The 72,089-nt window shown below is 32.4% G+C and overlaps 5 protein-coding genes across 5 annotated transcripts in view; all 5 read right to left on the minus strand.

Moving 5' to 3' along the window:
- LOC107899879 (uncharacterized) overlaps window positions 1-496 on the minus strand; it is a 984-nt gene extending 488 nt beyond the window's left edge. The window contains exon 1 of the mRNA XM_016825621.1: window positions 145-496. Coding sequence (XP_016681110.1) covers window positions 145-496 — 352 coding nt within the window. The remainder of the gene's footprint in view (window positions 1-144) is intronic.
- A 15,591-nt stretch (window positions 497-16,087) lies between these two features.
- Window positions 16,088-18,845, minus strand: LOC107900686 (coatomer subunit zeta-2). Its single transcript, XM_016826369.2, has 6 exons — window positions 18,595-18,845; window positions 18,049-18,208; window positions 17,438-17,585; window positions 17,263-17,340; window positions 16,497-16,581; window positions 16,088-16,395 (listed from the first exon to the last, which is right to left on the minus strand). The coding sequence occupies exons 1-6, from the start codon at window positions 18,595-18,597 to the stop codon at window positions 16,336-16,338; spliced, it is 534 nt and encodes a 177-aa protein (XP_016681858.1). The 5' UTR covers window positions 18,598-18,845; the 3' UTR covers window positions 16,088-16,335.
- Window positions 18,846-20,623: 1,778 nt separating this feature from the next.
- On the minus strand, window positions 20,624-22,085 carry LOC107900687 (upstream activation factor subunit UAF30). Its single transcript, XM_016826370.2, has 2 exons — window positions 21,549-22,085; window positions 20,624-20,967 (listed from the first exon to the last, which is right to left on the minus strand). The coding sequence occupies exons 1-2, from the start codon at window positions 21,780-21,782 to the stop codon at window positions 20,842-20,844; spliced, it is 360 nt and encodes a 119-aa protein (XP_016681859.1). The 5' UTR covers window positions 21,783-22,085; the 3' UTR covers window positions 20,624-20,841.
- Window positions 22,086-22,960: 875 nt separating this feature from the next.
- Window positions 22,961-26,560, minus strand: LOC107900685 (uncharacterized zinc finger CCHC domain-containing protein At4g19190). The gene is made up of 7 exons (XM_016826368.2): window positions 26,175-26,560; window positions 26,004-26,066; window positions 25,754-25,908; window positions 25,519-25,644; window positions 24,918-25,119; window positions 24,443-24,557; window positions 22,961-24,332 (listed from the first exon to the last, which is right to left on the minus strand). Exons 1-7 carry the CDS (start codon window positions 26,412-26,414, stop codon window positions 23,644-23,646), a joined length of 1,590 nt encoding a protein of 529 aa, XP_016681857.1. The 5' UTR covers window positions 26,415-26,560; the 3' UTR covers window positions 22,961-23,643.
- Window positions 26,561-34,454: 7,894 nt separating this feature from the next.
- On the minus strand, window positions 34,455-37,872 carry LOC107899877 (ABC transporter G family member 14). The gene is made up of 5 exons (XM_016825620.2): window positions 37,494-37,872; window positions 36,599-37,388; window positions 36,066-36,239; window positions 35,795-35,979; window positions 34,455-35,220 (listed from the first exon to the last, which is right to left on the minus strand). The coding sequence occupies exons 1-5, from the start codon at window positions 37,650-37,652 to the stop codon at window positions 34,570-34,572; spliced, it is 1,959 nt and encodes a 652-aa protein (XP_016681109.2). The 5' UTR covers window positions 37,653-37,872; the 3' UTR covers window positions 34,455-34,569.
- Window positions 37,873-72,089: the final 34,217 nt, after the last annotated feature.

The following is a 72,089-nucleotide window of genomic DNA, read 5'->3' on the forward strand; positions in this document are numbered from 1 at the left end:
GATTAGGGACTTGAATATCATAATCATAAGAATGCGTGGACCCAGGGTCAATCAAAGAATATACAATAACATCAAAAAGATAAAATGTACCAGCAATTACGTCTGGAGTTGTAGCTTATTCTCTCGCTCGAATGGCATAAGTACGTGCAGGTGTCTTAGCCTCTGATCCGGAAGCAGAATCTTTCATACCCAAACGAGCTATTCCAGTAGCACTGTTTTGGCCTGATCGTCTACTTCGTTGATAAGTGGCCAACTGTTTCTCTTTTTGCTCTTCCTCCTCTCTTTGCAATTGATGACAGTTTCGAATAAAATGATTAATGGCTCCGTATTTGTAACAAGCTCCCTCTTTGCCTCTACATTCACTAGGATGATATTTTTCACAATATTTGCATTTAGGCCTAGGAGTATTCTGTACACTGCCCACACTAGTAACAGGTCTAATAGATACCCCGAAATCAAGTTGAGTCGCCCCATTCTTATTTGATCGTTCCAGCATTGGGGGTGGCCCGACTGAAATAATCTCTAGACTTTTTCGTATGTAAAACTAAAAATGACTTGGAGGAACTTATTTTTGTTAGATTCTTTATTCCTTCTATCCCGTTGCATTTTTCTATTGTACACCTCTTCCATTTTTTGAGCACAATCTGACAGAACGACAAATTCTCCTGTTTCTGTGCCCCCAATCATCATTCTGATTTCTTCATTTAACCCTCCTTCAAACCGAATGCACATTTCTTCTTCATTTGGTACAAATTTTTGGGCATATTTGCTGAGGTATACGAATTCCCTCTCGTATTCGGCTACTGACCGATTTTCTTGTCGCAAGTCAAGAAATTCCCTCTTCTTTTTATCCAAGTATCTCTTGCTAATATATTTCTTTTTAAATTCACTCTGATACAATTCCCAAGTGATTTTCTCTTTCGGCACTACAACCATAATAGTCGACTACCAATTATAAGCATTCTCTTTTAGTAGTGACACAGCATATCTCAGATAATCTTTGGGAGAACAAGTTATTTCCTAAAAAACTCTTATCTTGTTCTGAAGTCAATATTCAATTTTCACAATATCATCATCCGATCTACCCCGAAATTCTTCGGCCTCACACTTTCTAGGTTTTTTTATCGGAGTACATTTACTAGATTCAGTCATCGGAGAAGGTGGAGGTATAACTGGAGGCACTTCGAACGATGTAGTAGAGGCAGGAGGTTGTTGAGCCATATTTCTCTCCTGCATGAATTCACTAAACCATTGATTCATAAACCCAAAGAACATATTTTTAAGCTCTTTTTCTTGAGTTAGAAGAATTGGGACATTACTACTTGTCCCATGTTTAGATGTATGTACTTTACTATTGCCATCATCATGTCTAGCATGTTCAGATCTATCTGACATCTTTACAATCTATAAGAAAAACAAGGGTTAGATCGGATCATACATGTAACAGCTCGATTTAGGGCTTAGTCAGAACAGTGGTTTCGAGACCACAAATTTGAAGAGAAAAAATTTATTTTTATTATATTTTTATGGTCTAAAATGTCACGAAAAGATTCCGTGAAAATTTCGTTCGAAAATTTTGACGTTTGGGCACTCAATTTAGTCAAAAGGACTAAATTGTAAAAAGTGCAAAAGTTGAGTTTTATTTGTTAAAGGTATTTAATTGTTATGGAATTATAACTTAGGGGTCCTTATGTGGTAATTAGACCATTAGTTAGTGATGGACAAAAATGGACAAGAAATAAGTGAAATAGGATTTTTTTTAAGTAAGGGCAATTTGGTCATTTAGTAAATAAATAGAATTAAAATGGGAAAAAGATGTAAAAAATGGTGTTATCATATTTGCTTGCTGCTGAAACTTGAAGGACTCCATAGCTAGGGTTTTGGCCACTTTCAAGCTTGATTATCAAGAAAGACGTGGAATCAACCTCGATAAGGGAAAGGAAAAGATTGTGGATTGAATTGCAAAATTCCTATATTTTGCCCCGAGGTAAGTAATATGTAATTAATACATTCTTTATAACTATTTCTGATATTGTTTATAATATATGAGAAATGGTTGAATATGAAATAGTTATATAACAATTAGAAATTTAGAATTTATAGTTGGATCGATTAAAATCTGCTTGAATTGTGGATATATCATTGACAAGTAATAAGTGAAGTAGTTGAATTGAATTATTAAATTTGTTATGGGATTGGACTTAAATATTGAAATTGTGATTTGTGTACGGATAAATTGTAAATCCTTGAAAAGTAAGAATCTTTGTGGGACTGTTGGAATAAGAAAGGCTTGAATAAAGTGCCTATAAACACGTGTGTAGTACTAAGTGCAGGCTACTACGTGTATCAATAGATAATGGTCATATGTGTAGTACTATGTGTAGGCTACTATGTGTACCGGAAGGCTTTGGTTACGTGTGTAGTACTATGTGTAGGCTACTACGTGAACTGGAAAGTTTGATCACGTGTGTAGTACTATGTGAAGGCTAGTACGTGTATCGAATGATAATAATTACACGGGTGGAACTATGTGCAAACCACCGAATATTTGCTATTATACCAATGTGTTCAACGGGATATGAGTATTGATAAACAAATATGAGTATGTGATTGAAGTGTGAAAATTTGCTAAAGAGAAACTAGAGTGATGAAGTTTCGTACCGTGCTTACAAAATAAATTGTTGTAATGTTATGTAAATGAGTGAAATTGAAATAGAACAGATTCAAACAGTGGAAGTGATGTTAGTTTGAAAAATCACAAAAAATTTTAGAAAATGAGTTATTGGTTGAATGAGATATGGAATTAAAGCTTAATGAGTCTACTTTCATATAAAAGAGGCAGGGTTGGATTGATTTTGGAATCCCCTATTCTAACTTGGAAAAATTATTAAAAATTGTAAAAAAATAATTATGAGATATAATTTATATGATTAGAATCCTTAATGAGTCTATTTTCAAATGAAACAAACAAAAATATCATCCGAATTCTTTACAGTAATATAATTCATTTTTAGTGAAGAGAGGTCAGAGATGTTCAGCAGTGAAATAGGGGTGACTTTAAAGAATAAACTGCACTAATTGACCATGTAAAAAATTCTAAAAATTTTATGATAAGACGGTATATGAGTCTAGTTTTAGGGAAAATTTATGGAACTTAATTTTGAGTTCCGTAGCTCCGGATAAAAATAATTTAGTGACCGCGACGCAGAAAAACAGTTTGCTGGAATTTGAATAAATATCAAATTTATGGTTGATTAAAATTATGTTATCTATGGAAACATGTTTTAAATTTGTTTACCAATTACATACGTACTTACTATGCTATATGCTTACTTCTCTTTCTTTTTTCTTGTTTTATAGTGTTATAAATCATCTTGGAATTCGGACAGAGTCATGGACATCCACACTATCTACATCTTTTGGTATTTTGAAACCAATATTTCTGAATTATGGCATGTATAGAAGACTTAATGTTAATGTGATGTATATATATACTAATTACTACTTAGCTTAGGATGTTAATGTATATTAATTGATAGGTTGTTTTTTTTAAAATGCTAGTGAGGTTACTTTGAATGTCGTGAATGATTTAATTATGTTTAAGTATATAGTTGTATTAGTTGAAATATTGAATTGGTTTGAGATTGCATTTTGAAAATTTACAGGAGGGATTAGACATTTGTAAAAGGAATTATGTCAAAAATTTTATAAAAAAAATCTGATTGTCTGAAAATATGTATTTTATGTTTGATAATACTTTTTACCCTGTTTCAGCGATGAACATGGGTAAGAGGTGTTACATATCACCCTATTACAAATTTATATGGCATGTATTTCTAGACACTTTACACACTACATTCGTTCCCAGAATCAGCTAAAACCGAGCTCTGATATTAATAAATGTAACACTCATAACCCTTATCCGTCGCTAAAATAGGTTTATGAAGCATTATTGGACTTTACAGAATAAATATGAATATTTTATAACATTTAATAAACATATCAAAAACCAATAATAAAATACTCATATTGTCCTTTGTATGAGCCCTCCAGGCCCAATATACACCTTAGAAGTGAATCAGGACTAAACAGGATACTCAGGAAATTTTTTCCAAAATCTCAAAAATTTTCTAAGGAGCAAGGGACACACAGCCAAGAGACACATCCGTGTCTTAGGCCGTGTAGGCATTCGATGTGAGGCACACGGCCGTGTCCTAGCCCGTGTCCATACCCATGTAACTCTCTGACTTGGGTCACATGACCAACCACACGCCCGTGTGCTAAGCCGTGTGAAAAACGCAGAGGTTACACGGCCAAGCCGCACGCATGTATGCTAGGCCGTGTGCAAAAACCTGGGCAATCTGTTTCAAAATTTTAAGATGCAGGGGACACACGGCCAAACCACATGTCCATGTGCTAGGCCGTGTGGATGAAAATAGGTCATTTTATAGCCTCTTTTCTCACCCATTCTTGATTTCAACCTACACACCTTAAAGTTTCATACATATAAGCTATAACAAGATCTTTAAAACAACTAATTCCTAACTTTAATATGGTCATATTATCACATATATTTTAACATTCTAATTAGAACATAAAATAATTCACACATACAACCATTTATATCAACATGTTTTACCAATTTATTCATCACTAAGCCTAGGAACTATCCATCCATTAACCACACTAATACTATACCAAACATGAAAAAACCATTCATATATAAGTTAACTTGAAACATAAACAAAATGTAATTATTGACATTTATACAACCATTTCAATCCCTATACATGCCATATAAACCATAATATGTATTGCAAATTCTACCGAAACAAGTTGGATAGTGTGGCTCGATGTGTTGATCCGACCTTCTGGCTTCTTAAAACTCTACAAAGAACATTAAATAACACAAGTAAGCTTAATGAAGCTTAGTAAGTTCGTTAGCTTTTAAACGTAAATCTTACAGCACATACTATAGCAATTCATTTAAATAAATCATTCAATATACTATTCCTCCCAAACACAATTTCAATCGATGAATTCACTTATTTCAAATTGATATCAATAATAACTTTAAATCTTCAGATATTAATTCCATATGTCACTTACCAACCCTTGTCAAATTGGAGAACGTCTTATGGATATGAGTGCATCATAAACTGCAGAGGTTGCACAGAAGCACATAAGTGCTAAACAGAAACTGATAAGGGTTGAACGGAAGCTCATAAGAGCTGAGCAGAAACTCATAAGGGTTAAGGTGAAGCTCAAAAGAGTTGAACGAAAACCTAATAGGGTTAAACTGAAACTCATATGAGTTAACTGAAGCTCATGAGAGCTAAACGAAAAGTAAACACAAAAGTTCGGAACAAATGCTAAACCTCGGTTTACTTGGGTAATTTTCTGTCAATTCCTCCTTTTCATTGAACAACTGTACTCAATCCCGCATTTCGTTTGTTTCGAACATTCAATTCAATTTCATAACTTTAACAATAATTTTATTTTCAACAAATAATATGAATAAATACATAATACCATTTATCAAATTAACATATAATACTAAAGTTTAACCATACAAACTTACCTGGATTAAATTGTGAAATTTGTAATAGTTCAGGGACTCTTCTGCTAATTTCTCTTTTTCACGATTATCTACAGGCTCTTAATCTAAAATATAAGATTATTCATTCATTAGAATATATTTCAATTCTAATTCACTTCACAATTAATACCTTTAAATTTTCAAAACTACACAATTACCCCAACTTTTATAGTTTTTACAATTTATTCCCTTACCAATTAGCCTATCAAATGAGCTAATTTTTCTCAATTTTCAATTTATCTAAATATTATAAACTATATCTAACATTTTATCAACATAATTTTAGTATCAAACCCTAGTATTTAATCTTTTCACAATTTGGTCCTAAAATCAATTTCTATTCAAATCATTTGATAAAATCATCATATAACAAAATTAAAGCTCTAAATCCATGTTAATTCATCACAGACATCCAGCACTCATCAATGGTAACTTTCAAACTTACCCATAAAATCAAAAACTAATGACATAGATAGTTGGACTTAATTGTAAAAGTCTTAAAAACACAAAAATTTCAAGAAAAGAGCAAGAATTGAACTCACTTGATGTAAAAATATGAAAAAATAGCTTTTGGAGACTCCTATGGTGTTTTTGGCTGAGAATTGTGAAGAAATTGCTAGAAACTCTTTTAATTGTTGTTTTATTTGTTTAATTTACAAAATTTATAATTTTGCCCTTAGTTCACATTGTATCCTTATTTCTTTCATATTTAGGCCGCCCTAGCCATATCATTAGGCCAATTTACACTTTAAGTCCTCCTTTATTTACCACTTGGCTATTTAATCACTATTTCTTTAATTAGCAAGTTTTGCACCTTTTTTAATTTAGTCCTTTTTATTTAATTAACTATCAAAATGTTAAATTTTTTAAACAAAAATTTAATACTAACTTAATGACACTCCGTAAATATTTATAAAAATATTTACGGCTCGGTTTATGAAATCGAGGTCTCGATACCTTATTTTCCAAACCACTTACCTTAATACTTTCTTCTAAAACACAAATCACTATTTCAAAAGTCTTTTTAAAATCACATTTAAATCATAAATACTAAATAATAAAATTTTCAAACTCACTTGTCGAATTTAGTGGTCTCGAACCACTGTTTTTGACACCACTAAAATTTGGGTTGTTACAATATTAGAGCTCACCAAGAAGTACTAGGGACTACGATCATTGGAGGAACAATACCTAAACTCGAAGATGCTCCAGAATCTTTTCGATTGTTTGACATAGAATTATGATTTTTGCCTCTGGAACTGAATCATTTCCTTGTATATGAGAAGAACTTCCAGATTAATAGGAAAGAAGATTAATCGGAATTAATCAAAATCTTTATTCTATGATCGACCGATATAAACATCAACAACTCCGAATTGGATCAATTTCTCCCCAACAAATAAATTCTTGGGGCAAGAAAATCCCACCTAATGGAGAAACCATTGGAGAGGTGACAAAACCCTATACTTTTCATTACAAAACCAAGAAACCAGAAAGGATGGATTATTTTGTGAAAGAATTTTTAGACCTATAAAAAGTGGAATTTTCGCTTGTGGAAATTATCGAGTAATTGGAAATCAAAAGGAGGGCCCTAAATTTTGTGAACAATGCGAAGTTGAATTTGTTGATTCTCAAATACGAAGATATCAAATGGGATACATAAGGCTGGCATGTCCAGTAACTCATGTATAGTATTTGAAACATCTTCCTAGTTATATAGCCAATCTTTTAGATAAACCTCTTAAAGAATTAGAGGGTCTAGTATATTGCGATGTGTGATTTGATCAAAATTATTATTTTGTAGATTAGGAATGAGAAACTGTCATCCCATTCAATCGAACTGGGATGCCCAGGTTCTGACATGTCTCTTGGGAACAGTAACATGAAGCTTAGAATTATGAGCGTATTCAATACTCCCAAATAAAAAAAGAATTGGTCTATGGCCGAGTCAGTAAAAATAAATAGCTAGGAATTTTGAGTTGTACCTCGTGAGAATTTTTTTTTTTGTGTGGAATTAACCATTCTCATTTCTCTTAGTTGTTTTAGAAATAAATGAAATTATGTTAAAGGAAACAAATATGTCATGGTTACAGGAGTCTATACAAAGCATATAGGCTTAGGATTGAAGTTAAGGGCATCGTGGTATAACCGTCGAGGTACCGCAGGACTTAAGAGATTGAATGAAAAGTTATATAGACAAGTAAATCCCTTATGACACTCTTTTAATTTTAATTTAAGAGGATTAAACATTCGAGGGGAAGTAGACTACTCAAGAATTTTACATTTCATTTATGTCCTAATTTTGAATTGAATATGTGTATGTCTGTCTAGTATATATGAACAGATCAAAAGCTAAAGTATGAAGGTGGTATCAATACATGAAATTTTGTCAAGTGAGTCTGTGTTTATCTTTGCAGAGTCATCTAAAGGGGTCAATCAGGACTGTAAACATGATATCTGAAAGGAAGAGTCCATGACCATAGCAACATGTTGTGTAAGACCATATTTGATGGGTTATGGCATCATATGGAAAGAACTAAAGGAAGGTTATTGCCTAATGGAGTTTTCTATGTGACCTAGGACGATAAAGGGCAAACCTCACGGAACGTGAGTCTCAGCGAATCCCTATTGTGAACATGTCAAGAAATGGAAGCCTTTGTGATGTGTCTGAAATGGAAGCCTTTGTGACATTCTCTAAAAGAATGACCCTTGTGGTAACCATACGAAGGGATTGCCTTTGTGGCGGACCCTAAATACAAGAAATGGAATGAATGATGAACTCTGAAAGAATGAAAATTTTTACCGACTCTGAAGAAACAATATGAAAGGTAATCTCTGAAATTTAAAGTTTTGGAAGCAATATATGAAGGAAATCCCCTTGCGGTGGATTGTGAAGAAACAACCTCTATGGCGAATCCTACAAGGAAGGTTTATATGACGCACACCGGATGGGCTACCTTGGTGGCATAGTCTGGAAGGGCTTCCAATGATGAACCATGAAGAACGTTCTTACAGTGAACTTTGTGCTACAAAATTGGCATATCCTACATTGTCCCTAAATACAAATAATATGACCAGTAAGTACGAGACGTATCCATGGGTATAACGGTAAGGTATTTAGTATGATTAAGACTTGTATAGAGTTAGGGGATTAAAGAGAAATAGCGAAGTAATGAAAATATATTTTGAAATTGAATGTAAACATGGTACGCTCTAAACGAAACACCGATAATCTATGTATGGGTCTCTTTCTGAAACTCGATAAACTCGTGGCTTAGTGGTTCAAGAATGTAGCTAAGGTCTCAAACACACTAAAGAGATGGAAAAAGGGCTTTAGAGTAAGGTATGATAATGAACGTGAATAAAGAAATAGAAATGGAGGCAGTTTTTTCACTCGATGAAGAATAAAAGCAACAAGATGGTTCTTGAAACATGAAATGTGTTGTGCAAGTATGATTTAGGTAAATGGTGTTTGCCTCACCAAGTTCCGTTGAACTTACCTCTGTGTGTTATGTTTCAGGTGGGTTTTGAGGGTCTTCATCTAGAAGGACGACGCTAGGGCTATGCTGAAGAAATGGCGTCATGGGCCATTATGCATATAGAGCATACTTGTTGGCGTGTTCGAGTTAGAGTTATTTTATAGAAGTCTTTTACACAAAATAATCATGATAGACAAGGATATCAATTCAATCATAGTTGTAAATAAATTCTCTGTGTATACCATTGAATTCTCATATCATTCACACTTACGTATTTCTTAAAGGAATTTATAATTAAACAGTTCTAATCGAATGTAAATTTTTTGTAATTGAGTGAGCTACATATGTACTTGAACAATAACACCTTATATTCGAATCTAGTTCATTAGATCGGGTTTAGAGCATTACAAGAGGTGTGCCAAGCTACTTTTGAGAAGCTCAAGTTATATCTCATGACTTCACCACTCCTGATGTCACCTCAAGTGGGGGAGACTTTTTTATCTTTATCTGGCGACTTCTGAAGAAACGGTAGTAGCAATTTTGATCAGGACAGAGGGAGTTCATCAATTTCCAGTATATTACGTTACCAAGGTGTTACAAAATAGCGAGCAAAGGTACTCAAGGACAAAAAATCTCATCTTCTCCTTTAATAGTGGCAGCTCACAAGTTGCGACCTTACTTTCAAGCTCATCCTGTAACTATCATGACGAATCAACCCATCAAGGATATTTTCTTTTAAAATTGATACTTTAGGTAGAATGACCAAATGGGGAATTGAATTGGTAGAATTTGGAATAGAAAATGCCTCGAGAACATCGATCAAGGCTCATATCTTAGTCGATTTCATGGTGGAATGTTCTTTTGACAAATCATTAGACCCTGTAGGTAACTTTTATTCAAACAATATTACTCACATAAATGATATGGTAGCATGTCACACAAATTATTGAAATTTTACTTGATAGATACTTATTTTGTCTTACGATGTTTTGTTACAAGTATACATTTGGTTCTAAAAAAAATTTGTTTATTACATAAGATGTAGTAGTTAGCTCATCATAGGGGCAAACGAGTTCAGTTGTGAAGCCAAAGTGTTAAACAATTTATGTAGGTGACTCAATAGCAAAGACAGGGTCAAGAGCGGGTGTTCTTCTTATAAATCCTGATGAAAATGAAGGCAGTATGGGCTACCCTTCGGGTTCCAGGCATCTAACAACACTGCAGAGTACGAGGCAATGATTTCAAGATTACAACTGGCTCTATAGCGGGGGGCGAGAGAATTGATCATACACACGGATTCTCAACTCGTAGTAAAGTAAATAAATGAGGAGTATGAAGTAAAAGAGCCAAGCTTAAAAAAGTACCATGCCATAGAAACCCATCTACTCGTTTAGTTTGATAAGGCACAAGTTAGACAGCTATCCAGGATGGAGAACACCAAAGCTGACGTTTTATCAAAGTTAGTGTCCTCTATTACTATTGAGTAGAGAGGAAAAATCTTGTTAGAGCATAAAGCCACCCTAAGCTATGGCACTCATCAAGTGCTCAATCTAAACCAGGAAGAAACATGGATGACACCAATTGTACAAGCACTACAAGGGGAAATTCACCACCTAAGTAAAAAGGAGCTCACCAAAATTCAGCATAAGGCTGTAAGGTATGATGCTATAATTTACATTTACTATATCCTTGTATCTATAGGTTACTTAGTTATCATTCAATTAAATCTGTTTAATCTATCAAATTTAGATATATCCTATTAAAGGGTGTGCTTTATAGAAAAGGCTACTCCCAACCTCTTTTAAGATGTCTTGTTCCCACAGAGGCTAAATATGTAATGAGAGAAATACATGAGGGAATATGTGACGATCATCTAGGTGGGAGGTTGTTAGCATAGAAGACTTTTAGGTAGGGGTATTACTGGTAAACTGTACAAAAAGATGCACACAATATGGTTCGCACTTACAATTCCTGCTAGAAACATGCCCAAGTGCAATGATCACCAGTTAAGCCTCTACAAATAATGTCTAGCCCTTGGCCATTTGCAACTTGGGGAATTGATATTTTGGGTCCATTTCCAATAGTTGTAGACTATTTCAATAAATGGATAGAAGCTGAAGCATTGGTTACAATCATAGAGAGACAAATATAGTGTTTTCTTTGAAAATCCATTGTTTGTAGGTTCGACATCTCATGCTTGATCATAACAGACAATGGAACCTAATTTCAAGGAAAATTCAAGAACTTTTGCAAGGACCTACAGATTGCTCTCACTCAAAACTTTATAAAAACTCCCCAAACAAATGGTCAAGTAGAAATAATGAATAAGAAGATTTTAACGACTGAAGAAAATTTTTGGTGAGGCCAAAGGTGCCTGATTAGAAGAGCTAACAATAATTATATGGGCCTTGTAAACCTCGCCTCATACAGCATCTAGAGAGACAACATTCTCAATCGTATATGGGGCAAAGGTAGTAATCCCTGCTGATATAAGTTTGCGATCTTACAGAAAAACTCATTTTGATGAAAGTGCCAACCAGGAGGCCATTCGACTCAACTTGGATCTTATTGATGAAGTTAGGGAAATAACGAAATTAGGAGTGTTACACCAGCTTAACAAGTCACTCAATACTATAATTCCAAAGTGAAGAACAAGCAGTTTCAAGTGGGTGATCTTGTTTTAAGAATATTGAAGTCAATTTTCTAGCATCACAATAAGGAAAAGTGGCCCCTAATTAGGAGGCATCTTACAAAGTTGTAGAAAAAATAGGCTATAAAGCTTAAAAAATAGCAAAAATGGATGGCTCCGTCTTGCCTCATACATGGAATGTATGTCATCTAGAGAAATATTATGTATGAGTAATTTGTCTCTTTTTTCAATAAAGATACACTATTTGCAAATGTTGTTTAGTCTATCTAGGATGAATAATTCTCTTTGAGTTAGTTGATTTAATATCGCTACTTTAAATAGCTAGCTGATTTAATATCACAGTTGATATCGTTAAGGTTTGCTGATTTAATATCACAGCTGATATCATTAAGGTTTGTTGATTTAAGATTACAACCTAAGTTCATTCAATCTAATATCATGAACAATCTTATCTGAGTTAGTTGATTTAATATCGCTACTCTAAACAACTCGCTGATTTAATATCGCAGCTAATATCGTTAAGATTCGCTGATTTAAGATCACAACATAAGTTAATTTGATTTAATATCGCTATTCTAAACAACTTGTTGATTTAAGATCGCAGCTGATATTGTTAAGGTTCGCTGATTTAAGATTGCAACCTAAGTTCATTCGATTTAATATCATGAACAATCTTATCTAAGTTAGCTAATTTAATATCACTACTCTAAACATTTCGTTGATTTAATATCATTGTTGATATTGTTAGGGTTTGTTGATTTAAGATCGCAACATAAGTTCATTTGATTTAATATCATGAACAATCTTATCTAAGTTAGCTAATTTTATATCGCTACTCTAAACATTTTGTTGATTTAATATCATTGTTGATATTGTTAGGGTTTTTTTATTTAAGATCGCAACATAAGTTCATTTGATTTAATATCATGAACAATCTTATCTGAGTTAGCTGATTTAATATCGCTACTCTAAACGACTCACTAATTTAAGATCGCAACTGATATCGTTAAGGTTCACTGATTTAAGATTGCAACCTAAGTTCATTCAATTTAATATCATGAACAATCTTATTTGAGTTATCTTATTTAGTATCACTATTCTAACCAACTTGCTAATTTAATATTGCAGTTGATATCGTTAAGGTTCGCTATTTTAAGATTACAACCTAATTTCATTCCATTTAATATCATGAACAATCTCATTTGTGTTAGCTTATTTTCCAATCACTAGTTAAGTTATATTTGTTGACTCATTTGCGGTGACAACTTCATTATACATTTTGCTCAAATAAATTCACAATAAAACACCACACCATTTCAATACAAAATAAACACATATTTTTCATTTCAAATTAGAAATAAAAAATTACAATGAAAACAATGAAATTATGAATTAGCATTGGTATCCTGGGGGTCAGTGAGCTCTTCACCCTCTCATTCGTCTTTTTCTTCTTTTCCATCCCCTTTGCGTATAGCACTAGAAGCTACACTCGTCTCAGCAGGATTTTCAGCGAAGAAAAGCCTGCTAGAATTCTTCCATTATTCTACAAATTCCTCCCAAGCTACCCTAGAATGGAAATGAACATCGAAATCCAACTGGGCACTGGGCACTAGTTAGGTGACTAAGAGCATCAAAGTTTACCCTACGAGCATTGAAGGGACCACCAACTACTTCAGCGTAGAACAAGAAGTTAGACTTTAAATTTGGCAAGTAGTTTTGAAAGCTTTGCATGGTATCACTTTTATACTTTTCCAAAGCCTCTTCATGACTCTTCACTAGATTAGCCATAGCAAATTTGTATTACTCATTCATCCTTTTCATGGTCGCTTCCAAGGCATCAATATCATCTCACTCACCTGTGACCTTTTCATGTAATTATTCAATATCTTTTTCAGCAAGGGCGAGATGCTCCTTTAACCTCCTATTCTGCTCCACTAATTTCTTGCTTTCTTCATCCAAGCCCTTGCGTACTTTGCGAGCCCTTTCTAGTGCCCCCATGGTAGACTGATAAGCATTTTCAGTCTCTTTTTTCTTCGCTTCTACTTCAACCAATACCCTCGGTGAGCCCTATACTGACCATGCCAACTTCAGCAAAAGGTACTTGGAGAGATAATATAAGCTCCTATAATGAAGGTTTCCTTATATAGCTGGACGATGTAGACGGGCAAATATGCTCTTTTGCTTCTTCAGGTATGGAATTTTTCCACTATTTCCTCGCCTTAATAGGACTGTAAGGAAACTTTTGCATGCTGAGAGGCTCGCGCCACAAAAATAATGTTCCCGTTTCACCATAAAAAGTAGTAAACTTCATGGAACCACCAAGAGGGCCATAATCAACAATAACCCCGAATTTATCTTCAGTTGGTGCTCTTTGGTGGTGGTTGAAGATCAACAAGAGAGTTAAGGAGAGAAGGAGTTGCAGCAGGGACTATAGCAATAGGGACTACATCGCTAGATGTTGCAGCACAATCTTTTCCTTTATTTCGACGAAGTGCCCTTATAAGGGCTACCTTCATCTTCACTGCTCAGAATAATATTGGCAGCCCCTACAATAATTTTTTGCTTCTTCTTACTACTTACACTTCCTTCTCCAACGAAAGTATGAGATGAACCGCCTCGCACATTTTGCATGAACAATCGAACATCCATATATTCGTCGATTTCGATGGACAGACTTGTAAATTTCTCTGAATTCTCTTCAACAATGCAAACTGTGCCTGCATCACTAAGAAGTCTATCAGCACCAATTATCATAATGGGGTTTGCATCACTCTCTGGATCCCCTGCAGGTTTAGAGAACCACGGACGAGACTTTAATTTACAAAAGCTATAAAATAGTTCTTAGGTTCCTCTTTCTTCCCTAAGAGTATAAGCCTCAAATTATCAGTGGCTCTATGTGACCATGCGAACTGCGCAGACAATACCCTCATGATGTTCGCACCATAATTATCATCAATAGGCTTTCATCCATTAGGAGTCAGATTTAAGAGGCGGTGCTGAAACACATTCCTAACAGTTTGCACTTCCTCTAAATCTAGTATGTGACCCTTGCGAAGTCTGTAATACTGACCCCACCTTACTTAGACATAATTTCTCATTTTTTCAAGCACATGCTCTTACTAAGTATCGACCATTCATTTGGAAAATCAAAATTATCTTTAAGCTTGTACTTAACCCGTATGTACTTGTAACGGTTTAGGCGAAGGTTCGAAGACCAATTCGATATAATTGATTCTACATTTTCGCGAGGAGAGAAATAAAACAAACCCACCCAACCTTCTCGATTGCACACTTTCAGTTGGTACAACTTCTAGAAAACAACGATCAATGGCACTTCCTCCTACTGATTACATTCAATGAAATATGTCATTGCGACCCACCACAAAAAGTCAAATAATTGTCTCAGAGCTATTATGTATTCATCAAGAAGATGGTAGAAGAAAAAGTGGAGTGGTAAATGGAAACTTGCTTCTATCACGTGCAATGAAAGTAGGAAACTTCCATCATTAGTGTCGCTTAATCGGTTTGATCCTTTGACGATTGAGAAGTCGTAAGCGAAATTGGGTAGTTGAATTGCCCGAGCAACCAAAACACGACTCATTTCTTCCTCTTTGGTGGTGCAAACATAAGCCTTCGCCTCCACTAGAGTACTCACTTCGTGGTGTTGTGAAAAGATACCCTGAATAACACAACCGCTTCCTCTCATCCTAACCATTGTGTTCTAATACACTTAGAAAAAATCACAAAAATGATGAGATTTTTAAGAAAATTACCTTTGAAGTTATTCTTCTTAACAGCGGCTCTACCAAAATCTTGAATTCAAATAGTTTAATTTTTAAGGTTTAAATAACCTCTTTTTAAAAAAGGGTTTTACACTTTAACGATTCCTATATCCAATAATAAAGGCAGGATCAACTGTGTACAGCTGTATCACTCATTAACACGTGGCAAAGTGTACATGACAGGTTAAAGCACGAAGTGTATTTAATAAGCTTCTCCTTATGTGACCTCTCATCTCGCGAAATCAAGTTCTAAGAAGAGTCACTTTATAACTTTTCTTTGAACCAGTCAAGGGACATATTGTTATGATATTCACTATTACCGACTCACTACTCAATTACCCGATTGAGTCCTAACCCATACTCTACGCAGTTCGCACTTTAGGTTCGCATGCAAGGTGCTCGTACCTTTCTATGAGACCGCACAATATGAGTTCGCACTACCATGTAGGCAAACCTACATCTAGAAAATACGTGTAAACCCTAAAGTAGGGTACATGTCGACATGCATGGGAAGCTACCTACAATATCACATCCATGAATAATAACAATATCATATAAATACACAGTGTAACCCATCTGAAGGAAATATACTCTAAATTACTCAACAGGATTACAACTATAAAACATGAAAAATGGGGTAAATGCAACCAATCCCTTTGGGGTTATAAAAATAAATAATATTAGTCAGACCACATGGCATCATCATCCACTCGGACTAAGTCGATGCTTAGCAGCCATGGTACAAAATACAAATACAAGAATAATAAAAAGCTAGAAATAATAACAATTCGAAACTCTTTGCTTTGCTCCTTCCCCTTGTAATCATCACTTGAGGAGAGATCTTGCTAAATGTTCCCGAGCAGTTGCCAATGCTTGACTTATTGTCTGCAAAACATAAAATTAACCAAAAAAAATTCAAATATGGTTCAACGTCTGCCAGCTGATGGAGACATGTTGGAAGAATTATTCAAAAAAAGTAACAATACCTGCTCAGATAAAGGAGCAGCCGCATCTATGCTATGACTAGCAACCTTCCCCGCAATGACATTCGCATCGGTTTCTAGGATGATGCTGCAAAGTAGAAACAAAGAAAAGAATTAAGGATAGCAAATCAATCTAATGGCTTTAAGTGGATTGAGATAACTCAGAACCCCTAAGATGACCATTTCAGTTCCTGCCAGTAAGTCACATAACTCTTGTTTACATACTAAGTTCCAGCCAAGTCTAAATACCTTGACGTATGGAACGAATTCATCTGTAGGTAAAAGGGTTCTCACAGCATTGCTAGAAAGGCAAGTACAAACCAAGAAGTATATTATCTTAACAAACTAATGATTGTTAGAAGGGTAAAACATACAAGCTACTGTTTTCTATTTACTTGTATAATTGGTTCAACCCAATTTACCATCCATGTTATTTGATGGCATTCTAGAAACTTTGATGACATAAAAAATGTCTTTTTAATAGAATCTTATATAAGAATTATTGATTATATTTTGCTAATACCTAGATAAAAAGACATTTTTTATGATGCAACTTAAGGCCAAGGATCATTGAAGAGAAACTAGTCTATTGCATGTTCTCCCCAGCCTCCTTTTATTCCTTATTGTCTCATTTATACTTTTAGTATTTAGCAGCAAGTAAAAAGTTACAAAATTAAAGGAATCTTGACTATTACCAAACAAACAAAGATAAATAGTGTCTCGTTTATATAAAAGTAAACTTTTAACTACAATGAATCATGTTGCATACCCGCCGTCGACAATCTCATCAAGGCATAACAAAATGAGATCTAAGTTCTCCAGTGCCTCTTTCTTGTCCACAGTCCCTCTGGAACAAATGGTAGTTAACAAAAGGAGTCACAGTAAGTTGGTAGCAATGCATGCGTAAAGATATGGTAAACAGGGTAATAAGCGATTATGAAAACCTTAGAAGAAGGCCAACTGCATCAAAAAACCCTTGAAGAACAGTTACCAGAATGAGCTCATTTTCATTTTCAGCCCCAGTAACAAAAAAGTGAAGGTCTTGAACAAACTTGTACACAATGATATGACTCTCGAACATTGCTATCTCCGCTGTAAACAGGGAAACAACCATCACAGTCAAGAAGAAATGGTATGAACACATTATGAAAGGTCAATGAATGATATTTCTTGTCCTCCCAAGCAAAACCAATAAAACAAAATGCAAAAACAATCTCTTCAATATCTTTCAAAGCCAGAATCGGCTTCATTTATCTTCAAATTTATTTGTTTCCCTTAGATTAAGAATGTATGATCACAAATAAAAATTAAAAGTGAAACAAGAGATAGGTGTACATTTTAGTTGTTAACTTGTTACACTTGAACAACGTGATTATTTCTGTAGGTGGAGTGGCAAAATACTTGTATCCAAATCTTCATTTGACACCCGTCCCGGTTCGGTCCAGTGGATAACCCTCCCCCCAACCTCATTAAACACATAATCTATACACAAAAGAAACAGGGCACGAAGAGAAAGAGAGGTGTGAATGGACAAAAAGGAATACAAATTGTTTACCTTCAGTTCGAGCATTGGTCTTTTGAGTCTTTGAAAATAAAGACTTCTCAAAGGCTTCCTTAACACTGTTATTGGGCCACTCATCGGAATAATATTTGACAGCAACACGGTTCCCCTCGGAATCCAGGAGGAGGATATTTTTTATAGAAGGACAAGACTCCTACCACCACCATCATAAAACAAAATCAAGGATTGTAAAATGTCCCCAAATCATAATCACTGTTACAGGATTGTAACTCAAGATTGCTTATAAGAAACTACGACAATGGGATCTAAGACTTACATACAGCGTTCCCGAATTTAGTTTCAATCAACAAATTCCTACAAATATATCTAACAAAAAAAAACATGGGATGGGATCCGAATACATTGTTTGAAAACTGTAAATAAAAAATAAATAAATCGAGATCGATCTTAAGTCAAACAAGTGTAGATCTGCAGTTAAAAACAACGGAAACCCAAGACAGACGAGGACGCAAAGTACAAGTCTAAAATGTAAGTTCATACCAGAATACAAAACGGTGATTATAGAGAAAGGGAGCTGACCATTTATTTTTGTTTTGTTTTAGGATGGAAGGCAATGGAATGGATTGATGGCAGGGAAAAGAGGTGATCGGCGCTTGGCTCAGGCACTGAAAGATATGATGTAGACGCAAAGAATGAGATAAGAGAAAGCAACGTAATGCCACCCTCGCAGTGCAATGCTATGCAGCAGACGAGACGCAGTGCATCAGTATTTATTTCCCATGTTTTCTAATTTTCTACTACTCTTGGGCCTGGCACTAGGCTTTCCCTTTTTCCTTAACTTATTATCCTATTATTTTTTCTACTTCTTAACACTACCACCGACAAATACCACCGAGTTATTTTTATTTTTTTAGAAATGCGAGTTAAACTAATAATTATATTTAATTTTAATATGATATAAAAATAAAATTTTATATTGAATAAATAAATATAAAAATTACTTTTAATAGAATATTATATAATAATTATTGATTATATTTTTATTTAAAAAATATTTTCATAAAAATATTTATGAAAATTTATTTATCAATATAAATCCAAAAACTCCCTACTCACAATTCAGAGTTTTAGAGAACACCATCATCTGATTGGCAAATCACAGCTATTTGATGTTTAATTACTCCAAATAGTTAGTACTTTCCAACTCATCAACCTAATAATAAAGTTAAGCATGACTGCACCAAACTTATGAACCAAAACCATCATTTCACACACTCCCATGTCACCTTCATATTTTGCAAAATGATTCCACTTTCATGTTTTACCAACTCAGCTAAACTTTCGGCTTTTTTTTTAAATTAACTCAATAATGTTAAAAAATTGTCAAATTATTTAGAAAAATAATCTAAAATCTACAGTGTTTTTTAGTGACAGCCAACACTACTCCAAAATCTCATTCAATCACCACTCAATTATTAAGCCAATAACTAGTTGAACAAAAAAATTTAATTTTCTTTGTGCCACTACTTTTCCAAGGCAGAAGTTTTTTCAAATACCGTATTTTTATGGGTATTTCCAGAGTAAAGAGAAAAAATATTCTTTAACCAATTTTTGGTGCCGCCTGCTTCAATGGAGGCACTAAATGTTTGGAAAAAATTTTGGTTAGAGGTTTATACCAATCTAGGAAAATTCTTTTTATTTTTTGGTGCCGCCTACTTCAATGGAGGCACCAAATTTTTGAAAAAAAAATGCTTTTTGGTGCCAACTCTAGATGTGGCAGTGCTAATAATTTTTTTTTGAATACTTCAGTGCCGCCATTTCACATGGAGTCACCAAAATTAATACAAAAATTTCTCCCTGATCCTTATCCCAGATGTGACACTACCAGTAAATTTTTTTTTTTTTTTCGATGTTACCACTTCATGTGGAGTCATCCAATTCAGTAAAAAAAATTCCTTGATGCTTACTCCAAATGTGACAACACCAGTAATTTTTTTACTTTTTCTAATGTAGTCATTTCATGTAGAATCACTAAAATCAATAAAAAAATTTCCTGGTTTATTACACAAATTTGGTGCCTCGAGACAAAACCAAAAAGATTTTTAAAAAAAAATCTTAGTTACCACTTATAAACTTGTAACCAAATTTTTTTTCTAAACATTTGGTGCCTCCATTGAAGGAGGTGACACCAAAAAAAAATTACTACAAAAATACTTATGAAAATACAATATTTGAAAAAACTCATATGGATGCTGACACAAAAAGAAAAATTGTTTAACTAATAATTGACTTGATAAATGGGTGATAATTGAGTGAGATTTTGGGGTGATATCACCTTGGAGTGCGGCGTCACCCAAAAATACCGTAGATTTTAGGCTATTTTCCTAAATAATCTGCTACTTGGGTCATTTTCATAATTTGTTAGGCTAGTTTTTCTAAAAAAGCCTACACTTTCAGACCAAACACAAAATGTTGGGAATTAATTGATCAACAATAATGGAGAGATTTGTGAGCACCCTTTAGTTACAAAAATAGTTACGATCACAATTTTTGTGTTATGCAGAACGATTCATAAGGCAAAGAAGTAAAAAAGGTGAACAGCATCATGAATCACGATAAGCATGTTCCACGTCATTTTCATCAATAGGTGGATGAATACAGGGTTTTCTAAACAAGCATCCATATTCAACCATCGAGGGGGGAAAAGGGGTCTAAGCATTTGTACTGAAAAAGATTAATGACAACAGCATTTTTTCAGATTCATCACAAAGCAACTTAAGGTCTTCAAGTTCCAAAAAAAGGCTAAAGCTAAGGCAAAGGCAAAGATTATTTGGATTTCAGAAAATGTGGGGAGAGATATTTGCTGATCTCTAACATTCCGACAGACTCCTTCCCGGCGAATATCGTCTTCAACTTCTCATCACAAATAATCTCCTTCTTGTTTGCAGGGTTCTGAACAACATCACAGCAAGCAAATTACAGGGTCAAGCAAAGAAAAGACAGACAATATTGATAGGATTATACATGCTTCCTTGCATAACAACAGTCTTAAAATATAAATACTAATGGGACTAAAATAAAGCATAGATTAACACTTAGCTTAGGTGGGATTAAAGAAGAAAACTTCAAAGAGTTGAACAATAAACATAAAAAAAAATGTGAATTCTGATAGACTTAAACATCAAAGGAGCTTTTGGATTTATATTTTTACTGAATAGTTGTAGAACAAAATGCAAAATGCTGCTCCTTTTATAACTTTGTTTTCCCTCTTCACAAATAAATGGTATACAGCATATTTTCTGTTTGACTAACAGGCGTGACTTGCAGAAATCTTTATTCTTGTTTATAAATACAGAAAAATGAGCCATCCTTTACTTTTGGGGGGATTAGGACAAAGTGAATGAGAAGATGGATTGAAACTACCATGAAAACAAACATGATTAACATATTCTCTCTAATTATTCCACCAATAACAAGAGAGCAGGCTAAAGTAACAGTAATATTGGAAGACAAAAAAGGAAAGGGTTTTGGACCTGGAGATTGTGGAGCTTGATGTAGTCCCAAATCCTTTTAATGGCGTCGGTGCGAGAAGCTTCGGAGGCTCCAAGGAACTTGCCCAGCTGTGGAGAGACAGGTATCACCCGCATAAGCCCCCTTCCATTTCCACTGGAAGAAGAAGAAGACGAATAAGCGAAGGAAGCAGAGAAAGCCTTCGCCGCTTCTAACAATCCGCCGCACCTTCCAAACAGTCTTGATGTAGCCATCATCGCTGTCTCTTCCTCAGTTTTCAGCTCCTAAAACCCTAAGCTCTTTTCTTTTTGGCCAGTGAACCCTAAGTCTGTGAGACAGGAAACTTGTGATCCTTTTAAGGAAACAGAGAAAAAAGTAAAGTGGTTGTTGTTACCCTAATTGGGCTTATAATCGAATAGAAAAGAATAATTGGGCTGAAGCATTAGGGAAAGCCTTTCAATGTTTGCACCCTACACTCTTAAGCAAATTTTAGATTTTGACTTTCACACCCAAATCCTAATGTCTTTTTGTTTGTGTGAGAGATTCAGCCGTTTGCGATAAGTATACTAAAAAAGTCCCATTGTATTTTTGTTTTTAAATTTTAAAAATAAGTAAATTAATTAATAAAAAAATTAAATTAATATATTTTTACCGTTAAAAACTAACATAATAATCAAACAGTTACACATGCCATGTAACATTTAACCGTAGAAATGGATGAAATTTTTAACAAGATAACTAGTTTACAATGACTAATTTGCTTATTTTTTAAGTGGGAGAGACAAAATGCAATTATATTCCTAATATAAAAATCTTTGTAATACTTTTATCGTTATTTATTACACTTGACACATCTAGAGTCTTAAGATTGAAAAAATAAGATTTATTTTTCATTCATAACTTAACCTGATCGAATCTCTATAACTATTCCATTCAGCACTTTGAATAATGCAAATAGCTAGGGCAAAAATACTGCTGCTCACCATATTACATTAGATACATTTGGTGTATAAAAGCTTAGTTGAGAGGAGACTATATACAAGCAAGAGTTCAAAGTTAGAGCATACTTCTAATCTCATAAAAGATTGGATTTGATACTTATAAATTACTCACAAAATGATATCACTGAACCAACTTAGCAAAATGCAAGGAAGAAACTGTAACAAAAATTTTGTTTGCATTTATGTTATACCGATCACAATACCGATCGCACGATACCAATTAAGTTAAAACTCATTCAATTGTTACTAGGATGAGAAAGAAACTAAAGATCCCCTCCCTTCATCTCTTAGAGTGATTGATATTACATACTGAACTAAAATTCGAAGAATGTTGCTATGTTACTGGGATGAGAAAGCAACTATAGATCCCTTCCCTTCAAGAGAAATTACTAACAATACGATCTCCTTCCTACATTGAGGGATTGCAACGCAGATCACAAAACGTAGATGAATATACCTATATAACGTTCTTGCTCCTCACAATAATATCACCAAAAGGCTACGGGGAACAAATGCCTCCAGGCTTTGTATAAATCTGTTTTACAAAGAGAAACTCGATGGTTCATCAATCTCTAAACACCCGAAGATATGGTCAGCGTCCATTTAACTTCATCAGTTTCAAGGCTGACTCGAAATCTAAGCCATAAAACCAGCTACAATTGAAGTTTAGCAGACAAAAATGCCTTTGATAGCAACAACTGAAATTATGAACGTGTACATATGATTTTGACAAGGATACTCCATTTCTTATGCTTCTAAGCTATCAAAATAGTATACTTACCCTACTCTTCATCATCGTCATATTCTGGTATATGCTAAAAAAGAATCAAACGACCAGATTCTCATTGTAGTGCAAATTATGGAAACTTTATGGTTTCAGTAATGACGACGATGATGTTTACTTCTGCGCTCTGAATCTGAGTTAGAATAATCTTCATATCCGCATGATGATGAATGCTTATGCCGACTCTTTTCACCTTTAAGATGTCTATAAGCATCATCTTCAGATGAATAATGATGCTTAAGTCGGTCCTTTTCCCTCCTACTATTATGCCTAACAATGTCTGAATCTTCTGAGTTATAAGGCTTTCGCATAGTCTTTTTCCTAGGCTCATGCCTATGACAGTCTTGAGTCCTCGGATGAATAGGAATGCTTGTTTTTGCTTTTCCTATCATGCCTATGATTCTCGTCGGATGAATTAGAATGCCTTTGTCTGCTCTTTTGACTCTTCCTGTGTCTATCAGCGTCCATTTCATCCAAAGTACAAGGCTTTCGGGTACTCTTTTTCTTGCTATCATGCCTGCCAGAGTCAGAATCTTCGGGTGTGTAAGACCGCTTATATTTGCCCTTCCTATAATGCCTATCAAAGTCATCTGCAGATGAATAAGAATGCTTTGACCTGTTCTTTTTACCACAGGGTTCTGGATTAGATTTGGAACCTTCAGATGTATATGAACGCTTTTCTCGGCTTTCTTTAGTCCTGTATTGCCTGCCAGAGTCAGAGTCTTCTGATGAATAAGAATGCTTGTTTATTCTCTGCCTCTTATGCTTATCAAACTCTGCACCACCAGAAGAACTTGACCCAGAATAATTCCGCCTTTTCTTCTTCTTGGTTTTCTTCTTCTTTGACTTCTTCTCATCGTCATCAGAACTTGAGGATAAGCCATCTTGATTAGGAACATCAGAGTCCCAACTACTTGGAGATGAATTCCTCTTGTGTTTACTCTTTTTTGAGGACTTCCTTTTCTTGGGTTTGCACGAGATGTTAGTCAACAAATCAGGGATATTACCCCCACTAAGGAATCCTGTTTTTTTTTTCAAAAAAAAAAAAAGGATAACGGTTAGTATGTAGCTGCTTATATCTTATGAGCTGGAATTGTCAGTAAATGACCCTTCAATAGAAAAAAGTATTCACCTCCATATTCATCAAATATATCCTCAGCAACTATTTGTTGATTGGGATCATCTGGTTGAAATCCACCACGAGGAGGACTCATACCTGGTTTTTGCTTTAGCTCCCACTTCAGAGGCTACAAATGGGATACATATCATTGCGATAACCAAATGAATAACAAAGAAACAGATGAGACAACAAATATTGTTGCTTTCTTAGTGCAAATAAACTTCTTTCGAAAATTTCTAACATTGTCAAAGTAGTATTTTAGTTCTTTATCCTGTTTAAGTTACAGCTCTTCCCTATAAAACAGACATTTCAAAATCTTATGGCCTCCTCCTTGACTTAAAACACAACAATTACTCTATACCGATAAAAAATAGTGACAGGACGACAGAGACAGCTCCCATATTTTCAAAAGATGTATTATTTGGAGCAATAAAGCTTTAATACCTTTCAATAATTTCAACAGAACCAATAAAGAAGTAATACCAACCTCAGTTGGATCCATTTGAGCCATGATAGCAGTCAATGGGTCATCCCTTTTTAAGCGGCTCTCTTCATTCGGCATTATAGCATCCTTCAATGGACAATCACGATCACCACTCTGGTGACCATAATTTCCGCATCTAAGACATTTTACATTACGGACTTCAACAGCAAATGGTTTAACCCTACCAGGAACACCAGTCTCCAGCCTGAAAGTTCCATCATCGTGTCAAATAGAAGTTATAAAATGCACTTTCATGTTATAATAATTTAACCATGAGATGAATATATTTTGCCCTTGTTATAAGATGGTTAGTTTTAACATTCCTTAAAAAGATGTAGCTTGAGCTTCCTCATGTGAGTAAGCCAGTTTCATTGCTCAGTACAATAATTAAATTCATTTGCACAGCGTGACCATGGAAATAAATAATCAAATAGCTTATTTCAGCAATAGAAATCAAATCAAATCAAATCAAATCAAATTGTCTGCTTTTCTCCATAGTAGATCATATTTTCTTTGGTTTACTAGCCAAGATTGTGCGGTAGTGCATGCAGGTATATTCAATTTACCATTGGTTAATATTGCAGAAGCTACTATTGATACATACCGTGGAGCATTTTTAAGAACTTCAAACTCTTCCTCTGTCGGTAAAGAACGTCCAAAAACATCTTTAGGTCTTGATTTCCGTTTCTCTTTAGTAGTAGCAACTCCACCGGGCAAAGATTCCGGCTGCCTGCAAGATGAAGCTAATAAATTGAGAAAGCCATTTCACAAATATGAAAATAAGCTTAAAATAAAGCAAGGAAAACACATGAAAAGTTTTATATTCAAATCAAAATTACATTGCTGTGGAAGGCACATCGGTAGAATGATCATCGGATACGTTGTTATGATCAGTTTTTTTCCTCTCATCAGCAATCTCGGCCGCTTTGGCACTTTCAGCATTATAACCAGGCGGACGAACATACATAAAGCTAACAGCTTTCATCATCTCCACCTAGGAATTCAATAAGGGTTTTCGGGTAATTTAGTCCACAAAAGAATGAAGATAGAAATCAAGGGCAACCACTTAGATAGGATCATATTCAAAACCTTTTCCTTCTCTTTTTTGGAAATTAGAGCCGTCTGGCGAAAGAATTCTTGCTCTTGGGCATACTGCATCAAAGTATAAGATAGAATGCTTAGTGCTAGGGCAAGTGAGAGAGAGAGAGAGAGAGAGAGAGAGAGAGAGTGGTAGAATAATAAATAAAAAGAAAGACCAACCTCGCGAGCGACTTCGTCGGCACGGCGCACGCGCTGGGCATGGGTCTGCTCAGCGATCCATTTGCGGCGTTGGTTAGGGTAGGAGAGGGGATGCCATGGTTTCTGGTTGAGATAGGAATGGCTCCAAGCAGTGCCGGCTTTTGTCTTGTAGTCAACTTCGGCGGAAGAGCCAGGCTTGTTGTCATCGGGGAACTTCTTTCTCAGCCTTATTCCTCCCCCCTCCTCTCCGATTCCATCCATCCTATCACTCGCTATTTTCTTCCTTCAATAAATTCGTTGTATTACCAAAATAGGAGTATCAGATTTCGTCGTCCTCTTCTACTTCCATTCCCAAATTTTCTAATATCTAGTACCAGATTCGGGACTTGGGATTGCCGGATCGGGCTGCCCCACCCACTCTTTATGGGCCTATCGATTATATGATTTTCCACTCTCCCCTTCTAATTATCAAATCAAGCCTGCTGTAGTTTTTCAAGCGTTCAATACTTTTAGGTTAATGGGCCTTCAAATTTTTTCAAAAAAAATTTAAGTAAGGCCTTGTACACCTAGTTAAGTCTTGAACTAGTAAAATTGATCGAATAAGATCTTCGACTAATATTGACAGTTACTTGTTAACGGAAATGATAATATGGTCAATTAATAGACGCCCACATCATCACCATTTACCAACGTGGTAGTGACACATCATCACTAGCCGTTAACATATCAGTTCCACATCATCACTAAAGGTTGACACGGCAGTGCAAAAATAAAAATTTTCAAATAATAAAAAACACTTAAAATTATTTTTTAAAATAAGTTCACGATGAATTTAGACAAATTGGTGTCCAGATTCATTTTGAAATTATAAAAAACATAAAAAACTATAAAAAAAATCATGAACATTTATAACAATTATTATAAATTAATTAAAAATTATAAAATTTTATCAAATTTATAAAAAAATAAATTTATTAAAAACTATAAAAAATTTAATAATGTATATTTAATCAAAATGGTTAGAAATTAATTAAAAACCACAAAACTTATTAAAATGAATTAAATGTTTTATAAAATTTTACAAAAAAATATTTTTCTTATTTTTATTATAGTATAGCTATTGATCATTAATTAAAAAAGCCATTGATGATTAATAAGGCCTAACATTTTAGAAGAACTTTTAATAGTTTACATGAGAGAAAAAATATCAATGTTTGATATACTTGGATATAAGTTATTTAATATAAATGAGAAAATAATTTTTGTAAAACTTTATGAAAAATAAATTATTTTTTATATAATTTTATGTTTTAATTAATTTATAACAATTTATAAATGATTTTTTCTAATTTTTTTGTGATTTTTAATAGTTTATTTTTTATAAACTTTATAAAAAAATTATTTTTTAATTAATTTCTAATAAGATTTTATTTTTTTTAATTTTATAAGTTTTTTTTAATTTTTTTTTATAATTCTAAAAAGAATCTAGACATATGGGTGTCCATTTTCAAATGAACTTGAACAACCATTTGTCTAGATTCATTGTGTATTATTTAAAATAATTTTAAAATATTCTTTATTTTTTAAAATTTTTTTATTTTTTCTAATGTGGCACTATCACATCAACGATAAGTAATGATGTGGTATTGTCATGTTAGCAAACGGTGCTGATGTGGCGTCTGCTAACGATCACGTCAATGGGTCTATTTAGCCAATTTTGTTAGTTCAAAAGTTCAATTGAGTGCAAAAGTTCGTAGGGGCTTAATTAATTTTTTAAAAAAGTGCAAGAGCCAAAAATGTCATTACGTCATATTGTTACCATTAATAGTTGTTTTCATTCTTTTTATAATTTAATATATACCTCAAATTTTAATTAATTCATAAAATTTTTACAATTTTTTACGAGTTTAGTATGTTGCAATACATTTAAGGTGGAATGTTAGAGAACAAGTCAAGTTTTGTCTCAATTCAACATTATTGATCTAAGGGATTTTGTACAATTGATCTGGTTTGATCTTTAAGATATGTTCCTTAAAATGGATTAATTTTTATTGATGACGTGAATGATTCCACAATATTAGCATAGCCCAAAGATTTTGTTTCAATAAATTACCAACATCAAATATAGCAAGTAACACTTTTGTCACTATGGTGATAGAAATAAACACTTCCAGTGGCACATAGTCAACCACTTCAAAACTTGCTTCAACAATTAATGAAAACATAAAGTATCAAAACTCAAATACAGCACATTAAATTAAGGATGGTAATAGAGCGGGGTAAGAGAGAATATTGTCAAATCTATCACTATTGAGTTATTTGCATGATTTGTCGTGCCCTAGCCCTATTTTGCTATGGTGAATGTTTTAAGCCTTGTTAAGTGTATGAAATTACATGAAAATGATAGCATTGATCTTTAGATAATGCTTGCATTTGAATAATTTTATGTAGTGAGTTTGCATGTGCATCAATGGTATTGTGGTAAGATATATGTTAAGCTATTGAATGACATAATTTGAATGTGATTTTGGTTGAATTTAGAATGTTAAATTTTGTTTGTATAGTTGATGAAGGTTGTTATGATTAGCAAAGTGTCCATTTCATGTGGAATAGCTTGAATGGTCTTGTGGTTGGTTAAATGGATGTGTTGGTATGTGTTTAAGCTGGTTTTGTGCAAGTTTGAATGGTCAAATATGCACCATTTGAGCAATGGTTTGGCTTAGTACGAATTAGGTACCAAATGAACATATTTTACTAAAAATAGAGTCCTCGTCGCGACATGAAATTCTCCTCGTCGCAATGTGGAACGATAGTTTGTGATGTCTCGACGTCAAGTGGTCTGACGTCGTGACGTGACTCACTATCTCAACAACGTCATGACATGAGATCGGCTCGTCACGACATGGAGTCCCAATTTTCAAAAGATTATAATTTGGTTCTAATTCATGCTCAGGCCATCAATAGAGCTTCCGTAAGCTCGATTTAGTCTCAACTTCTATTTAAATGATATAATATGGTTATGATTGATTATTGCTTGATTTATTTGTATATTTTTAGTTTCGATTATTGTAGTAACATCTCGTAGCTCGGGTCCGACGATTGTGTTGGGAAATGTGGCAATACTGTAGTAAACATGTAACTGTTTTCTATTTATTTGAACGGTGAATAAATAAAGTTAATTTCACATTTCACTATTATGCCTTTTGTATTTATGCCTTTTATATTTTGCATGTATAGCTAAATTGTGACAAGAAAATATTAGCTCATCGATTGTCTAAAGTTCAAACTGAAGATAAGTGGCATTGTAAATAACGTTTACATTGTACGAAAGACGACTTACTTTAGTAGATAATCTAAATGAGTCTGTAATCTCATAAAAGAATCAAAGTGAGCATTTGATTTAAATACTAATAAGAATTATAATGTCATCTACAAATCCAATTGAGGAGATGACTAGTCTTGGCTATCGGAGCAGTTGTTTCAACGAGTAGAGACATAGATGTATTCATTGGTAGAATGATACATTGGACTGGACTCACGATGAATTAATTCTGAATCCGTTTGTGAATTAATTCACTTGTGATGTTCATGGTATGATTTATCTAAATACTGATAAGAATTATTATGTCGTTTACAAACCCAATTGGGGAGATGGCTAGTCTTGGCTACCAGAGCAGTTGTTTCCACGAGTAGAGACATAGATGTATTCATTGGTAGAATGATACATTGGATTGGACTCACAATGAATTAATTCTGAATCCATTTGTGAATTAATTCACTTGTGATGTTCATGGTGTGATTTATCTAAATCCTGAGTTCATCACTAACCATGCGTATGCAACTCATTTGCTTTAATATAAGTGGAGGTTTATGCTCTAAAGATGACTAAGCCCATAGCCGGTATGTTGGGTACATGACTTGTGTATGGCATGGGTTTACTAGCAACAGTGGAATTCATAACTCAAATAAAGAGTTAATGATATTCTCTCATTGACATTGTGTAGATTAATAAATATGGAACATGGCCACGGGTTGTTTATTCTCGAATGAGCAATTTATCACAGTCATTTGTTGACAGTGATCATATTAATCATTAAGAAGACACAATGGTGACAATGAGATAAAATAGGATTGCATTGAGTGAACAGATTTAACTAAAATGAATCAAGGATATCATATGAGGGTAACACACACATGACTAGGTCATTGGACAAATCAGTTGGATGAATTGCTTTCGTAAAGAGTATACAATAAAGAGTTTTCAATCATAGTACTTCTTGTGGACTGACTCCATGATTAAGTAATTGCGAATTATTGGAACGATGTTTTTACACATAATTGCAATCACTAGAGCCTAATTGTATATGTTCAATTGGTCCCTCCGCTAGCTCAACAAAAGCTTGATCGGACTACATTTAAATCAAAAGAAAATTCTACAACTTTGGGAATAATTTAATTGAGTTGATTTATTCGATGTGAAATTAAATTAGGTGGTCGTAAGAATTATTCAACTAGAGAATTTGATTAAAGAATTTTCTTGAAAAATTAATTTGGAAAATCTTAGTGATTTTTGGAAAAAAATTAATTTTGATCAAGTAAAATTAAATTAATTAAATGAATTAAAATTAATATGATATTTTTGGAACTTAATTTTCAAGACAGACAGTTGGCTCAATGGGTAATTGAACTTGAAAATTGGACCTAAGATCGTAAATTGGGCCCAAGAGACCAAAACTTAGACCGAAATCCAAAAATTATCGAACCGAGTCTGGTGTGTGAAATCGGACTGACGATCCAACCAATGACTGGACCCGACTGGTCGGGTCGTCATTAACCCGGATCTATTCGACAGTAGCCGAACTAGCTCGGGGTGCCATAAGGGTGTCGCACCTACATCACCAAACATGGCGGTGCCGATAGATGCGATGGCGGCGTCCCGGTGGTTGGTGGTAGTTGGTTGTTGATGGTTGAGCAGTGGAAGAGTTACACTTCTACTAGGACTCTACCAGAGAATTTGATTTCAAATTAACTATTCCAAAAATAATATTATTTTAATAATTTAATATTAAATTAAATTTAATACTTATCTTAATAGTATTTTATTAATTTAATATTGAGGTGATTATCTTAATATTAAATTTAATTTAATGTTTAATACTCATTTTTCTAGTTTCAAGTTTAAATTTATACTAACTTTTTTTTGTAACTATTGTAATACATATGTAATAAATAATTTTTTCTCATATTATTACACTAATAACCAAATGAAGCATAAATTTTATGTTTTATTAGAAACTTTGGTTTATATATATATTAAAAGTTAAAATTGTTGCTAATGCAAATAAATTGAAAAAAAATTTATTTTTAAACGATTACGATTTGACAACATCAGAATATGGTTGTTGAGATTTTTTAGAAAATTGACTCTACAAATTTATTGTTTTGCCCTTTCAGAAAACAATATAAATATGAGGTTATTATCCTCATTTTTCATAGAACACAACAAGAGAAAAACTTCTCTCATTCTTCTGTTATCTAAATTATGGTGTTATACGAAATTACATGAGAGGGAAATTCTGCTTAGAAGATTGATTTTTAAGTGGGACTGTCTATAACCCTTCCAATCTTTTCTGGGAATTGAACCTATTGTGGTTTTGTCGGTTTTCTTCTAGCTTTTGTTTTTCTAGTTTCAATTCTTTTCAAGAAGAGCAATACCTATTGTGTTCCCTTCTTTATTTGAGTGTATGAATATTGAACTGCTGCGTCAACCTTGGAGGGCGACGTCCATTACTAGATTGTACTGATCAAGACAAATTTACTTCAAGACAGTGGTTCTTCCACAACACAATGATTGATTTATTTATTTACACTCAATTTGATTTCTTGTCAGCGCTAACAATTTCATTTTGCATGCAAAAATAATTTTAAATTCTATAATATCATAGCATGAGTAAAAGTTCTTAAGCTGTTAATTTATGATTAATTAAAAAAGAGGTCAAAAATAAAATTCCATATACATATAATACATAAGTTTTGGATCTAAAATAATTTGAAAGGTGCTGGATCCAATAATACATAAGTGTTGGATTTTAGAAAATTGCAATGTGTTGTATCAAAAAAAAAAAAACAACATTGAAAGGAATCATCATCCTTCAAAGAAAAAAAGTAATATGCGAAGATCACACTTGAATATTTGAAGGCAACTTGCTTCCTAGTTTGTACCGACCTTTAAAGAAAAGAAAGACACCATGACCTAAAACATACGTAACTAAATAAACACTAAGGCGGAAACACGAGCGTTGAAGACACCTGCAACCTTTACATGAATAATTAGGCAGAGGCAGAGGGCTTCTAAATCCCAAATTTCCAACATTTTCATTATGGACTTTATCTACTTACATATTCTATACCGTTGGCAGCATGAGAACGATAGACAGCTACATGGTTGGTAAGCCACCTTTAAACTTAGGGCCAGTTCTTCATTGCTTTTGAGAAGTGATGTGGAAAAGTGCTTTTGAGAAGTATTTCTGAAAAGTTTGATTTAAAATTTAAGTGTTTAGTATTACTGTCAAAAAGTGCTTTTGGGAAATAAAATGTCCATTTTAAACATGCTATTATCAAGTAACAAATATGCATTTAAATAATATTTAAATTTGTTAATTTTATTTTATTTTAATAAGAATATAAAAAAATTATTATAACTTGTTGTTAATATTTTAATATATGAAATATAAATTTTAAATATTTTTAAGAAATAAATATTAATTATTTATAAAATTTAATTAGAATATATAAACTATATTTTAAATATTTAAATATAACCATTAAATATTTGTAATTAGTATTTTAAATAATATTTTTTTTACTTTTAATTAATGATTTTAACACATTTGTAATTAAGCACAAAAAAAAAATGAAAGTACAATGTTATTGGAGGGGTGAAAAAATAATTAAACACTAAAAATACTTTTCAGAGAGGAAAATCTAAAATTTTTAGCTTCTCCTTTTCAGTTTCAGAAGTACTCTTGAAAAGCACTTCTAAAATGCTAAAAATTTCAGTCAAAAGCAACTTGTTCTGCGTAGCTTTTCTTCTAAAAGTGCTTTTAGAATCAAAGTATTTTTTTTAAGTAATGAAGAACTGACCCTTACTACTCATCTTTTATTGCATCATGAGTTGAGTTTCTTCATATTAAATTTAAAATCCAAGTGTTTTGGTTTTATTAGAGTTTGGGAATGTAGTATCCCTGATGAGATTAGCACTTAGAAGAAAAGAAAGCTGAAAATGAAAGCCACATCATCCATTAATTTATTATTATAAAAGAATAAAAGGACAGGACAGGGTGCAGATTTTACAAATTGTCCTTTGCTTGGCATGGTTCGAGGATGATGAATTTTTAGCGTGGAATACACGATCCATCTTCAAGTAGGAAATGACATGGATATGTATATATAAATTGGCATGCCCATGCCTACCTGTGCTGTCATTTCTTGTTTACACGATTCTCCACTCATCGTTTTTGCCCTACCACCATGTGGATGTACATGTGGTCCTCTCCCCCTTATCTCTCCTAACTTTTTTTACCATTGAGTTTATAACTATTAGCTTAAATATTATTATCACCTATTAGGTTTTCCCTTGGAAAATTATATATGATAGTCAGGCAACTGCTTATCTAAGATGGAAAAAATGCATGTTTGGGATTTGCTCAAATCATGATTATAGTAACGGAACATCAAGTGAAATTAATTTCTCAAACAAATAGCCAATAGCCACCCTTTTATGCTATAAAGAAAGAAAAAAGGATTTTGCTAAAGAATTCTACTGAATAATAATGGTGGACAATGATATTGATTGGGATTCTCATTTTTGTCTCACTTGCTTTTGACCAGAAAAGATCCAAGTTTAACTGAATCTAGATCACTCTCTCTCATTTTTTTACTAATTTAAAAGCTAATTTTAATACACAAATTAAAGGGAGAAAAAAGAAAACTTTGGTGGTATGCTCTGATTAACTCCTGTCTTTTCCATCAGTCATCACCATGATCAGGTGTTACATAAATTATTCAATCTCTTTTCCCTTTTCTGTTGAGGGCACTAGGTTTAGCCCTGTTGGAGGATGCTGTTGAAGTTCAGCTAAAGTGGGTTTTAGATTCAGAACCCCACCAAAATCTGGACCTCACCACCACTGCATAATATTAGTGGGACTCTTGGTGTCTGGTTTTTGTATCTATATATATTTCATGTGTTTATTTAAAATTAACTCTTTGGATTCATCAAACTCAAATTAGGACAAGAACATGTGAGTTAGTAGTATATTATCTAACAACTATGACAAACAAAAAAGTTGATACATAATTTCCTTCAAAATTAATCTAAAAATTATTCACCTTTGCTGCTACATATAAATTATTATTTTTACCTCAACCGCACTCGGTGAAGAGCCATGTAAGCGAGGAGTCGGTAGCCTAGCAGCATGAGTGCCATAATGGCCACATCAATCCACAAATGGTTCAATCCCATAGATTTGATGGCAGGTAAATCCCCAACCCTACACAATCCTCCCGTCCCACACTCGTAAACATCATCCTCATTGTACTGAACCCCTAGCAGAAGCTTGTAACAGTAGTAGCTGTAGCTCAGGTATTTAAGCCACACTATGAAGAAAGGGATTTGTTGAACGTAGTATCCCCCGGCTATGAGGAAAACAAGTGTGGTGACGGAAGCTAAGGTGGTGGCTTGTTTGATGTCCATGAGAATGGCCCCAATGGCTAGGCCCAGACTTTGAGAGACGAGGACACTGTAAAGCACGATTAGCAGAGAGAGGATGAAGGTGAGAGGGTCTGGTTTTAGGCCACCCATCCAATAGATTATGAAGACGAAAGCTGTGGGGAGGGCAAGCTCAAGTGGAAGGTCACCGAAGGTTCTGGCGAGGAAGTAGGATGAAAGGCGATACATTCCGGAAGAGCGTTCCTTGATTAGCATTGTTCGTTCTTGAGGGAATGTGAATACCGCATTGTAGAGTGGATAGAATCCCCAGAAGACCGAGAAGAAAAACAGCAGTGCAATCTGTTTTTAAGATACAAAAAGCCTGCTTAGCTCGTCGAAGTTGGCAATAGTTTTTTTACTTCTATAATATGTATACATATATATATAAGTAGTAATTTTAACATTAAAAATACTATCGACGTTTTTATAAACGACTCAACTTTTTCTTAATCTTATTCCAAAAAAATAAAAATAAATCCTTTATAAAAAAAAAGCTTTGATTTTTTTTACTCATTTTTACTTTACATGAACTAATTTGAACATGTGAAAAAATATATGTTTTTTTACTTCAAATTTTGTTTTTGTTTTTCACGGGGGAAAGGGTTGAATGGTTCATTTTAAGTTAACAATTTAACTTCAAAGTTTAATAGTAGATCAAAATTTCAATTTTTATAAAATAATAAGATAAAATATTCATAAATTAAATTAAGGACTAAGTTTTCGATTTTTTAATAAAAGTAAAAAAAATGAATTTCAAAATTAGACTGAATTATGACAAGAAGTTGGGTAAAATGTTGAAACTTTAGCTTAGCATGGAAGTCACCACTATTGTTTGGTTTTAAACGGGTTAACAGAGAAGAACTGTCAGTCTTACGCGGTCGGAGATGTGAGAAGCTGGGGTGTGCCACCATAGTAGTCCACCAAGTACTGCCACACTGATCACTTGGAAAATTCTTAGCCTGTTGAAGGCTTCATATCTCCTTTCTCTAACCCCCCTTTGAAGCAGCACCTTGAACTGATACCACCGGCTTGTGCACCACTGTTCTGACTTCTCATATCCTGCGTTAATATAATGCATCATAAATTACTACTCGAGTTCACCCTCAAAACCGGAGTTAAGTAAAAACGAAAAAATGAAAATTTACTTGCTGATGCTTCTTTTGTATTGACGAAGTTATTGACATCCAAATTGCAAAGCTCAGCTTTCAGCTTTGTGGAAATGTTTTTTTCGTAAGCAGAGAGAAGAGCATCCTTTACGGATTTCTGTTCTTCCGTACTCTCAACTTGCTCCACTGAGTTCATGAAATCAGGACCGATTCCTGCATTGAAATTTGATATATATGTTTTGATGATAGTAAATTATAACCCTAGTACAGTGATAGTATTTGTTGAAAATGACCACAGAATCAGATCATCAAATGGTAAAGCAAAGTGACAAGAGGAAGGGAAGTATGAAAGGGTGGGGTCTGATAATACGACATAGTCCATAAGGGATATAAAGGTGGAAGCACCATATATTTTTTGGTAGGCCAACCGATCATATTCATACCCCATCTATTGTTGGAAAGGAACATTCAACAACGACAAAAAAAAGCTTCCCCACATCTCAATTTCTCATCAATCTCTATATATGTATAAAAGGGAAGTAAATACATGAAAGTTGAAAAAAAAAATTTACCGTTTGCAAGATCAAGCAAGAGATCAGCTGGGTTGACAGTGATGGATGTGGAGAAGCCAATGGAGGAAAAATAATCCAAGGCTGAAGCTGCTGAACCGTAGTAGATTGGGCAACCCTCTGAGAGCAAAACCACCTTGTCAAACATGTGATACAGTCGACTAGAGGGTTGATGAATGGTGGTGACAACAGTTCGGCCTCCACTAGCAAGGCCTTTGATTGTGGTGAGGATCCGTTGTGCTGTGGTTGAGTCCAAACCCGAGGTGGGCTCATCTAGTAAAAGTAAGCTCGGGTTTATTAACATTTCCTGGCCAATGCTAACCCTCTTCTTTTCCCCACCCGATATTCCTCTGAAAAGCGGCCCCCCAATCATGTTGTTTCGACACCTGGTCAGTCCCAGCTCAGCGATAACTCTCTCCACATGTTGGGCTTTCTCGTCTCGGGTCAAGCTGTTGGGTAGCCTCAGCAGTGCTGTGAATAAAAGGGTCTCCGTCACCGTGAGATGGGGGTATAAAACATCATCCTGAGCCACGAATCCAGTTCTTCGTTTTAGGGCACCAGAAAAAGGTTGCCCATTGTATGTGATCTTTCCTGATAGTTTGCCAGTCAGACGGCCCCCAAGAGCGGTGAGGAGGGTGGTTTTACCACTTCCTGATGGACCTAACATTGCTAGTATTTCTCCAGGGCAAACCACTCCTGTTATACCATTGAGTATGGTCTTTTCTCGGGTGATCCATGAACCCCAGCATGTTCCTTTCTCCTCCAACTTCACCTTGTACACTACCTCCTCAAACTGTGTAAAGAATCACAGAAATGTAAATAAACAAATATGAGAAAAAAGATTAAGACAGTAAATAATGGTAACTAATACATGATGTATTGTTATTAATAATAAGACCTTCAAAGTTATATGAAACAAGGTGAGTCTGGGTGGAGGCTGGGAATTGTGTTGTATTGGGAACGCAAGGGCAGCCTTTTTCTGGGATTTAGACGTCTCTGACTCCACTCGTCCATTGCAGGCATGTTCAGGTTTTGGTGCTACGCAGTTGAGAGGCATGGCTAAAATGAAGTGATGCTATATGTTTGGTATTGGTGGATAGTGCTGGTGCTGGTGCTGGTGCTGGTGCTGGTGTGGTTGGGGTCTTGGGGGAATGGAGAGAAGCTAGCTAACAAGTTCCTTTTAACTGAGCTTCCCAAAGTGTGCACTAGAGAGCATATAAATATATTGTAGGAGGGAGGGAGAGCGAGAGAGAGGGAGAGAGAGAGAGAGAGAGAGAGAAACAAGAATTTGTACTGTGTGTTAAAGCTATTTGATGTAGGGATAGTCTTCTTTATGGTGGGAGCCCACCTCCTTTCCCTTAAAAATCATTCTAATACCAACTCCAAACCATTAAATATAATAGTGAACTAATCTCTTCCTAAGTTCCCTTTTTATATCATCATCTACTTAGTAGGGTTAATATTGGATGTGGTGTGCTTAGATCAAATCATGACAAGTGGTGCATGAGTTTGGATCACGCCTGAGACCTGCAAATAGTTGCATCTCAGTGATTACTTAATGATTTTTGCTCTTGTTTTGACATGCACATGTTTGATGCATGTAGAACCTATTAAACAGAGTTTTTGGACAAATGTCTGGTGGAAAATTATGACGCATTCCGTGCATGCACCATTTTACATGAAAAAGTTGCCATATAGTGAAGCAAGTGGAAGATCCAAACATTGCCAAATATAGTAAAACAACTAAGGTCTAAGAGTACTTCAAACACAGAAAACGCCATTTTTGTTGGGTTCTGAATTTATTCTTAAAATTCTGTGATGCAGTGTACAATAAAAGACAATGAAATTGGTGGTGCTTCCCCCACCATTTCTCGCAGTCTTACATTTAACTCTTTCGAGTTTATGTTCTTTGTCCTGCCGAGAATGTCACCCTGTGTGTCTGGCAGTCAGTCATATAACTAGGGAATTTTGTCATTTCACTTTGTATAGATTTATGAACATTGATATTCTATCAATGCAGCTATTTGGAGTTTTCCATTCTCGTATTAGATTCGAAATCTTTCATTGGAGTTTGATTTTGAACTTAATCAATGAAACCTTTATTCTTGAAAATCTCTTGCGAATGGTGGTGTCAGAGCTGAAAGATAAGAGTGCTGCAAACTGTTTGATTCAACACAACTTTGAGCGAGTCTAATATACATACAAAAATAAATTCCTTTGGCAACATTAAGTCTGCAGATGATATTAGAGTTTTTCATTTTTCTAAAACAAAATAAGTAATGCCCATATAGATTACCATTACTTCAATAATGGTGTTACAACATTCTATCAAAATTCATCTTACAACAACTAGTTGGACCATGTTTTAATTAGAAAATGACTATTGAGAGCATTAAATTTTAAATTATATATTTAAAACAAATAATTATATTTCATATAAAATCATATATATTGAATTTTTATTTATGTCAAAATAATATTTTTATCAATAAACAATTAATTTTTTATTATTTGTATATCTATCGTATAAAATTTATTTATTAATATTATTATAAAACCAAAATTTATATCTTATATAACAAAAATAATAAATTATTATATCCTCTATTAATATTTATTTTAATATTAATTAATATTAAATATGCATTTTTATAACACCCAAATGGAGATTAATTATGAATAAAGAAAATGAAGGATAAATTGGTAAAAAAAAAGATTCTCACTGTTGATGCTTTCTCTTTACTGGTGCATGATGCTTCAGCCAAAATGTTGGTGTCTAACGCAGTGGTAAGGTTTTTTTTTTTTTACTTATTTATTTATTTATAGATATTCATTATTAACTTTCATCTTGGTAAAAAAATTATTCCGTAGATATTCATTATTATTTTACTTAATTATTTTTAAGAGTTTATTTAGTTAAAAGTGAGGATATTTGGAAAGAGTAAATGTAAACAATTTTATAATAAAGCGAGTGGTATTATCCTTATTATTTTTTATGCATTGAAAATTTGTCTATTGAATTCAAACAGTCCACCACCACAACACTTTTTTATATGAAAGAGTATGAGCGAAATTCAATTAGATTTCCCCTTTTGACAAATAAACTATCCAAAGACGGAGTCAAAACTTTGGCAGATGCTGCGTTACATTCACGGCCACAGCGTAGGGTATATCCATACGTCTATTGGGGCCGGGGAATCAATTTTACTTTTTCTTAGTATAATTCGTAAATAGGCAGGCTATGGCCAGGAAATTGTGCTATATTGCTAATGCTGATTTTTTGTAAGTGAATTCAACTTGTTTTATAGAGGAAATCAAATCAAAAAGGGGTTCTTCCGATAACTGCTATTTGTATTGATTTTTAAACATTCGTATCGCCGAAATTCGATATCACTATGCTACCCATTGCATGTTTTAATAATATATAATCAGTTGGATGTTTAGCAAAGTCTTTGTCTAATATTCTTACCTTTTTTTCTTCTTTATCATAAAAGAGAAATGATTAAAGAAGAAAAACACCCCCCCCCATCAAACGGCTTCCAATTACCATCCCATATTTTATATAAATAAATAATTAATTTTGTTAAGTTGCAGAGAGCACTGAGCTAGGGCATGGGTGTGGAGCCAAGAGGGGGCGAGTTTCTTTGGCTACTCGACTTTGTCTTGGTGGGCATCATTTCTAGGGTTGAGTGCACCCCCTTTCTGCCTCCCCAACTTGCATATTTCTTATATATGTATGCACGAGGGTTTTCTTTTTCATATAGAGGTTTTTTTTGTTAAAATTTTTAATTATTTTTACTGTAAAATTTAATTTAGTTATTCAGTTAGTTATGCACAGTTTTAACAATATAAATAGATAAAAAATTTTAATAGAAAAAAATTAAATTTCTCTTTAATTTAATATACATGAATTAATTAATTATAATAAAAAATAAAATACAATTTAACTCCCAATTCAAATACCTTCATAATATTTTTACCATTTACATTTTAGGTGTGGTATAAAATATTCTTTTAATTAATGTATAGCTATTTTCTGTTATCCTATACATATCATTCCCTCTTATTGTTTCAAAAGTTCCATCTTGGACATTGGTTCTCTCTGCTTTTCTACGTTAATTTTCCTGGATGCTAAATTTCTATTTCAATCAGTTAATTTACTACCACAAATAAAAAAAATATAAATTATTTATTATTATTAATATTCTATGAAACCTACTACTTTTTGTGATGGGTGTTCAGTGTTCTTCCATGGAGAGATACCCTAACATAATAAAAAATAATTATGACTGTCAAATTATATCATCTAATATATAGTCAGACCATCAATAATCGCATCAAAATAACAGGATCTTCATTATATTATTCTATGCTCGACTTTTTTGACAAGACAATCCATCGAAATCGCATTCCATCTCTGCATTTTTTGAGATGTCATAATTTATTTTCTTCTTACATATCACTTACTTTTATTTAACCTAATTAAAGCTGTAACTCTTTTTTAGAAAAATATATATATGATGAGTAGGATGCACACATCAAATGGATGTCATGATTAACATTTATTTAATAAGAGTGCGTTTGGGTGTTTTTACTTTGGTGGAGGAGCTCTTGTTTCCCTGACGACATTTGCACTTAGGACGTCAATTTTTTTTATTTAAAAATTACATTTACATATAGATAAAAGGCTTTTCAGTATCTATGGGAGATAAAAGTTGTATTAAATTTTGAAAATTCGTGAAAAGCTCCCTCAATGCCAATAAAAATTTGGTGCTTGATTATGGTGATCATTAATTGAAAAACAAACTCAGAATGCAATCAACACCATAATTACCAAAATTTTTATAGAAAAGTATGAATTTGGTAGTAATTAATTAGAGGTTAAAATATGTTATGAATCTTTTTATTTTTTATAAATTTAGAATTTAGTTTTTATATTTTTATTTTTAGAAATTTAGACTCTTTGCTTTTTCAAATTTCAAAATTTAAGTCCAATAACACTGTTAAGATTACTTTATTAAATTTAGATTCATTACAGTGTTAATTTTAATTACATTACTACTAAGTGAGTATTTTTTTACTTGAAAATGTCACACCAATAAATTTAACAAAAAAAATTAACTGTATTAACAACTAAACTTGATTTTGAAATCTGAAAAGTAGAGGGGCTAAACTCTTAGAAATAAAAATACAAAGACTAAAATTTTTTATTTAAATAATACAAAAAAATTACTTATGAATTTGGGGTGGAAAAAAATTATTTACGAAAATGGGTTGAAATGAACAGTAAAAGGCAGTGTCTCTTGTTATGGCCACACCACCTATTAAAAAATATTTTTAATATAAATAAATTTTAAAAAAATTATAATTTAATTAAAAGAGAAGTCTTGGCAAAAAAGGGCTCAACCCAAAGAAACTAGCTCGAAAAACCCGAGTTTGAACTCGTTTTAAACCCAATTTGATCAAAAAAAGTAAAAAATTCGAACTTGAAAAACCCAAACCTGAATTTAATAATAAAAAAAATCAAATTATAATTAAATATTATAAAAGCTTTAATTATTAGTTTTACTCAAATGTTTTTTTCTTCATAAATAAATTATTTATTTTATATATAATGAAGTAGTAAATTTTTTTGAGAAAACTGAGATTACCACTTTTATACAAACATCAAAAACTCTATGATATTAGTTCCTAATTTTGTAGTTCTTTTCTGTAATTATTTGTCATTGTATTTGACTTCTAATTCTTGAAATATAAATTTATATTGAAGAATTTAATTCTTAATTTAGATGTAAGAAGTATTTCTATATTATGTTTCAACTATTAATAAAACAATTAGAGAAAATACAAAAACTAAAAGTTAGATTAGGCAAAGAGAAATTTTAAATTAAGGTTTAAACTTTTATGGCTCCAAACAAATTATTTTTTATAGTCAAATTTTTATACTTAAAACATATAATTTATGTCATGAAATATTAATACATGGAAGTATCATGTATTTTAGAATTTAAAATAATATGTTATATTTTCAAATAATTATTATAAAATATTGTTTTTACATGTAGGCAACGCGTATTTTCTTAAATAAAATTTTTCATATTAAATAGAAAATGAAATAAGCAAAAAACAAAGATGAGATAGTGAATGATTGTGTAATGTGTCGTATAGTGAAGGGAGTTAGGAAGTCGACACGTGGCACGCACTCCTAGCTTTTAGTGGCCACCTTGGCGTCGTTTTGCTGAATTGGCCCCACCCACTTATTTTCCACCTTCTCATTGGAATTGCATTTCCTCCTCTCTTTGTTTTCATTATTAGTCTTTTTAAACTCACGCACTCCTTCATTTTTTACATTTTCCAACCATAATTACCATGTTTCAACTTTGACCCTTCCCTTCTTTTTTCCTTTTTTGGAAACTTTATTTCTTATTTTCTTTTTAAAATAAGAAAAATATGTTTACTAAATAGAAATAAAAATATGAAAAATCTTCAGTAGTTATTTTGTTTTTATAATAGAAACATGAATTGTTACATTCATATGGATTTGAACTTATATTTAAAAACTGTTTTTTTTTAAAATATTTTTACATTTATGTAAGTTTGGACAAAGGCTAATTCATAAACTCAAAGTAAAAAAATTCCTCTTTTTTAATATTTTTTAGTTCAAAACATATTTTATTGAAAACAATTTTTTATTACTTTCTAATATTCAAATATTATTTTTAAAATTCTTAACTAAACACATTTTCTTTAGTATTTTTTTATCTTTTAAGAAAACAAAAACAAAAATAGCATTTGTTCCCTAAAACTAAACAAATCCTTAGATTTTTTATTTTTAAATTTAAATTTGCTTTTAAGATGTATCTTTCAACTAATTTTCCTTTCAAAATATGTTTTTGTTTCTAGAGATAGAGAAGGTGATAACCTAATGCCAAATAAGACATGGAAACAATGTAATTAATTTTTTTTATAAGTATTGGGTGTAGTGATAAATCACATTTCACTCTTAAAGAGAGAACATAGGTTCGAACTCTGGAAATAACATTGATGTTAAAATGTCATGGGAAATGTACTTGTATCAAGAAAAGTGAGGTTAGACTAAATTGAATAAAATGAAAAGTGCACGGAACAAATTACTAATTTTCCATCTTTAGTATCCTTAGAAAGGATTAAAATGCGATTTTAACATTGATGTTATGTGAAGATTTAATGCGTTAAGTGTAATATTTGGTATAATTAAGTGAAGTGATATTGGAAAGGAGCTAAAAGTGCAAATTTTTCAATAAATAATTTTGGGGCTTTTCAAGAGTTTTATAATGAGAATTGTAGAATTTATTTTATTTATGAAAAGATGGGAAAATGGATGGCCATATATTTGAAGTTTTTAATTCATGGAAATTGCGAGGCATTCATTTAAATTTTGGTTTTCACTTTGACTAAAATTTATGTGAAGAAAAGAGAGAAAAATGAAGAAAGCCATCATCTTTCTTCTTTTTGTCGTCCACCTTCCTTAGAGTAATGAGAAAAGCTTTTCATCTCTAATATGATTATTCAATGTTATTATACGTGAGTTCTTCCTTAGCATGATTTTGGGTATTATGTATATTATGTGTTTTGAAGGAAAGAAAGTGGTATGTGGGTGGTGAAGCTTTGGGCTAGTGAGAATAAGGAAAATGGGTTATTATGTTCTTTCAAAGGAAGGTAAGTTCTCAAGGATCCATCCTTATCTTGTATGAATTAATAAGTATATTTGTAAAAGAGATTCTTGTAACACCCTACACCCGACCTATCCACGGGATCCCAATATGGAGCGTTACAAATGGACCTATAGTTAATTTTGCTAACTTAACTGCTATAAAGCAAACTAATAATAAAACCAATCTAATAAATATGGAAAAAATAATAATTCTTACAACTAAAGCTTAAAGCCACTGAATACTTATTCTCTCAAATTCCTAGCTCTAATCAAACTATTTATTTACAATACAACTTTTAAAATCTTGCTAAGGACTATCTGTCCTAAAAATCTAGATTCTAGGGAGGTTATTTGGCTTCGTTGTTTTGATTCTGAGGCAAAGCCTCCAATGGTACCCCCTTCCTATGTGTATGATTTGAGTTGTCTATGGACTTCGATCTCACCAATCCAACTGGTTTGGTCCCTCTTCTGAGTCCTCGATCAACCTCACAAATCCTGCAAACATCAACCATACTGTTGTAAGTTCAAATGAACTCGGCGAGTTCCTTTACTACCCATAAATAACCCTATCACACAAGGGTAACAAATGTAAAACAAATTAAGTTTAATTTAACTCCCAGCTCACTCAAGGCGAATTTTCTTTATCAGGGTGAAGGACTCCACCCGCTCCTCTAAGCTACTTGTCTCACAGTAAGACCTTCTTCTAGTCGGGCTCTCCACTCGACCATAACTCTAATAATTCGTCGTGCCAGGTCTTTCTTTTTCTTCTATATACCTTATACATAGAGTGTTTGATGCTCTCTATGATAACTATCCTAATGTTCTGCCCAAGGATTCTTAGGACATACGTTTCCTTGGCGGCCTTCTTTGGTTGGTCTAGTCATTGGCGAACTCCTCTCCTTTCATACACTAGTCTTAGAAGACTCATGGGAATTTCCTTATGTGCTAACTTACAACGGACCTCACCCTTCTTGTGAACCTGTTCTTGTTCCATGTTATTGTTCGTAGTGGTGGATCTAATTCTAGTACTCCACCCCTCTCATTAGCCTTTACTTGGGAGTTCACATATCTTAAATGTGAAGGTCGGTCTAATGTGCTGGGTCAACAAGTTATCATCCATGTGACTATAAAAGTTTTCCATCTCACTTACTTGTTTCCTCTCTACGGGAATTATCACTCGGCGGTGTACCTATATTGGACTTTCCTCAAAGAGGAATAGTCTTGACAAAAATTTTGTCTCCTCTTACTTTTCCATACTTAGGGAAACTTTCGTACGATCTATCTCTCTTTAATTCTTGTTGAGTCATTTCCCATGCCTTCTTCCTTATCACTTCAATCATTTCGGCATATTCTTCTAAATTCGCTTGCCACTACTTACACTTTCTTTTAACTCTTCTTCCACCTGCGTGGTTTATCATACTTGACGCACTGGCCGTATACTTATCATTTGAGGTCTTGACGTACTTTCTGCATCCATTCCATGGTAGACTCTATGGGTTTCGGTAGCCAAGCTATGGTCTTATACCCTTCTTCCTCGTTCTCTGCGTCCCATTAGACTTACCTTATGTTTACTGTCCTGGTGCACTTACCTCGTATTCACTGTCTCAATAAACTTTATCTATTCTGTGTTTATTGTCCCAACGAATTATCTATTCTATGTTTACTGTCTCAGCAAATTTTTTTATGGATTTCATGGAGTCTTTCATTCATGATCTTATACTGCTTCGCCATCCTAGCGTACTACCTCATGATGTTGTGAAGTCTTTCATCCATGGTCTTACTTAATATACCTGGCTGTCATAGCCTCTTTCATCTATGGTCTCACACCGTATACCTTATACCTTTTACCATGTCGCCATGGCATCCTTCATCCATGGTTTCACACTATGTACTTCATACCAGACTATCATAGCCTCATTCACCTATGATCTTACGCCATATACCTTATACGAGATTGTCATAGCCTCTTTCATCTATAGTCTTACGCCATATACCATCATCACGGTGTCTCCTCGAGGACTAATCAATACCGCCGTCGCGATAATTACTATTCCATAATTTTATTTCCCGAATCCTCCTATCATTACCTCCTTTACACCACCTAACATTGATGCTCAAACACCACAATATTCCCTACGCAAGGACCAGAGCTTTGTCCAATGTGGTAACTAATAAAGTCACTCTCTTTTTCCCATCCTAACTTAATCTAAACCATGATGGTTTTCCCCACAGTCATGCAATGCATGTACATATCATCATGCTTCATGTTTATCCAAACATGACATAAACAACGTAGATCATAACAACATGTTTGGAGTTAGAAACTTATGTAAAACTTCATTATTTCCATAGCTTAGCCTTTTCGATCTCCAGAGCTTCCATTCTCATAGCAGAACCCTTAAAATGGTTTTATAGTCCATAAATTTTTGTCCTTATCTTTACGTATATAGAAGGGTTAAGAACCTTACCTACTTGTTGGTTTCCCTACTTTTCCATCTCCATTCTCATGAAGTCTGCTCCAAGCAGAACCTTCCATAGTCTCATTCCTTAAGCTACCAAAGAAGATGATGAAAAAGAGACAATGAGACTAAGTCGAGAAGAAAATCATACCCTAGAAACCATATTCTAACTATTTATAGCCCTTCCTACGCTATTACCAACCTTAGGGGAACTGTCAATAGCTAATTATTATGTCTCCCACTAAGGAATCGACGGGTTCGATCCTAACTGAACCAGGTTTGGTTCTTAACCATGTCCAATTTAGTTTCTAACTTTTCATTTATTTCAATAAAGGCCACCGACTTGCAGTCTCTTTCAATTTAGTCCTCCATTTATTTCAAATTTTTGAGTTATTAGGAATTTGAATGTTACAATTCTTAAATGATAACGAATGAAGGCAATGGCACTAAAAAGGTGCGATAGTGTGAGGATGAAACACAATATGGTGGGGGTGATGGAGAAAATCCTGTTCGAAAATGATTTTCTTGCACAGTGAAAATTCAAAATTCAAAAATCGAGCCAATTTGTGATATTTATAATAATAAACCTTTTACTAAAATCGCACCTGTGTTTTTGGCTACATAGATCCTTATCATTCGTAACTTTCAACCGAACAATCTTTCCTCTATTCTTGTACCACGAACTGCATCGAGTGTGAGCTCGAACGAATTTGAATCTAACATAGAACCATGAATAGTTTAATTTTTTTTCAAGAGAAAGTGATCTGTCGTAATTTGATATGACAAATTAGGCTTTCCTAGTAAACTTGAGGAGCTTGTTTCCTAACAAAGTAGCGTTTTTACGTAGTTTTTGATAGTTTTAAGTTTTTTGATTTAATAAGTAAAATTTCCTCATTTTACTTACTTTTGAGACCCAAGTTGGCAAATCGTGCCATTTGGTGCCTTAACTTTCATTTAAATGTTGTAGGTACTTGGCAGAAGTTCAAAATTGTATGAAAACTTTAGCAATGCAAGGTTATCATGATATCAAGGCTTTAGAATCATGATACCATTATTAGTACTGAGACCAAGGCATAAGGTAGTGGTATCGTTATTGAATCTGGTGCCTTAAGTGTAGTATATGTGTTTGTAAAACTTGTAATTTTTCGAACAGATTGGTTAATAAAACAAATTCACTTATTACAATTAATATAATTTTTATTATTTTTCTCAAATGGTTTTTGCATGCAAAGTGAAATAGAAGAAATGTTACTCATTGGTTGTCTATTATTTAAACTGATACTAAGCAGTTTTTACATGGGCGGATCGTAGTACGAAAAGACAACTTGTATTAGTAGATGAACCTAAACATGCTATTAGTCTAATAAAAAATGAGAAAACCAATTAAAAGACTAATATGTCATTTATCAAGTTCAATTGTAGAGATACCTTGTCTTGGGCATAAGAGCTGATAACTCCTAAAAGATAGAGACATAGACGTGACTGACTGGACTAACAGTACATTGGACTGGACCCAAGTAGAATAGATCCTAAATTCGTTTATGGATTTATTAACTTGTGACATTCATAGTGTGACATACCTAAATCCTGAGTGGATGGCGAACCATGTTTCTATGACTCGTACACTTTGATGTAAGTAAAAGCTTGACTTCAAATAGATAAGGAACTAAAAGTTGGTGCGTTCGGTGTACGACTTCTGCAGTATGTTGCATCATTCACAACAGTGGAATTCATAGCCCTAGACATGGGTAAATGATATCCTTTCATAGGCATTACATGGTTGATGAAAAGTAAACGTGGCCACGGGTCGTTCGTCTCTGTGATGGATGACTTGATCACTATTTAATAGTGATTTACTTTTCATAAAAGAAGATGTAATTATTATCGTTAGATAAAGTATGATCATATTAGGAGAACGGATATTATATCGAAAAGATTAGTGATATCTTATGAGGATAACACACTTATGACAAGTCATTGGACGAACACTAAGTAGTTTCTTTCGTAATGGTATGTTGTTAGAGAGAACTCAGTCATGATACTATAATGGAATGAACTTGTAACTAAATGAGTTTATTATTAATAAGCAAAATGAAAGAACTTAATTATAAATCATTTGAGCCTTAATTATATATGTCCAGTCGATCCCTCCGCTAGGTCGTTGAAACTAGAAATAAATTGCAAGTTTGAAAAGAAATAAACAAAATAAATAGGAAAAGAGAAATGAAAAACATTCAGTAAGGATTATGGTTTTTTCCAAAATGGAATCACTTGGTAATGAATGTAGGTTTTTAAAAATAGAAATAGAAATGATCAATTTGCAATTTTATATGGATTACTTAAAAATGATCGGAAGAATGAGTTTATGTTTTTAAGTTGTTTTGAAGTCTGAAAATGAAAATAAACCATTCGGTCACAGTGAACATGTTCATTTATGAAATATTAAACATTTTTTCTCAAAATTTTACCAGGAGTAAAATCATCAAAAATCTTATCGAGAATAAAATTTCAAAATTTTATTAGGGTTAAAATAGGGATGAGAAAATTGTTTAATATAAAATATTAAAGTTTATTTTGGGAAATAAAAAAAACTAAATTGGGTTGGATCATATTATAGAGTACTAGGTCAAAAGGCTCAAGAAGTACTCGTAATTGGATCCGATGTGAAAGAGGCCCAAAACCCCTCATATAACATGAAAAGGGTGATAACCCTAGTAGGAATACTAGGTTGTGTTGTCCACCCCACTCAAACTCTAAGTAGGAAGTTTTTCTATTTAAAATTAACCACTACAACTTAATAAGGGCTCTACCTTCTCTTCTTATAAATATATGGCACCAATAGGGCATTAAAAATAACTTTGAGATATTGTTATTCTATCGAAAATTGAAAGAATTTATTCTTAACTATTACATATATTTTTCCAGAATAACTATTCTACTGGTATCTATTAAAGAAGAGAGAATTTTCATTTTCACCTCAAACAAAAGAGAGAAATCCTTTTCTAGTTCTGTGTTTTGATTCAATTGGTTCGAGCCCACACTTGAAATAGTCCATAGTACAAGAATAATGAAAAAGATCGTTTGGTTGAAATCTGGGAACAAAGAACATTCGCTAAGCTGAAAGCACATGTATGAATTCTGTTAGGGTTTGTTGTTATAAATAACACAAATCAGTTTGGTTTTCAAAATTTTAATTTTTCATTGTGCAAGAAAACTGTTTTCAGACCAGATTTTTTGACAATTGCGATACCCCCTAGCACGATATTCAAGTGACAAGGAGACCCCCTATTTCAAGATTGGTGACGATGTCGCAATACTAAGCTCTCGGTATCGCAATATACTGTCGTCAGGAGACAAAAATGGCATTAGTGGCAATGTTTGTCTAACTAAAGCACCAACCAGAAGGGGCCCGTTCAAGGGTATTTTTGTCACATTTTTTGGGTCAGAAATGCTACTAAAATCAGCCAAAATTAGTTAAGGAGATAGGAGGCCACACACAGAGAAGTTTAACTGTAGTTTCCTTTAGGTTTTCTCTTAGGTTTTTTTCTACATTTTTCTAGGGTTTTCATTTTTCTTCATCTTCTATAGTTGTAGAAGTTATTTTTCTACACTTTCTTTCCGTTCTTAGTGTTTTTATAGTTAGTTAAGTTAGTTAACACTATAGCTTAGGTTTATTTACACGTTTAGCACTTTTACTTTGTTTGTAATGACATTTTCAATTTTAGTTTAATGCATTTAAATTTCTTTTTACATTAATCTATTAAGCTTGTTCCTTTTATGTTTCTTGTTTTAGATTTTCATGTAATATGTTTCTCTTTACATTTTCTTAAAGTTCTCTTGCATAGAAATGCAAACTTATACATTTTTCTTAAGATTTTCTTTAATGGCTTTCATCTTCTGCAATTTGATGTTCGTTAGCTTTATTTTTAGTATAGGTAACTAAATTGTTAAGAATGTTGGTTGATGGAGATGTGGTGAGCTAATTTTTGGATGAGGGACCAAATTGTAATAAACTAGGCTAATTTGAATGAACCAAAAAAACTTAGGATTGACAATCCTAAGATAATATCTAGGAAAGTGAGTCTGAGAGGAGATCCTGTTGAGCACCGATTCGTTAATCTCGGGTTAGCTGGTGAGATAGAGAGATAAACCTAATTAACTTGTCTAACTTGGTAAAATTGAGACTGAGAGGTAAAATGGAGCATTTTAGGCGTTTAAGCAATTTAAATCCCTAATTCGAGAATGAGTGAACCATATCAAATCAATCAACCACCGTTTGTTAAGTATTTGTTAATTTCATAATTTTGCACATTTTACAATTTAGTCCTTGGTAGCTAGATAGTAGATTAGTGTAATCACTCTTGAATTTATGATTTTTCATAATATAATTTTTAGCAATTAGTTGGTTAGACTCTCTATTTTTCATGCTTGTTAATAGAAATTGTTCCATTTTTTTACTCTTTTTAGGTTCGATCCTCTGAGTACTCCTATACCCTATTGTACAAATATATTACAACTGGCTTGTCACACTTATAGACACCGCACGAATTAGTTTTATTCAATCATTGTCTCTATTTGTTTATTTCTTCCTCTTTTCCCGTCGTTCATGAGAGCGAAGCGGAGAGAAAGGCGGTTAGAAAACAAATTCTCTTTAAATAGAAACCGATAAAATTCTTATTCTGGAAATAAATTTTATACTTAGAAAATAAATTCTCACTATTTTCGGACAAAATAACAATCCTCAAAGTTGTAGAAAAATTATCTTTCTCTTTTTTAGTCCTACTGATTCTATCTATTTATAGGGAGAAAAAGTGTAATGGACTAAATTTAGGGTTATCGAAATAGTAGTTTCGTAACCACAAATTTGATTTAAAGAGAAATTTATTTTAATATTTTTGTATGACTATTGATATGATAGGAAAATCGTATGAAAATATCGATAGAAAAAAAATTTACCAATTTAATGGTTAGTTAAAAAAATTATTGAAGAAAATTGGGTAAAAAAAAGGTATCGAGGCCTCAATCTCATAAAATTGAGTTGAAAATATTTTATTAAATATTTATGAAGTGTTACTAATATGGTATTAAAATTTCGTTAGAAAATTTTTACGTTTGGGTAGTTAATTAAGTGAGAAAGGACTAAATTAAAAAGGGTGTAAAAGTTACTAGAAAGATTAAATAGCTCAATTGTTAAACGAGGAGGGACATAAAGTGCAAATAAGCCCAAAATGAGATATTTTGGGCAACATAAGCTGAGAAAAAAATAGGAGAATTGGTGAAATAAGGGCAAAATGGGAAAATAACAAAATTTACTAAAATAAAAATGGAACCAAATTAGAATATCTAGAATTCTCTTCATATTTTCTTCATTATCATCAGCCAAAAATGTCCTAAGGGTTTATTCAAGCTGGTATTTCATAATTTTTGCACCAAGTGAGTTAATCCTTGCCTATTTCTTGTAATTTTTGTGTTTCCAAGACTTTTACAACTAGGTCCTATTACTAAATTCATTAGTTTTTGATTTCATGGATGAAATTGAAAGTCACCATGGTTGAGTGATGTAATTTTATGATGAAATAACATGAAATTGAAGCTTTAATTTGTTTATGAGATGATTTTATTAGGTAATTTCAATAGAAATTGATTTGTAATACCTAATTGTGAAAAAGTTTGGAATTAAAGTCTAGTGCTGAAATTCTGATTTCCAAAGGTTATAAAGTAGTTTAAAGTGATAGAATAAAGTGTTAATTGAGAAAAATCATCTCAATTAAGAGGTTAATTGAGTAGAGACGAAATTATCATTTATTGAAAGCTTAGGGGAAAAATGGTAATCAACATCTTGCACTAAAATAGTTTTAGACAGCAGTAGGATAACTTTGAAAAATCACCATAAATTGTGGAAATCAAATTAGATAATGAAAAAAATATGGAATGAAATATTATTGAGTCTAGTTTCTCATAGAATAAACAGTGTAATTAATGGAATTGTAAATCATGAGATATAATAAATTTTGTGAGACAAGGTCAGAATGAATTCGAGTTCCCCTATTCTGACTTTGGAAAATCATAAAAAATTGGATAAAAATAACTTGGGGCTTAAATTTATATTTTTAAAATTATTAATGAGTCTATTTTCAAGAAAAACAAATAGGAACATCATCTGAATCCCGTACTAGGAGAAAATAAATTTTTAGTGAAGAAGGGTTGAAAATGTCAGACAGCAGAACATGGATGGCTTTAAAGAATTAACTGTACTTATTGGCTAAACTATAAATTCTAAAAATTTTATGGTAAGAAGATATGTGAGTGTAGTTTTGGAAAAATTAAGCAGATCTTAATTTGGAGTTTTGTTGCTCAAGATATAAATAATTTAGTGACTATGACTCAAGGAGACAGCTCTAAATGAACTATAAAGAATAGTGGAATTATAGAGAATGTTACATATGAACATGAAATGTATTAAATTAATGATTAAATTTATTTATTTAAATCCAAAAAATTTAAATACGAAGCTAGATCGAGGAAAAGAAAAAGTTCGAGATTAGTAGATTTTTGTATACGAACAAGTATCGAGGTAAGTTCGTGTAACTTTAATTATATTCTTAAATGCTTGAAATATATTTTTATTGATGTGAATATGATTTGGATGTTTACTGTATGATAATTGATGAAGTATTGATATTCTTGATGAAAAGGGAAAATAAATCCCAGTTGAATGAAAGGAAAATTCGATGGATTTCTAAAAATGAATTGATGGTAAAAAGGATCTAGCCTGGATGAGTGATCCTATCCTGATATAACCCTCCCGAAGAATATGTGGAAAATGTATTTAGCCCGGACAAGTAATCCAAATTAATGTTTGAATTTAGCCTGGACTAGTAATTCAGATCCAAGCTCATTAGAGTAATTGTCATTGCAGGGGATTTAGCCTGGACTGGTAATCCCGACAATACTCTATGAGTTTATATTATAGTGGATTTAGCCTCGACTGGTAATTCCGCTGTAAGGATGAGGTTCACGGGAGTGTGCTCTCTGAAATGGAAATGTGCGCACATGATTATGAATTGACGGACCCGGATTTGTACACTAAAGTGTACCCCTGAAAATCCATCAAAATTCTGAGAAATTCAACGGGATAAATATGGAAAAATAACAAGGGGATGGAAATCATGGTATTGATGAGCTAATCAATCATGGTATGTATTATTGATACATGGAAATTATTGGACTAACTTGAATGTTGAGTTTGTGCAGGTTAGGGGAAGAATGCATTGAATGGATGTATGAATGTTTATTGCATTGTATTGAAAATATTAGGTAAGTATAATTCTAGTTACATGAGCTTACTAAGCACAAAGTGCTTACCCTATTTCCTTTTCCCTTGTTTTGTAGTGTTAAGAGCTCGGAGGTCGGATTCTGCCAGAGACGTATCACACTATCAACCTCAAGATTTTGGCATATAAAAAAACTTTATTTTGGAAATCAATGGCATGTATAAGCTAATAAAGTAAATGTTAATGTGAAATGAATGTAAGGTTAGCCATTGGTATGGCTAACAAATCTTGGTTTTGGCATGTGATGAGGTTATCTTATGGATATGTTTGAATCTATCTTGAAAATATGTTGACATGGATTGGTTGGTTTGGATTGGTCTCGGTTTAAAATTGCAGGGAAGGTTAGAAATTTATAATAGGGTTATATTGAGTTCATAAAAAAAAACTTTGGGATTTTGCGAAAAATTTCTTATGGTTTCGATTTAATCCCGGTTTGGTCCCAATGTATGTTTTGGGCTTCGGAGGCCTATCTAAGGGACGTCATGACATGTTTCGGTAAATGAATAGTATTTAACTCGTAATTACGTAAAAATTAATTCGGTAAAATCCGGAAATGCCTCGTACCCTATTCCAACGACGAATACAGGTCAGGGGTATTACAAGAAGTAGAACTCTTGTTGAATTGTATAAGTCTATTTCAATAGAAAAAACAAACTCCTAGTTTAACTAGGATTAGGTGGGGTGACAACCCTAGTTAAAAAAACTAGGGTTTGCCATCCCTTGCTTTAAACATGAGGGACTTTTGGGCCTCTCCTATATTGGGTCCAATTATAAGTACTTTCTGAACTTTTAACTCAATACTTTATAATTCAACCCAACCCGATATTTATTTTTCTATTTCCCAAAATAAACATATTAAATTGATTTCTCAATTAATTAATTTCTCAACCCAATTCTAATTCCGTTAAAATCATGACAATTTTACTTTAAAAGAATATATGAGAATATATTTAATATTTCTAGATTCAACGGATTCACCATGACCAATAAATTTATTTCCACTTTCGAACTTCAATTATTCAAAAAACCATAAATTCATTTTCAAGGCATTTTCATTTAGAGAAAACCACATTCATTTCCAAATGTTTCCTATTTCTCTAACTTTACCATTTCCATCCATTTCTATTCATTTGATTTAACATGCAATTCATTTTTGGTTTCAACGAGCAAGATGAGGGGCCGATTGGACATATGCGATTAGGGATCAAATGATTTATAATTAAATTCCAACTTTTCGCCTATTCCTTATGAACTCATATAGTCATGAATTCATTCCATTATAGTATCGTGATTGAGTTCTCTCTAATGGCATACCATTACGGAAGCAACTCGATCTATGCTTGTCCAATAACCTTGTTATAAGTGTCTTACCCTCATAGGATATCTGTAACACCCCCTACCCGTATTCATCGCCGGAATAGGGTACGAGGCATTACCGAAGTTTACTTAATTAATTTTCCCGTTATTACAAGTTAATTACTATTTATTTACTGAAACATGTCATGACATCCTTTAGATAGGTCTCCAAAGCCCAAAACATACTTCGGGACCAAACCAGGATTTAATCAAAACCATAGGAAACTTTTCGCAAAGTCCCAAATTTTTTTTATTTTTAAAAAAACACAATATAATCCCTTTATAAATATTCAACCTTCCCTGCAATTTTTAAAAACGGAGATCAATGCAAACCAACCAATCTATTTCAATCAATTTGATACCAAATCATACTTCAATTATAATTATACTATTTAGCATATTCATCTCACTTTATTTTAATACATATTCATTAAACAAGTTTTAGTATTTATATTATCATCAAACTATATACATGCCATATAAATCAAAAAGGAAGTTTACAAAAGCTACCAGGGATAATCTGGATAGTGTGATCCTCAGTGCTGATCCGATCCTCCGTATTTTTTCACGTCAATCTACAAGAGACATTGAATACACTGAAGTAAGTTTATAGAAACTTAGTAAGTTCATAGGCATAAAACATAAATCTCAAACATTTATACACTTATACATTATACACCATTACTAAGTTTACTTGTCAACCACAATCACTGGTGAGTCCCTTGGTATAAACTCACTACTACTTATCTTTTACTATAATTCTTTTGGGCCCATTTGTCACTTACCATCCTTAATCAAAATTAGGGAACGGTTACAGAAAATTAAGTACTTCACTTCCACTTTGCCATAGTATAACTATGGTCTTACGTATAATCACTTATCACTTGTCCCTAATCAGATAAGTGTAGCTAAGCTACCACTTACCACTTGTCACTGATCAGATAAGTGTAGCTAAAGCTACCACTTATCACTTGTCACTTGTCACTGATCAGATAAGTGTAGCTGAAGCTACCACTTACCACTTGTCACTTGTCACTGATCAGATAAGTGTAGCTGAAGCTATCACTTATCACTTGCCACTATTCACTGATCAGATAAGTGTATCTGAAGCTACTACTTATCACTTGTCACTGATCAGAAGTACTCAAATCCGGCGTTCTGCTCAATTTGTTCATTTATTCGGTTTCGTATTTTTATTTTATTCTCATTTCAACAATAAATATATTTCATCATACATTATATAATTCATGAAATTAACATTTAATCATTAAATTTCAGCCATATGAACTTACCTAGGTCGATTTGCAGAATTTGTAAAAGTTTACGGACTAATCAGCTACTTTTTCTTTTCCTCGGCTTGCTTCGGGTTCTCCATCTATCATTGTAAAATCAATCACTTATCAATATTGATTTCACCTTCACTCCATTTCACATCCTTAATGTTTATAACCCGCTTATAAGTAACATTATCTATAATTTTACTATTTACTTATGTATATTCAATGCTGTGCATCCATGTCATAGTTACTAAATTATTTTTATCTTGAGATACAGGACTCCAAATTAGGATCCCAAAATTTTCCCTGAAAATAGACTCACATATCTTCTTACCATAAAATTTTCAAAATTTTTGGTTTAGCCAGTAAGTACAGTTTATTCTTTAAAGTCACCCCTATTCTACTGTCTGATAGTTCCAACCCTTCTTCACTAAAAATGAATTATCTCCTCGTACGGGATTTGAACGATGTTCCCGTTTATTTCTCTTAAAAATAAACTCATTCAGGATTTTAATTATATAAATTTAATTCCCTAATTATTTTTATTCAATTTTTGATGATTTTCCAAATTCAGAACAGGTGAACCCGAAATCATTCTGACTTTGTCTCACAAAATTTATTATATCTCATGATTTATAATTTCATTGCTTACACAATTTCTTCTATGAGAAACTAGAGTCAATAAGCTTTAATTTCTTATTTTATTCATCCTCTAATTCAATTCCCACAATTTTTGGTGATTTTTTCAAAGTTAGACTACTACTGCTATCCAAAACTGCTTTAGAGCAAAATGTTAATTTTCATTTTGCCCCAAATTTCACAGTTTATACAATTCAGTCCTTTCTCAATTAACACCTTGTCCAAATATTTTACACTGCTATATAGCCTTTTATTTTCAAAAGCCCAACACCAAACCCTAGTTCTAAAATTTTTCACAATTAGGTCCCTAAAATCAATTTCTATCAAAATTACTTAATAAAATCATCATATAATAAAATTAAAGCTTTAATTCCATGTTAATTCATCATAAAAATTCAACACTCATCAATGGTAACTCTAAAAATCAGCCATGAAATCAAAAACTAATGAAATAATTAGTTGGACCTAATTGTAAAAGTATCAAAATCACAAAAATTAGAAGAAATAATCAAGAATTAAACTTAAATGATTCAAATATATGAAAAAAAGCTTGGAGGGACTCTTAGATGGCGTTTTTGGCTGAGAAATATGAAGAATTACCTAGAAACTCTTTTAATTAAGATTTTTCTTTGTTAATTTTTACAAAATTTCCAATTTTACCCTTATTACATCACTTTTTCAAATTTTTTCTTCTCTTATGTCGTCTCAACTATCCCATATTAACATATTTATGCCGTAAGTCCCTCCTTATTTATCACTTACGATATTTAATCACTTTTAACAAATTTTATATTATTTTCAGTTCAATCCTTTTTAATTAATTGACCACCCAAACGTTAGAATTTTCTAATGAAACTTCAATACCAACTCAATGACACTCTATAAATATTTCTAAAAATATTTATGGCTCAGTTTATGAATTTGGGGTTTCGATACCTCATTTTCGATTCTAATTATTTTAATATTTATTCCTAGTACACTATTCACTATTTCAAAATTTTTTCCTAACTTTACATTTAACATATACTCACTAAATTAATAATAATTTCTACTCACTTGTCGGGTTTAGTGATCTCAAATCACCGTTTCGACACCATTGAAAATTCAGGCCATTACAATATCCTTAATTTCTTTGGGATAAATTTGTTCTTCCAATATGATTTTATTTTATCTCATGGTAAACCATTATATCTTTCTTCATTAAAAGTAAATTAATATCAAATAGTAATCAAGTCATTCATCACAAGGATGAATAACTCGTGGCCATGTTTACTTTCCATCAACAATGTAATGCCAATGAGAGGATATCATTTACCTATATTTCAGGCTATGAATTCCACTATTGTGAATGAGGCTACATACTGTAGAAATCATATACCCAATGCACCAACTTTTGATTCCTTATCTATTTGAACTCGAGCTTTTACTTACATTAAAGTATATGAGTCATTCATATATAGTTCGTCATCCACTCAGATTAAGGTATGCCACACTTTGAATGTCACAAGTGAATAAATCAATTAATGGATTCAAGATCTATTCTTCTTATGTCCAACCAATATATGGTTAGTCCAGTCAGTCGCATCTATGTTTTTATCTTCTAGGAGTCATCCACTTTGATGCCTAAGGTAAGAAATCTCCCCAATTGGACTTGATAGATGTCATATTAGTCTTTTAATTGGTTAGCTCATTTCTAATTAGACTAAGAGCATGTTTAGGTTCGTCAACTAATATAAGTTTTCTTTCCATATTATGATTCGACCACGTAATTTTGCTTAGTACTAGTTAAACATTAGACAACAAACGAGCTAATATTTTGCTTTACATGCAAAAATCAGATGAGGACATTATACAAAGGATATTAATGTAATTCATGAATAATTTTATCAACGAATCTGTTTGAAAAATTACAAGTGTAAATAAACGAAAATACTACACTTAGGACAGCAAATCCAATAGGTGGATGGCAATGTCTGTGGATGATACTAGATATCCTTCATTTAAGGATATGCTCTTGAATGACTTTGGGTATAGCCAAATGATTATGACAGATTTTGAAGATGAGAACTTCGACCCTTTTGAATCTAATTCTCTAGTTGTCTGCTAAGATCCATACTTTGTGGAATGCGAAGCAACTAATTCATCTTATGGATATTGAATATGATTAATTTTTGATGTGGTTCAAATATGAGACGAATTATACCAAGGTTCTCTTGGAAGGTTGTAAGGTGATTTTTGCTCAATATTTGACAACCCATCTTGGACACTTTTTTTCCACTAAGCAGCCGTATCCCCAAAAGGTTGTAGTATGGACAAGGCTTCCTGGGCAATTGGGAATTAATTGGGAAAGTGATTAAATTTTACTAAAAAATCTATAATGGATCAAGATGGTGTTTTGCTCTTATGGTTGTATAGATAGACCTCAACAAGCCCTTAGTGTCTAAAGTTGTGATTGAGAATTGGCTGTAGAAAGTTGAATATGAGGTTTTGCCTAATATTTTCTTCAATTGTGGGTTATATGGTCACCCCAAGGAATGGTGCCTGAACTAAAGAAAGTAGCCTGAACTAATGAAAGTAGCAAACGAAAAGAAGGAAAAGAGTGGAGTTTTTGGTGTCTCTTTGTCAGTAATTGACCTAGCTGCATTTGAGCAATTTGGCCCTTGAATGGTGGTGGAACGTCAAAAACGACAACAAGGAAAAATGTAGAAAATGGAAATCAAGGAGATGTAATAGGAAGAATCCTATAAGATCAAGATTCTATTCAATTACAGAATTATGGGATAAAATTTTGGGGCTAGCGATAATCTTTGTATTAATAACAGTCCTCAAGTCAATATTTCTTCATCTTTTATGATGGAGGGCTTGGGTGAATATAGGTTTGGCAATCAATTGAATGCAGGCCAGGAAAATAGTAGGCAACCTATTGGGAATAATGTAAAGAATAAATCAAGTTTTAAGACTGGGCCCAGTCAAGACTAATCCAAAATAGGCATTGTAGTTTAGGTTTGATCTACCATGAATTAAATAATTATTTACATCCTTTTTACACATAACTTTAGCTTGTTTAATAGTTAAATCAAATCATCTCAGTATATATTTATGTTTTTATGCTTAAAGTAGTAATTTATGCTTTTCAGTAGTTGTTATTACATTTTATATATCTAAATAAGGTTACATGGTGTTATAGGGAAAATCAGGAGCTAAAGAAACATATTCGAGCTAAAACTAATGCCTATGTCGCAACACCAAAGATAGAAGCCAAAAACAAGTCCTGGAGCGAAACTACCTTCGATGTCGCGACACACTCCCTTCTATGTCATGACACCCACTATGTTGCAACATTGACCTCGCGCAGCCCAAAAATCCTGACACGAGATAATTACATTTTTGAGGGAAATTAGGTGTATTTGTCCTAATCAAACTCCAAGGACTTGAATAATAGTTTAGGCACTTTAATATTCCAAGTTTAACCTATATAAAGTCCTTTATAATCAGTTTAAACATACAATTTGAGGGGGATAGAAAATATATTTAGAGTTTTTATTTTGTTCTTAGTTTTTACTTAGGTATTTTATGTTCTTGTAATTGGAAGATCTTATTTTGAAGTGAGAATCTTACGAGTGGAGATTGTTCCGGAGCTATGCTTTCATCGATAATTCTATGAGCATGTATTTCCCTTATTCCATTCTTTATATCTCTTTTTTAATATTGTTAATTGAATGTTTGCATAAAATATTAGAATCAGTTTATACTTTATCTATATTTCACATGTTTCAATTGTATTGATCTTATTACTTGATTGAAAGATAGAGTTTTTTTAGTAGATTATTTGTTTGGGAGAGGAAGAACTTAAACCCTAGGATTGACGACCCTAGGAAGTATTTAGGTGGGAATTAGCCTAAAATTGGTATGGTCTATCCGTGAACACCTTAGTCTTGAATCGGTCTGAGCTGTGAGGTCGAGAGATAAATAGTTCTTGCCGACTCATTAGGTTAGTTGAATGTCGAGAGGCGCAACTAGGTTGATGACTAGCTGGTTGAATAAAGCCCTACATTAATAATTTATTAGGTAAAGCAATTGGATCTAGGCTAATGGAACTTGCATAGTTGAAACAAGGGATAGGAGAAACCGATGCATAAACTTAGGAATAAATTTAGGCTTACTTCAATTTATTTAGTTTACTAATATTATCATCATCTTACTTCCATATGAACACTACTAATTCTTAACACAAGTAGATTAGTAATTATTTCTAGTAATCGGCTTGTTAGTAGTTCTCTCCAAACTGTAATCCCTTGGGTACGATCCTCAGAGTACTTACCTACTTTGTTGTAACTATATTACAACTTGACCCATATACTTGCGGACACTGCCTCAATTCCATATATTTTGTAGCAGTATTCCTACTCTGGATGTTAGTATGTTCGGAGGCAGTAAAGGTTGCGCCAGCAACATTGGGTAAAGGTTCAGATATTAACCCAAAGGATCTTGTTTTCACAACTGTGCGATCAAGTTCAATTTTGTACCCAAACAAACATATTGTGGTTCAACTTGAGAAGAACCAAAATCCCAATATCATGATTGAAGATTCCTACATTGGAGATGGTGAAGCAATCCGACTCTACCACAATGGGTTCTCATCCTCTTTGCCTTCTAATGTCTCAAAGATCAAATGGAAGGATTACCTGATTGCTCTAAAGGATAAAAATGTGAAGGTTCATGGTAAAGGAATAGAGATGTTGAATCTAATGTTAGTAATGGAAGGAAATCTCGATAGAGTCATAGGAGTGCCTGGGTGACTGAAATGGACCAAGGGTAAGTAGATGTTGGTACAAACCAGGGTAATGAGCTTGATGGTTTTAATGGTGAATGTTAATTTTCCTAGGTTATGTGTGTTTTTTTCTCATATTTTTCTATGAATTTTAAAATACTTGTTTAGGATGCTCAAGGATGTGGAAATCCGAGGTTCTACCATGTGATCCGTTAGTATTATTGAAAGCATAATTTGAACATTTTGGCTTTAGTTGAAACACAAGTTAGTGGTGTAGTAGTTGATAAAGTGATTTCTAAATTGGGTTTTTAGTTCTCCCATTGAATTGAGGCACATGGTCTTGTTAGTGGCATTTCGACTTGCTGGCGTGAGAATGTAACTACATCTAATATTGGTAATCATAGTCTGTTAGCTCATTTAAATGTTAGCATTAATATTTGTGCTCATAATTTTTTCTTTACCATTGTTTATGGCAAGCCTAAATTGCTCCAAGAGAAAGGCTTTGTGGAATAGTCTTGACTCGTTAGCCAATAGTATGTTGGAGCCATGGATACTAGAAGGAGACATTAATGCCATTATTCATGCTACTAAGAAGAAGGGGGAATGAGAGGTAATTGTAACAACTTATTTTTCAGTGGTGTCGAAAATAGTGGTTTTAGGACCACAATTCTGACGAGAGATTCCATAGATATATTTAATTAATATTTTTTAGTTAAATATAGTATAATTATGAATTGTGGTTTAATAGATTTTATTAATTGGTCAACTAGTCAAGGAATAAGTGGTACGTTTCGAAAGATAGGTGATTTTGAAAAATAAGGTATCGGGGTCTCATTTTTGTAAATCGAGCCTGTGATTATTTTTATTAAATATTTATGGAGCTTTTATATAGTTGAATTGAAATTTGGTCCAAAAATTTTAGTGATTGAATGGTTAGTTAATGAAAAAGGGTTAAATCCAAAAAAACTAAAAATTGATTGATATTAATTTTTATTTGTCAAAATGTTTGAGGGGTTAAGAGGCAAATACACCATAATGAAATGGCTTGTACAGTCGGTGCATATTCTTATAGTATATTTTATTAATTAAGTTAAAATTTAATTAAAATAAAAACATTAAAACATGAAAGAAAAAGAGGTATTCATTCGTGCCTCGGATACCACTAAATGTAACACCCTACATCCGGTCCGATTGCTGAACCCAAGCTATAAGATGTTACGATAGTTAACGACAATTATCACCTATGAATTCAACTTTAATATTTAATCAAACAACAAAGCATTCAATAATATAAGAATAATATGATTGACAACCAAAATTGAGTCTTAATTGAGCTTATAAAAGCTCTTAAATCGAGTCAGAATCAATTCAAGACTAATTTAAAACTTTTACAAAAAGATAGGTAAAAAAGCCAAATAGGAGTCACACGACTGTTTAGCCAGGCCATGTGGAGCTAAATAAATGGTCGTGTACCTAAACTGTGCAACAAACTGAACTCGTGTATAACAAGGTCACATGGTCGTTTCGTCAAGCCGTGTAATAGATTGTGGTCGTGTAAAATAGAGTTACATGACCGTAGAAATCACTGAGGTCGTGCACACCAATCACCTCCCAACTCTTACAAACCACACAGTCATGCCACTTGCCTGTGTGTGGCACATGGTGGTGTGCTAGACCGTGTGTGCCAAAAAGATACCCTAAAAGGCAAGTTACAACTCCAAACATTCAAATATACCATTCCTCAACCTGCTCAAATACACCAATAACATGCCAAAAACACAACTTGAATCATCCATCCTAAGTGCCAAACTAATATACCACATTATACACCACAATTTATCAAGATTAAATCAACCATTCACACCAAGTATATCCAAATATTCATGTCATACTTTCATAACCAAATCATCATTCTCAAGTGCCAAATTCAACAACAAAAAATGACCATAAGTACCAAAACATATCTATACCATCACATGCCATAACCATCCAAAACAATCATTAAGGCTTACATCTATACATATAGTTCAAATAAAGATGGCACAAAACATTATTCAACTACGTATATACACATTGTCATTAACCTATTTATACGCCACTTATAACCAACCAAAATGATAAAAATCTACCAAAAGAGTTGACGAATAGTGCGAGCTTTGAAGATGATCTAATCGACGACACGGTTTCCAACAATCTACAAGGAAGAAAAAGAAATAAGGTAAGCTTACTTAAAGCTTAGTAAGTTCGTATAATTTAAACACAACGTACCTCTCATTTAAAATCTTACTAATTGAAATAAAAATAATAACTTAGTATTTCTTGTCACCTTACGTATTCCCAACCATACCAAAATGGGTAGTCATGATCACCAAGACATATAGATAGCATAATACACATGTCATTCAAAATTCATTTCATGAATAACATCTTATACCATAGACTTCCATTTCAATTCATTTTCATTTATTATTTTTCATAGAGAGCTATAGTAAATTAAATTTGGATACTCGGGATAACTTTCCTCTCATGAGCCTTAAACTGGTACATTAACCATTACTCGATGCAGCTCACACAAGCTATGGAGAATCCGCTACAAATGTTGGATCTTAGCCATCGGTATGGTATCCACCACCAGTACATACTACCTGATAATATAAACATCGGCACATAGTGTTTGATATACTATGAAAATCGGTACAAAGTACTTGATAATATAGTCACCGGTACATAGTACCTGATAAATATAAACACCTACACATAGTGTTTGATAAACCCTAATCACACGGGCTTTAATTCAATTCTCATACACTTTCCATCATTATAACATAGTCTCATATTCAACATGGCCAATTACATTCCATAACATCTCTCAATTCATTCCAAAAACATATAATTACTATACTTTACGATTTAGTCCTTCAATCTTTATTTCAATGTTTATTTCAAACCAAATCATGCCAACACATATATACGTAATAAAAATATAAAGAAGTATTATTCAAAATAAACCTATTATGAACTTACCTAAACAAAACAACAACAAACACAACATCGAGGACTATTCAGTAATTTTTCTTTTTTCGCGTTTATTGACCGGTTGATTTGTTTCTTAATCTATATAATAATTTAACCTACTTAACAATTCCAAATACCCTATAATTTCTAAACATATGAATATGACCCTTTTAATAACATTTTACAATATTTCTCTAAACTCTTACTTTTTATTCAATTTAATCTCTAAAATCGAAACTTACATAATTTTCAAAATTAAGCCAAAGTTCTTAATGATGAATTCAATTTCATCCCTTAGCAACTCTCAAACAACTAAATTTATAATAAATTCGTACCAATTTCATCATTTTAACATTTTAGTCCCTAAACTCAAACTAACCAAATTCACTTACAAAATAGTCTTATTTTAGCATCAAGCTTCAAACTTAACAATTAACATTAGAAAAGCTTTAAGAGAAGTAATGGTAACTTTTCAAAAATAGTCCCTGGGTTAGCCAGATTACGCTACAACGATATCAAAAACATAAAATTTACTAAAAACAAACTTGAAAATCTCTTACATGCAATGGACTAGAGTTGGCCGAACTTCCAACCTTTCAAAAATAGTGTTTTCTTTGGTTTTTCAGTGGAGGAGCAAGAACGAAGATGATGACATTATTTTAATTATTTTAACATATGTTTAATTATAAAAAATATTATAAAATACATATTTTTAACTTAGTTCACCCACTAATCGTTTAAAAACATTAAAAGGGGTCTAATTACCATTTAAATATTTAAACAAACATTAATCATGCATTTTAGCTAATAATAATCAATAGCAATTAACTTTTATGTCTTTTATAATTTAGTCTTTATTCCCTAATTAACTATTCAAACATCAAAATTTTCGAACCAAACTTTAATTTGACCCTCTAATGACCTCGTAAATATTAAATAAATGATATTTACTGACTCACTGGTTTAAATTGTGGTCTCAAAACCACTATTTTCAACATCATTGAAAATAGGCTGTTACAGATGTTTTACTTCTCCAAAACCATGAGATCTAATGGTACTTGCACATGGAAATAAACAAACTGTACGCTAAGCAATAAGGCTCAGTTGTACTTCCGTGATTTAAATAAATAGTACAATAAAAATAAGATATTAAAAATGCAATCAAAATGTGATTTAGTATTAAAAAAATTCAATTTATAACTCATGTCTCTTGTGCCAAAACTTATACCATATTTCATTTGACATAACATGTGAACATATCATACTGTATTTTTCATCATCATGTCACATTCACTTATGTATCATAGCATGTTACAAGGTTCATTCCTTTTTCTCATTTCTATTTTGAATACATTGATTCATTTTATAGTCATATCGGCCCTCAGGGCTTATTTAATCGGTTCGCATGATCTTTCACATGCTATATTTTGTCACTCTAACATTTATATACATGATACAACATTTTCTATTAACATTTCATATCAATAGGTATATGTTTTATGGTGCATATTAATCAGACACGAACTTAAAACGGATACACAGACCATCCTACCAACACTCTACTATATCTGGCACCCAGTGCCTCATTGAAATGTTCGAAGTATAATTTGCGTTTCGTGCCTTATCGATATAAACCAAAGTAATGTGTGCTCCACACCTCATCGCAATGTCCGAAGTATAATTTGCGCTCTATGCCTTATTGCTATAAACCAAAATATAACCCTGTACACTAATCCTATAGCATGCCAATTTTACCTGACTCTACTCGAGACAGTTAATAGGGTAATCAATGATCCAAACACTTATATATTCATTATCACATATCATAGTTTCATATAATACTCATTTGTACCATGCTAATCTCATCTCAGTTCAATTCACAACATTTCATATTATCTAATACAAATCGAATCATGAGACACGTAGGATGCTTAACTCAAATAAGCTAGTTTGTAACAAGACATATATATAATTCAAATCATGAAAGTACAAACTGTAGTCGTTACTTGTTTACGACTCTCACCTTTCCTTTCTCTCGAGACGACCCGATGTTGTCTTTAGCTACATTCAATAATTCAATTTCAAAAATAGTATTAGTTTCCACTCAATCATATGAAATACATATAATCAAACATATTTTGCATTTTATCCATTTTAGTCCTTATATTCGATATACTTATATTTTTTGATATTTAACTTTGGATCAAAATTCGATTTCACTTTTAATCTATAACATAATATCATAACAATTTTCAATTTAAATTTAGTCCCTAATGTCACAAAACTAATGATAAAGCCTAGTTAGATTTCTACTTAATTCCAACACCTTTCTCTACTTTTCAACTCAATGCTAACATGCTCAAAACTCAGTTCAATTTCTCATCAAGATCAAGCTCAATTTCATCAACTACCCTTTAATAGTAACTTGATAAATATTTAGTAATTGAAAAATCTAATACATGGGTAAGCTTAATCAAGCTTACATGATCATGAAAATATAATAATTTCAAAGAAAAAGTATGTTTACCTTAAGATTTTGGACCAATTTGTAAACAGAGCAAAAGAGAACATTCTTTCATTTTCTTCCTATTTGGACAGAAAAGACTTGGAGAAGATGAAGACTCATCTCTTTCTCCCCACTATTTAATATTTATACTAAGATTAAGGATTTAATTAACTTAACTAATCATGATTAATCCACTTAATTAAGGCATACATTTGTTTATTAATTTCAATTATGAAAACTAAGTAGGTATCATCATAATTATCATTTTCCGCTATCTCATACAAAAAAATGGTTTATTAACCATTTAGGTCATTTGGATAATTACTAACTAGGTCCTTAAGTATTTTCTAAATTAAAACTCAATAGTGATTGAACTTTTATAATTTAGTCCCTAAACTTCAATTAACGATTTTCTTGGTTTAATTTCTTACCAATTCTTTAATATATTTTCATACTAAATCTGTAAATCCTCCTATTATAATCTCACAGACTCGGATTATGGAATTGGGTTTCTAAAATCATATTTTTTTAACACCAGCTAAAATCGAGTCATTACAGAAGCTATTAGGTTCTTCCATGCTTTTTATTCAATTGAGTATTCGGTTGTTGGTAGGTTTCCAATGGGTAATCTCTTTCTCACAATTCATACTTTTGAATATGAAATATTACAGATAGAGATTTTGAGAGAGGAAATTCATGCAGCATTATTTGCGATGCATCAGTCAAAGGCACATTGCATCGATGGATATCACGCAAAAAAAAAAAATAGACTCATTGGGAGATTGTTGGTGAATTAGTGATTTCGATGGTGAAGGATGTTTTGAATGGCAACTTGCTTGAGGAGGCGCTTTATAAAACTTTGATTGCTCTCATTCGGAAAGTTGCGCATCCTGAAAGATATTCACAATTCAGGCCTATAAGCTTATGTACGGTTCTTTATAAATTGGTGAGAAAACAATTGTGTAACAGTTAAAACCTTTCATGCCTTTTTTGGCAAGTGGGAACCAGACTAAGGATCCGTTTGTTTACATGTAAAAGGTTTTGACGGAAAATGTTTTATACATTTTCCTGTGTTTGTTTCACAAAAAACAGCTTGGTCGATGAAAAATGATTTACATGTTAACGTTAAAATAAACATTTTTTCCTGTAAAATGACTTACCCTTTTGAAAAGCGCAAGTCATTTTCCGGAAAAGAGCTTCTCTATAGGTAATTTTATTTTTATATAAAAATTAATTTAAATCAAGCTTAATATTATTATATTGATAATAATTTTTATTTTTAAAAATATTTAAAATTAGTAAAATATTAATATAAAATATTATATTTTTCAATATTATTAAATATAAATATTTAACTATTTATATTTAGTCATAAAATAAATTATTAATATAATTAATATAATTTTTTGTTTTAATAAATTTTAAAAATAATAATTTTAAATAAATCTTCACATATTATTGAAAATATTCAATATTAATTTTTTAATAATAAATATTTATTACAATTATAAATATATTAATAATAAATGTTTTGTAGTATAAAGGTTAAAATATGTCATAAATCTATGTACTATTCTTAATATTGGTAAAAAAAAATTCAATTTTGTTGATGTCATATTTTTAAATAAAAAATACTCACTTGGTAGTCATGTAACTAAAAAATGACGTTGTAATGAACTTAAATTTAACAAAATATTCTTAATATATGCAAAAACGATGCAAAATATATATTTATAGATATAAAATAAACTCAATTAAACAATAAAAAGATAAGAAAATCTCGAATGTATGTTTGTTACATTAAAAATAGCTTTTATGAAATATTTTTAAGAAATCTATCAAATAACATAAAATATTTTACCTTTCTTTTTTGGTAATTTTTTTTAAAGTTTTCCGTAAGTTACAACAAATAACGTGTTTTAAAAAAACCCTAACCCTAATTTTTTTAATTTCATTTTTTGTTACATTGATAAAAGGAAAGTCTTAACTAATTTTTATTCTTCCCTAAGAAATTACTTTACTAGAGAAATGCATTAATTTATTATTAAAATAAATTATTACAAGCTTAATTGTTGTGTACGCAATACAAAATAAAAAAAAACAAATTATATGAGGATAAATTTAGTAAAATATGTTTTAAAATAATCATACATTTAATTAAACATACAACAAGATCTTATATCCAATCAAATAAATTAAATATATTTGATAATGTGCTAAATAATTTAAAGGGGGAATTCACTCACATCGGTGGAAAACTCAAGTACTTTTACACACTTCCATAACTTTTTACAAATATTTTAGCAATCCAATAGTTGATTTTATTGATCTAAAATATTACTTTTATTAATATATATATATTTAACGATTCAATTTTTTTACATAAAACATAGAGTTAAGCCATTTTTAATTTGCTCAAAACATAACATGCATAATTTATATAAATGGAACATAAAATATGACGATTGAATTGTTAAAATATTAATCAAAGAAAAAGTTACGAAAGTGTGTAAAACTACTTGACTTTTACGCCGGTATAAATAAACCGTTTATCATAATTTAATATTTAGATAATTCTATTAACATAGATAATTTTGTATTCTAAAAAACCAAAAGTCCCCTTAAATGTTTTTGGATTCCTTTCTATGAATAAAAAAGAAAATGGTTAATATTTGGTACACTGACATTATATATATTTTTATTTCATAAGCAGTGTTAAAAATTGTCATGCGTATTTTTTTAAATATTTATTTTTAATATTTTATTGGGTTAGTATTTGATATATTGACAATGTATTTTTTTTATCCCACAAGCAATCCTAAAAATTGTCATGTGTGTGTTTTTTAATACTTTACTAGATTAGTATTTGGTACACTGACAGTTTATTTTTTTTATTCCACAAACAACATTAAAAAATTGAAAATATTCTAAATATTTATACTTCTACAAGACACTTGTCAACTTCTAATTTACTTATAGAATCTAAAAATAAACCATAAATAAAAAATCACAAAATTTGATATAAAAGTAGACGTTGGAATTAATTTGACGAAGATCATGTTTTTGGATTCTGTACTACTCGCATTCTTTTATTAAATATTCAGGATAATGACTTTTCCTATTACCCCCATCATTTGATTTATGACAAAAAAAAAAAACGATCGAACTATACATGCAATATATAAATATCTCTCCCAATTGCTATCTTACAGACCAAGATGTGATCAACTTGCAACATCTCTAATATATATTAATTGCCAAATTTAGAATGGAAGCTACAAAATATCTAGATGAGTGTATTACTTACCTGACTTCATTAAGAGAATCAACAATTCCTACCAAAAAATGAGTGGACTCAAATAATCTATTTCACAATCATTTAAAGGCGTAATATATTTTATTTTAAAATTTAAGAAAAATTGGTTTAGGTGAAACTGAAGTCATACGTGGGTGGGAGGAAGAGAAAAGAGTAGCTAGTGGTGGCTAAAATGGCTAATGCGCGTGCTTTGGGAGCCTAATAATAAAGGCACAAAAAAGCATAGATATATGATATTGATGGCAAAGATTTTCAAGCCACAAAATCATTTTGCTGATCGTAATTTTTCCACTTACAACTTAGGAACAACCAAAGAGCTGCACTTTTTATTTATTTCATTCTCACCCCCATCCTATATATTTCACACACAAATTAAATATATATACTATTTTCATATATATCATTTCAGCAATCATGCCTTTTCTTACAATTATTCTTATGCCCAAGGGATGTAATGATTTTAAATATACGAAAAATGATTTTAAAAAATTTTGTGTTGGAGTTGATGCAGAATAAGTGGGTGGGGTTGCAACCCTAAGTAAAAGAAACCATAAAAAAAAAAGGGAAAACACAAGGAAGCACACGCGTGGTAGTGTGGGTTCTGCTGTCTCTACACATCTTGGAAGTTATAATTTTATACAGTAGTATATATTAGGAGGCCGCATATATAATCCCAACTTTTCATGCTTTCTGTTTAGAATATGAATATAGTTTTGTATGTCTTATGCCCTTCTCCTACTATATCTCGCTAGACTTGCGCACATTTCGTCATAACAGGTCAAGTTTCTAACACCAAAGTTTTATCTAAACTCGACAATATTTTTGACTAGCATCTACTGCTTTACCACCTGCACTTAGGGAATAAGAAACTTAATGGTTAAGACGCATGCCTAACCGATTTCACTATATAAATATCCCTTTTAGATATCAAGGCATGAATATTAAAAGCCACACTCAATACTTTACAAAAGTACTATTCCAAATTCTTTTAAATCACTATTTTTAGTGACTCTCCGCATTACATACGATATTACCACATATTCTAGCAGCTTTCTACATCATTTATACCGTGAACTATCCTCTTTAGCTTGTCCAACACCTTGTATAACTATATTGTTATAAAAATTG

This window comes from Gossypium hirsutum, chromosome D08, assembly GCF_007990345.1.
Source record: "Gossypium hirsutum isolate 1008001.06 chromosome D08, Gossypium_hirsutum_v2.1, whole genome shotgun sequence".
In the NCBI taxonomy this organism is placed as follows: domain Eukaryota; kingdom Viridiplantae; phylum Streptophyta; class Magnoliopsida; order Malvales; family Malvaceae; genus Gossypium; species Gossypium hirsutum.

Coding starts and splice junctions, on each gene's coding strand:
- LOC107900685 (XM_016826368.2), bottom strand. CDS start 26,414: ATGGATGGAATCGGAGAGGAGGGGGGAGGAATAAGGCTGAGAAAGAAG. Junction 25,645..25,753: donor GATGTGCCTTCCACAGCAAT/GTAATTTTGATT, acceptor TTCATCTTGCAG/GCAGCCGGAATCTTTGCCCG. Junction 24,558..24,917: donor CTCAAATGGATCCAACTGAG/GTTGGTATTACT, acceptor TCCCATTTGTAG/CCTCTGAAGTGGGAGCTAAA.
- LOC107900686 (XM_016826369.2), bottom strand. Junction 17,341..17,437: donor GCAGTTGGCCTTCTTCTAAG/GTTTTCATAATC, acceptor CATTTGTTCCAG/AGGGACTGTGGACAAGAAAG. Junction 16,582..17,262: donor GATGAGATTGTCGACGGCGG/GTATGCAACATG, acceptor TCTACTTTGCAG/CATCATCCTAGAAACCGATG.
- LOC107900687 (XM_016826370.2), bottom strand. CDS start 21,782: ATGATGGCTACATCAAGACTGTTTGGAAGGTGCGGCGGATTGTTAGAA. Junction 20,968..21,548: donor TCAAGCTCCACAATCTCCAG/GTCCAAAACCCT, acceptor GATGTTGTTCAG/AACCCTGCAAACAAGAAGGA.
- LOC107899877 (XM_016825620.2), bottom strand. CDS start 37,652: ATGCCTCTCAACTGCGTAGCACCAAAACCTGAACATGCCTGCAATGGA. Junction 37,389..37,493: donor TGTTTCATATAACTTTGAAG/GTCTTATTATTA, acceptor TTCTTTACACAG/TTTGAGGAGGTAGTGTACAA. Junction 36,240..36,598: donor CTTGCTTGATCTTGCAAACG/GTAAATTTTTTT, acceptor ATTTCAATGCAG/GAATCGGTCCTGATTTCATG.